The 72,089-nt window shown below is 49.7% G+C and overlaps 1 protein-coding gene across 1 annotated transcript; it reads right to left on the bottom strand.

The window, feature by feature from the left end:
• Positions 1-14,855: 14,855 nt before the first annotated feature.
• DUSP10 (dual specificity phosphatase 10) lies at positions 14,856-49,839 on the bottom strand. Its single transcript, XM_081114637.1, has 3 exons — positions 48,986-49,839; positions 19,545-19,913; positions 14,856-16,150 (listed from the first exon to the last, which is right to left on the bottom strand). Exons 1-3 carry the CDS (start codon positions 49,794-49,796, stop codon positions 15,885-15,887), a joined length of 1,446 nt encoding a protein of 481 aa, XP_080970763.1. The 5' UTR covers positions 49,797-49,839; the 3' UTR covers positions 14,856-15,884.
• Between the last annotated feature and the right edge of the window lie 22,250 nt (positions 49,840-72,089).

Below are 72,089 nucleotides of genomic sequence, written 5' to 3'. Positions count from 1 at the left end.
AGTGATTCTCTCTTTTTTAAAAATATATTGTATTGATTTTTTACAGAGAGGAAGGGAGAGGAATAGAGAGTTAGAAACATCGATGAGAAAGAAACATCGATCAGCTGCCTCCTGCACACTCCCTACTGGGGATGTGCCCGCAACCAAGGTACATGCCCTTGACCGGAACCGAACCTGGGACCCTTGAGTCCGCAGGCCGACGCTCTATCCACTGAGCCAAACTGGTTAGGGCTCAGTGATTCTCTTTTATCATTCATGTTTCTATCTCTCTCTCCCTCTCTCTTACTCTCTGAAATCAATAAAGATATTTTTTAAAGTAATTTCAGCTCCCTTTGAATTGCACTCCTTCTTCTCTCGGATGTGCCAGGGGGTTTTATTGTATCTGTCCCTGCATTTTGCATGGCCTCTTTGGTGGCTGGGGGATGGATTGGATTCTCTCATTTCACTTCGTTCTGTCCAGCCTGTTTCTGTGATGGGAGCGGGCGGGACACGGATTCCCAACCTGCAGCCTGAACAGGAGGGAGGAGGACTCTCAGCAGCCTCCACCCTGGCCCTCCCCAGAGGACCAGCGGCTGCACCTCCAGCTGGCCGGGTCCCCAGGAACCCACGACGCTCAAGTTCCGTTCTCGCTCCAGCCACGCCAACTGTTATTCGCTGCGGGACACGGGGTGCTGTCACACCCGGCAAGTGCTTTTCAGACTGAGTCCTGCGGAGAGGGGCGCCTGCTCCTTACACGATTGCAGTCGTCAGTTTTAAAGCCACACAAATCCATCAGCAAAGCCAATACCCACTTTTAGTTGAGCAACTACTATGCATCTGGCACATGGAGAAGCCACATAATGAGCCCAGTGGAAACTCTGGTTCAGAGGAACTGGCTCCCACGTCCCTGTTCACACAGAGACCAAGGTCACGCAACCATTTTGCGCCAGAGGTTGGGATCAAAACAAGCTAAGTCTCTGAGCCCACGGTATGTTTCTCACTCATCGCCTTCCAAGACCTTGCAATGCCAGTGCCCCCAATGACACGCTATGATGTGCACAGTTTTCTGTGAAATAGCACCTGTGGCCCCAAGCCCCTGCCAGCTGCTCCCCGGAATTGGAGACAGCCTGCACTGTGCCCAGGGTTGCCCGGACTCCAGTGCTGAGAACAGAGGAGAAAGGGATGCTTCGGAACACCTGCATGGCCCAGGTTCGCTTGATCTCACCGGTCACAGGGGGGTAACGTACCCGTTCCGGGCAGCCGCCCCACTCCGCTCACATCTCCTCCCTCGCCACGGCGTGGTGGAAATTGGGCTGCTCTGTTTCTTCCAGAGGACGTATCCTTTTACAATGAGAGCTCCCGAAATGTTCTGGCCACTCTACCAGCGGAGGTTGAGAAGCGGAGAGCTGCTGGGCGCTGAGCTGTGGGTCTTTGGAAAGAAATAGGCCACGCTGCCAAGTTCCAGGATGGAACTTGCCGGGCTTGGAACTCCGTGCCTACTTGGGATGCTAAGCATGGTCCAGGAAGGGCTGGACGAGTAGGACCGGGATGCTTTGCCTGTAACCTGGCACCATATTGTATTGTAGCTAATAGAGGAGGCATAGATTTTCTCAAACTGCCACTCTCCCAGACCAGCTCCTGGTTTATTTCTCAATAGGCAGGAATTCAAGTCAATAACTTGTGTCGTTGGACTAGTGTTCATGAGCACCCTTCTTCAAGCTCAGTGTGGTTTTGAAGGCTGCTCACCCTTTAGGCCCTTTAAGTCTTATTGTAGAGTTGATATTGATGACATTAAGGACAATAGTGGAAGATAGCAAATGACTAAGGGCCAACCTGAATGACTCCAGCAATGCACGCTTGAGAATTTTGGAAAAGAGAAGCTCAGCGTTGAATACTTGGGGTGGGTTGTTTTTGAGCAAGGCGTTATGGAGAGAAGCTCGAACCCAGCCCGGTTTGAGTAGACAGAAGAGGAAGGTGGAGGGGGCAAGGGAAGGGGGCACCGGCTGGACCGGAGCAGAGACTATGCAGGGTCCCCTCTCCTGGCTCAGGAATCCTCTCCCCACGCCCAGTGCTAAAGAGACCCAGACCTGCCTGAAGAACAGTTGGCACGAACTGGAGTTAGCTTCCTGCAGAAGACACTCAAGGCAATTGGACTTTCACCCTGTCAATCACAAGAGCTTCCTGGAGAATCTAAAGAGTCAATTTAGATCAATTGAAATAATTGCATTACATGTCAAAGGAAAGAGAGCACCATTTTCATATATGGATTTATTATAGCCACTGCCTCCCCGTGCATTCATCTTGTCATTTTATCAAAGAGCAATGATTATTAATTAGCTTGGCATTATTCTTAAATAAAATGCTTTTTATGGCTCAGGAGTTGGTTATGTCCTAGTTATATATGGATTTTTTTCTCTTTAAAGGTGAATTATTATATCACAAGGAGATAGATTAGCATAAGTAAGAACTTTAGAGGGAGACAACAAACATGAATCGCAACTCTGCAAATTACCAGCAAGAAACTGACCTCCTCTGAGCCTTGATTTCCCAGACGTGGAATCAGTACTTGCTTCCTAGAAAGGATGGGACATCAAGGAAGATGCAATTAAAAAACACACTTGACACATGGTTTCTCTCAGTAAAACAAATAAGTCGAGATATACGTCTACATCATGCTAAGCAACAAGTACATAATTGTACATACAGAACGAAGACAACTATATAAAAAAATGCCCAGAAAACATGTATTAGGAAAGAAACAAAAATATTCCTACTGGAAAGAAAAGGTCTTTTTTTTTTTCCTATTTTCAAAATCATGTTTAATGAGCATATACTGTATTGCTAATTAAAACTGTGGCTGAGTACAGACTTCTCAAGAGAATGGGTCACTACTCAGACATTCTTCTCTTAAGAGATGTCCCAGCACGTGCCTCTATAGGCCTCCTTTTCTCCACTGAGGGATTTAATACCCACCCATAGCCGCGTCACTAGGTTGCCGTCAGAACTGGGGGGAGCAGAGGGACACGATGGAGTCTGTTGCCTCTAAAGCAGCGGTTCTCAACCTGTGGGTCGCGACCCCTTTGGCGGTCGAACGACCCTTTCACAGGGGTCGCCTAAGACCATCCTGCATATCAGATATTTACATTATGATTCGTAACAGTAGCAACATGACAATTATGAAGTAGCAACAAAACTAATTGTATGGTTGGGTCACAACATGAGGAACTGTCTTTAAAGGGCCAGAAGGTTGAGAACCACTGCTCTAAAGACTGAGAGCTCGCTGAGAGCTTCATAATACATGTCCAATTCCACGCTGCCCCTGCTCACTGGTGATGCACAAGAGCTTTGAATATACACATTCTCACGGTGCAGAGTTACTCATTGGTAATAATGAATATAGCGTCCTCCATTCGCCTTCAACGTCGATGCTTGAAGATGATCGTTCCCCACGAATGATGATGACCAAGTCCATGGAGCCTCGAACAAAGACAATAACTGGCACAGCCCGGTAGGGAAGCGAGTGGACATTAGGACATCGGACAGGGAACCTACTTCTCAGACGTCAGATGTTCATGTTTCTTGGGATTACGAACATTTCTGAGCCGCTTTCCAAGTGAGAGCATTTGAAGGTGCAAATGACACGAACCACCTGGGCCCGGTTTAAGCGACACAAGAGAAAAACTGCCCTGTGAGGGTTCCATGATAGCTCAGAGAAGCCAAGAAAAGAAACGAGGAAGGAAACAAGAGTCAGAAAGTTGTAAGACATCCAGGCGGTCAGCTCTACCCCTCGCGGCTCTATTCCCCCAGAAGATCTGTTTTCGTTGTTTCCCTCCCACATGTCAGAGACGCCAACATCTCTCTCGTTGACAGAGTGCACGCCCGGCTGCCCAGAGGGAAACTGGCTTCTCATCTCTTGCCTCATTCTGAGATCTTGGAGCTGTGACCCCAAACAGCCCAGCTTGCTCAATTCCCCATCCCCTATCCACTGACCAGTGACCCAAAGTGCAGTTACAAGTTCCAGACAGCTCCTGGCTCACAGCGCTGTCACCATGAGATTTGTGGGGAGAGGCAGCCCCCAGAAAACGGTGCTTTTTCAAGGCAGAGAGCTGGCCAAAGCAAGCAGCCCAGTAATAGACCACTGTGCTTTCAACTACGAGTTCACTGCCCTGGCCAGGTAGCTCTGTTGGTTAGCGTGTCGTCCCCATATGCCAAGGTTGCGGGTTCCATCCCTACATAAAGTGGAACAATAAATCTATCGCTCTTTCTCGCTCTCTCTCTCTCAAATTTAAAAAATAAGATATGAGGCCCAGCTGGGATGGCTCAGTGGTTGAGCATCAGCCTAGAAACCAGGTGGTCACAGTTCGATTCCCCGGTCAAGGCACGTGCCTGGGTTGCAGGCTTGATCCCCAGGGTGGGGCGTGTAGGAGGCAGCCGATCAATGATTCTCTCTGTCAATAAACTTGGTAAACCATGGGTTCCAAGCTTTTTTTTTTTTCTTTTTTTTTTTTTTAAATATATTTTATTGATTTTTTACAGAGAGGAAAGGAGAGAGACAGAGAGCTAGAAACATCGATGAGAGAGAAACATCGATCAGCTGCCTCCTGCACATCTCCCACTGGGGATGTGCCCGCAACCCAGGCACATGCCCCTGACCGGAAACGAACCTGGGACCCTTCAGTCCGCAGGCCGACGCTCTATCCACTGAGCCAAACCGGTTTCGGCTTTTTTTTTTTTTTCTTTATTGATTAAGGTATTACATATGTGTCCTTATCCCCCCGTTGCTCCCCCACCCCCTGACTCATGCCCTCACCCCCTGGTGTCTGTGTCCATCGCTTAGGCCTATATGCATGCATACGAGTCCTTTGGTTGATCTCTCCCTCTTAACCCCCACCCTCCCCTGCCTTCCCTCTGAGGTTTGATGGTCTGGTTGATGCTTCTCTGGCTCTGTTTTTCTTTTTTCTTCAGATTTTTAATTGGTTTTTAGAGCGAGAAAAAGGGATGGGGGGAGAGAGAGAGAGAGAGAGAGAAAGAGAGAGAAAGAGAAAGAGAAAGAGAAAGAGAAAGAGAAAGAGAAAGAGAAAGAAACATCAATGTGAGAGTTAAACATCTATTGGCTGCCTCCAGCCAGTTTGAACCCTGACCGGGAATCGAACCAGCAGCCTTTGAGCGCACAGGATGATGCTCAACCAACTGAGCCACACCAACCAGGGCTGCCAACTCTTTCCTATCTGAGACTGCTTTTTCTCTTCCACTTGGATAACACTGTAGCTTTCTCTCTCTTCTCTCTTCTGTCTTCTGTCTTCTGTCTTCTGTCTTCTGTCTTCTGTCTTCTGTCTTCTCTCTTCTCTCTTCTCTCTCTCTTCACTGGGAACATGCTATTATTTCTAGCTGGTTGCCTTAACCATCTTTGGAAACTCTAGGGTCTAAGTAGATCCATTTTATTATGCTCCCTATAATGAGGAGAGAAATTCTCAGATTGGTAAAATCCTCACATTGTGCAGAAGCACGATGCCTAGAAATGCCTTCTAGCTGTTACACACGCCCTTCGGACTAGAGCAGCCTGCAAGGTTCCCCTGTAATTACTTCATGTGTGGCCTGGATTCGCATTGTCTACTGCACATTCTTTGTCCTCATTACGCTGGAAGAACCCATTGGTGAGCAAGTAATTGGCGACTGCCCATCAATTACAGTCCTTTGGATAGTTACTGGCCAGAAGGAAGGGTAGTGGATCATCTGTCCCTTCCCTTTCTTTTTTTTTAAATTTTATTTTATTGTTTAAAGTATTACAGATAGTAGTACATATGTCTCCTTTTTTTTCCCCATTGACCTTTCCCCATCCTCCCCTACCCCCCAGCACATGCTCTCACCCCACCTCCCCAGTGTCTTGTGTCCGTTGGTTATGCTTATATGCATGCATACAAGTCCTTCGGTTGATCTCTTACCTCCCCGCCCCCAACACTCCCCAACCCTCCCACTGTAATTTGACAGTCTGTTTGATGCCTCTGTATCTGTCTTTTTGTTCATCAGGTTATAATGTTCTTTATTATCCCATAAATGAGTGAGATCATGTGGTGTTTTTCTTTCACTTCCTGGCGTATTTCACTTAGCATAATGCTCTCCAGTTCCATCCATGCAGCTGCAAATGGTAAGAATTCCTTCTTTTTTACAGCAGCGTAGTATTCCATTGTGTAGATGTACCATAGTTTTTTAATCCACTCATCTGTTGATGGGCACTTAAGCTGTTTCCAGATCTTGGCTATTGTAAATGGTGCTTCTATGAACATAGGGGTACATATATCCTTTCTGATTGGTGTTTCTGGTTTCTTGGGATGTATTCCTAGAAGTGGGATCACTGGGTCAAATGGCAGTTCCATTTTTAAATTTTTGAGGAAACGCCATATTGTTTTCCACAATGGCTGCACCAGTCTGCATTCCCACCAATAGTGAAGGAGGGTTCCTTTTTCTCCGCATCCTCTCCAGCACTTGTCATTTGTTGATTTATTGATGATAGCCATTCTGACAGGTGTGAGGTGGTACCTCATTGTAGTTTTGATTTGCATCTCTTGGATGACCTTCCCTTTTTTGTTTAATATATTTTTTATTGATTTTAGAGAGAAAAGGAGAGGAAGAGAGAGATAGAAACATCAATGATGGGAGAGAACCATTGATCAGCTGCCTCCTGCATGCCCCCCACTGGGGATCAAGCCCACCACCTGGGTATGTGCCTTTGACTAGAATCAAACCTGGGACCCTTCCGTCTGCAGGCTGATGCTCTATCCACTGAGCCAAGCCAGCCAGGGCCGTTCCCTTTCTTAATCCCCCTTGTTTCCATCCAAAACATGGAGGATTATCAGTGTCCTTCCCTCCTCGAGGGACTCTGAACTTCAATGTTTCCCTTGGTCTCCTCCATCTGCCCAAAGCTTTGCTCAATTTTTCAGCCTCTCAGCGGCCTCTTCCAGAACTGGAAGATGGGTTTGGGTTGAGGCATCCCCGAAGTGAAGCTCACCTCTCTGGATTTCCTTCTTCTCCCGGAGTTTGTTTCCACGATTCAGCATGACCTCCCCCGTTCTCTGGTGTTTTCAGACACTTGTTTATGCTTTGTCCAGATCTGCTAATAATTTCCAGGCTCAGAATTGGCCAATCACTAGTCATAAAAGCCAGACTTCCTCTGGAAGCTTCTAAGGTTTTCTAATTTTCCTTGATATTCTCTAGTTTCACTATGGTGTATCTAAGTAGTAAAATTTAAAAAATTTTATCCTACTTGCCCAGCCGGCGTGACTCAGTGTTGAGCATCAACCTATGAACCAGGAGGTCACGGTTCGATTCCCAGTCAGGGCACATGCCTGGGTTGCGGGCTCGATCCCAGTGTGGAGAGTGCAGGAGGCAGCTGATCGATGGTTCTCTCTCATCATTGATGTTTCTCTCTCTCTCTCCCCCTCTCTTCCCTTCCTCTCTGAAATCAGTAAAGTATATTTTTTAAAATGTATCCTTCTTGATACTCATTGATTGTTTTCAATCTGCATCCAATGTCTCCTATCGATTCCTGGACTCTCTACTGCCATCTTTTTTAATATTACCTATCCCCATTGTCTTTAGTCTCTTTTTCTGGAATTTCTATTAGACATTTGTTGGAACCTCTCCTGTTCTTGATATCTTTTCAATTTCTCCTCCAAGTTTTCTACTTATTTATCTTCATGTAGTACATTTTAAGTGATTGACTCAAAATACATCTACTCTTCCAACCTATTAATATCTCTCCTGGTAAATCTAACCTACTGTTTAACCAGTGCATTGTATTATATTTAATGACTTTTTCTATCTTTGTGAATTTCTATTTTGTTCCTTCTCAAATGTGGTCTGTTCTCCTTCATAATATCCTATTATTCTCTGGATCATTTGCTTTCTCTTATATGTAAACATCTTTAACCTGGAGGACTTCATTCTAAAGTCCTCCTTGATAGTAAGTTGAGAAAATAGCCTGTCATCTTTCAGTAAAATTATTTCTGAACTTTTCCTCTGTAATGGAAGAAATTCTTCATGGCTGTTCTGTGAAAAATTAATAAAAGTTTACACCTACAGCTATATATCGTGTGTGTGTGTGTGTGTGTGTGTATATATACATATATATATGTATATATATGTGTGTATGTATATATATATATAATATTAATAGGTGATATACTATTAATATACTAGAGGCCCAGTGCATGAAATTCGTGCATGGGTAGGGTCCCTAGGCCTGGCCGGTGATCAGGGCTGATCTGTGGGGCGACCGGCAGGGCGATTGGGGGGCCCTCACTGGCACCTGCCTTGGCTGGCCTGGGGCCTGAGGGCTGGGGACAGCTCCTGCGTTGAGCGTCTGCCCCCTGGTGGTCAGTGCACGTCATAGTGAGCAGTTGAGCAGCCTTAGCATATCATTAGCATATTACGCTTGGACTGGTTGAATGGATGACTGGATGACTGGACACTTAGCATATTTGGCTTTTATTATATAGGATTTTAATATTATATATTTTATATAAACATTGAACAGTGCCTGGAGCCTAATAGTTGCTCAACAATTCTTACTTATAATCCTCCTCTCTCCTATTTAGCTCCTCCCCCTTTGGCTCTGCACTGTCAAGGTAGTTGGGTATAAAAGCTTTTTTTTTTTAATCCAATTGATTGGATTTAATGGTCTGGAACTTGAGGGCAGCCTGACTTCCAAATGACTAGCATATAGGAGAGGCTTCCTGAATGGCTGGGAGGGGAAGGAGGGAGGAGTGGGAGGAGGGAGAGAAGAAGGCAGGAAATCTGGTCCAGGTATTACTTTATGAACCCCGTGCTCAGAAGGACTGTCTCCTTCTCCCCAAGGGAAAGCACAAATCAGCTTAGCATTGTGAAATGAGGGTTGTTTTTTTCCTTCCTGCTTGCACTCTGCTGACCAGGGGTTTTTTTAAGTGCATGATCGGATTTAACCCTGGAGACATGCCTACGGTCACAGAGAGAGAAATCCCGATTTGTCCGATTCCAGAGTCTCCTCTCTCCATGGCATCGCCCACCATAATTAAGATGTGACACTTGTCTAACAAGGAAACAGTATTTCCCAGAACTATCAGAGGAAAGATCCGGGGTTTTTAGTTTGTTTTGTGTGTGTGTTTGGTCCCAGATCTGTCATTCGCTAACCGTGTGACCCTGGGGGGCCCACAAACTGTTACTTACGGAGCCTCAGTTTCCCCTGGAGAATAACGCCGGCCATTGCTAACCTCACAAGATTGCTGTGAGGGTCTAATAGGATGGATTGTAAAGGAAAATAACCGTTGTCTATTGGAAAGCTTTACGCACGTGAAAACCTGTAAGTGACACTTTTATACTAAGGTGTACATGACTGATATCAGATCCTACACTGCGTAGAGATAGAAAGGGCAGAGCAAGGAGAATTGGACACAGTAAAACATTCGCACAGAGAGGTAAAAGGGCGCAAGCACATCCTGGGGGACATATTTCAGCTACGTCATAGCTTTTCACAACCAATGTTGCCCAGACCCAATGGGTCTTCTCTCTGCCAGAGTCTCCTCTCTCCATGGCATCGTCTCCCCCCCACACACACCTTAATTAAGACGTGATGTTTCTCTAACACTTCTTTACTCTGCCACATCCTGTTTCCACCTTAACCTAAGAGTCCAGAATCCATAGACTGCCCCTGACCCCCAAAACACACACACACACACCCATCCCTGGGGAAGAGATGGCCAAATATGTACAAAACCAGCCGCCCCAAAGCTGGCTGTGGGCTGGCTGAGTTCAGGGCTATTCTGGGGCTGCCAGTGTGCACACCGATAGGGGAGGATTAATGAGACCGCCTGCTCACCCATGGCAATTAGCAGCAACACTGGCACTATTCTGGGGCTATTTCCATGCGGGGAGCTTGAACTGCTCAGCAGCCGTCCTCGCTCAGAGGCCTGCGGTGACAAGGGCCGTGGTACATACAGGAGAAGCAGCCAGGCCCCATCTGTGCCGGGCGGAGGATGCGCTGTGCCCTCCGCTGGCAGATTCAATGCAGGAAAAGGAGGATTTGGCTTCAACCGGCAGGAGTTGAGTGATGCTAAACTAACAGTAAATCAGTGCCCTGGCCATTTAGCTCCACATGGGCTGTCAGATCCACTTTAAAGAAGTTCAGATCGGAGGAGGATGAGCCCTTATCCAGTTACCAGTGTCCTTAAAGAAAGGACAAAAAATTGGACCACACACCAAGGAATGAAGGCCAGATGATGAGGGAGGCAGAGGTCGGGGTGGCGCACGACAAGCCAGGGACAGCAAAGGTTGCTGGGTACCGCCGAGAAAGCACAGCAGCCAGGAAAGCATCCTGCCATTCATGAGCCTGGACTGCATGCCTGTTGGAAAGCACAGCTCCGCTCAGCACTGAGGCAGTGCAGTGTCTAAACCTCACATTTGACAAGAACAACTTAAAAAACATCATTACGGTTTTTTCTCACGCTATTGCAGAGGGGACGAGGGAAAAAAAGGTATTTTCTTTGTCAAAGATACACCATAACATTGAGCAAAAAATGGGGGGGGGGACTCATGGACATGGACAACAATGTGGTGGTGGAGGGGGTAGGGGGAGGTGGAAGAGGGGATAGAGGGGATAAATGGTGAAGGGAAAAAAATATGCCACAAATATGTGCATGCGTAGGTCAATAATCCCATTTCCAATGAGTCTACTTTGTATGAATTGAATTGGATGGCAGAGTAAAAACTTAATGTAATTAAATTTTGCTCTGTCTTCTTTAGTGAATGCTTTTGAATTCCAAAGAGATATTCAGAAAACCGTTCGAAGACCTTGGGAAGGAAAGTGCCATTTAAATGCAGAGTGCTGTAATTATAATAATGATTATTTTTGCTGCCATTCTATCAGTGATCCTGGCATTGCCCCTTGTACCACTTCCAAGCAGCGGTATTTCCCCCTGCCCTCCAAAGCAAGGAGAGACAGATTTAAGCTAGCTAACGACAGAACAAAAGAATCTTTGGGGTGCTGTCTAGACGCCTTAGTTCCCAAGGACAAAAAAATGCTTCTGCTAGGAGACCTAGTGGCTCCGTGAAACTGGAAGCTGAAACTGCCTGCTGGCTACTTCGCGTTCCTCACGCTGAAGAACCAACAGGCAAAGAGTGGGGTGATGCGCTGGCTGGGATGAGGGTGACTGTGGAGGTGAAACTCGGTCACGACGCACTAGAGGAGAAAGAAGTATGTCTGAGCAAAGGACGTACTTACACTCTCCTGTCCCACACACGGGGTGGGTTAAAGCAGCAGAACTTTATTCTGTTACCACCTGGAAGCTAGAATTCCAAGACCCCCTGTTAGCCTTGCTGAGGGAGGCTCTGTGGGGAATCTGTCTCCTGCCTGGCGGTACCCAGCAACCTTTGCTGTCCTTGGCTTGTCCTTGTCTCTGCCTCCCTCATCAGACGGCCTTCATTCCTTTGTGTGTGGTCCAATTTTTCCCCCCTTGTTTTAAGGACACCAGTGACTGGATAAGGGCTCATCCTACTCCAATATGAACTTCTTTAAAACTCCACTCCATCTGCAAAAATCCCATTTCCAAGTAAGATCATATTGACAAGGTGTGGGGTGCTCAATTTCAAAAGCACCCCTTTTGGCAAGCACAGTCCAATCTATAATATCCTTGTGTTTCCTGTCCTTCAGCTGCAGGATATTAAAGGGGAGAGTGGATCTCAACCCCAAGGGAAATGAATACCATCCAAGAACGGATACGAGTTACACGTGGGGCTACATGTCTTCTCTGGGAGAGAGTGTTGGGAGTGTGTTCAACCACAGAAGTGATAGTCGCATCTTATTAGGTGAAAACCTCATTTTCTAATGTCTGCCTGGAAGTTACGGTGGCCCGCAGGAGTGCAGATGGATGCCAAGTTGGCAAGGATGGACGCCGGAGCTGTGGTCCAGCATAGACTTGGCTCAATCCGAAACCGCACTGTGTAGACGCGCCCTTCCTGTCTCTCGCTGGGATGAGATGAGCCCCCGAGAGATGTGCACGAGCTGTGGGAGGCCTGTGTGCAGCAGCGACCGCTGCACTCTGACCGGGGCGCCAGGCACTCTGGCAGCTGGCACCCCGTTCACTGACCGGGTGGCTCACCTTGACTTGGGAGGCCGCCGTGGCTGTGGGTGCGGCTCTGAGCGCTCCTCCCAGAACTCCTCCCTCAGTTTTGCAAGTTTTGTACCTGGTCCGTCCGTGTTCAGGGCAGGGGGTCCTTCTCCAAAGTCACTCACAAGGTGGAGGCCGGTGAAAGGCAAACTCCAATCCTAGCTTTTCCTCCCGATTCCATCAGCCTTGCTCTCCTCTGCTTCACACCCAGCTTTTCTCCACCTGCCCTGCTGACCCACCGAGACTTGTCATCAGCAGACACGGAGGCGACACGCTTCCGTTGACTCCTCCTCTGAACCCCAGTTGTCTGACCCCTGGAATAAACCCCTCACTCCACCTCTCTGTGCTCCTGCTTCTGCCCCATCAGGAACCCCAAAAGCCTGGAATTCAGAGTCTATCCCCTCCATAAGGACAGGAAGTCTTCTACCGACAGATCTGTTGTGGAAACTCTTTCTGATCACTGTATTATCATCCATCCTTAAGACTCACTTTTGACCCTCTCTCCCGCCCACATCCATACATAACCATCTCCAATTAGCGCTTGAAAGCAAGTACCCACTCCTCTTTCCTGAGGTCAGCTCTTCCATGTTTGGGGAATGAAACACAAAGGCAATGTGCTGTGGCTTATTTACAGGAGTCTGTTCACAAACAAGGTGACAGCCATGTTCTTCATATCTATTCACGCCGGCTTACCAGACAGCTCCCCTCCCAGAAGGGCTTTCGAGAGCAATTTACTAGCGTCGTATCTCCGTCAACTCCTGAAGGGTGAGTCAGGTCCTGGTTCTTTACTCTGATAGTTTTTGTTTTACTATCAGCTCTCATTTTCCAATTTCCCATGTTTGATTACCCTTTAGTGAGGTTGTCTCTCATTTTTCCGTCAACAGATGTGATTGCTGGGCTGGGTACCTCCGTTGCCTTGTGCGTGTCACCTTCCCCGCACTACCCTGTGCCCTTCCTGTCCTCATCTGGAAGTAGCTAGCCCAAGCTCTTCTGTGAAATGCGACCTCTGCATCCTGGCCAGCATGCATTCACTGCACAGGTATTAACTGTTGAAATCAATTTAGACAGAGAACCCAGAGCCGCTGGTGTGTGGAACTTTAGACAGCAATGCCTTCTGTATCTGTGTTTCTTTTTCCTCATGAGATACATTATGAATTCATTCGATTAAGTCATTCTATTCATTCAGCAGCAGACAGGTTCTGCTGGACTCTGAGCATGATGCATGCATTGGTCAGAGGCTGGCTTTCTCGGGAAGATAATACTCCACGATTTCCCAGCTCAGCCCTGAGGCTCCCAGGCACCGAGGGAGGCCTAAGGCCTGGGGAGTCTGGTTTCTAGAGTGACGTCTTGGCTAATCCATATTATTTTCACAAACTGGTTAACATGCCTCAGGAAGAAATGGAGGCTAAGTAACTCAGAGCCGATTAGCAAAAAAAAAAAGTCCGAATTCTGAGTCACTCTCAGAATTCTTGGTATGCTGGCTGGCAGGGTTCCTGTCTTTCTCTCAAAATCACAAAGTTCAAAAAGCATAAATCATGTTCATATAACTAAAGAAAACCTGTATTGATTTTTTTCTCTTTGTTTTGGTTTTTAAAAGAAAAAGGAGAGAGGGAATAAGTCTTACATTCTGTCAGAAATTTCACATTTGGACTTAGAATCAACAATTTAAAGAAATGTCTAGTAAATCATCCCACATTTTAAATCACGAATTATAGGTCAGCCCCACTCCTTACAAAGGCTCGGCCACCAATCCTCAGTCTGAAGAGTAGAAAACAGCATGAGAGAGATTTACTTTTCACTTAACACTTTGTACTCAATGCAAATAATTCAAAATTTCTGTTAATGTCCTCATAAGAGGTAAAGTTACTTCTAGTGGAAAAGCTGTTTTTTAAAAATGTCAAAAATATTGCATTATAGTAACATTTGTAAGCAAACATTCACAAAACTCTATCAAAAGTAGTCGTGTGGGATTGGACACGCCAGAATTCTTCAAGTAGGTAACTAGTTAGGCAAGTGTCAGTAGCTGTGAATGTCCCCTAAGGCCAAGTCCCTCTACACATCTGTCTTCATAAAACATAGAAAACATCTGATTTCATTCCTCCGCTGTGCCCACCCCCTCGTCTATGGGTCGGGAATCCACGGACTATAAGCCATGTCTCATATGGATTAGCCAAGACACCACCAGGGCGAGCAGGAAGCTGTGTCTGAGGAAGCCGCTCCAGTTTGCTGGTGAAAGAGCAGGAAATAGAAATTGGCTGTGGTGCACCCTCCACGGTCCATGTCACTAAAAACGTCTAGTGAGCAAGTGGCAATGGAGGGGTGGGGATGACCATCAGGAACCCTAAACGGCAGATTGTCACAAGTGTTTATCAAATAGCCTCTGGGGACATCCTGGGATTCTAACCAATCAATCTGTCAGGGACCTAATTGATCACCAAAGCTCACAGGCTGGTGTAGAAACCCCTCCTTCCTTAACGTGACTCTACTTGGAGCTCCTCCGGCCTGAGGGGAATTGCATGTGCAGGAGGAGATGGTGGAGCTGATAGGGGTGACCCCTGAGAAGGCCCATCCTTCTGCTTCTTTGCTCATTCCCTCTGCATCACATTGAGAACAGAACATTTCACGTCCTCACCCCTCTTCCCTATAAAAATGTGTATGTATGTCCACTTACGTGACCAGTTACCAGAGGTAAGAGATGCTTGATCTGGAGTTGAGGAAAAGAGGAGGAAACCACACACGTCCCAAGATGAGTTTCATTTATATAATGAAAATAAACCTTTACACAAATCAACAGAAACACACCCAGTTGTTTTTTTTTGCGAAAAATATTTTTAAATAAATTTTTGTCTTTTTTTTTAACATTCTGATATACATATGTAACAAGGTTTATGGCACTGTAACCAGAATCAAATCAAAAAAAAAAAATTAAAGGAAAAAGGTGGGAAGGAAAATAATCGGTTTCATGTAATTCTCTTGACTCTCCACGCTGGCAAATGTGCACTATTTGCCTAGCATCTGGCTGCCCACTCTAACTCGCTTGCACACTCAAAACACCCTAGTATTGCACAGTGAAGGCATATGGTAGAATGGTCAGTTCCTTGCTAGTTCAAAAAAAATCTCTTCAACCCAGAAAGGGGAAAAAATATAATAATCCAGAGTATGAAACACACAAAATCAACAGTATCTTTGTCTCTTTCAGGAACGTGAAGGGTCCGCAGACCACTTACGCTGCCCTGATTGCACGCGGCACCAGTGAGCAGGTCGGGGCTTGGTGGGGTGGGTCTGTTTTCTACGTGAATGGCCCAGCAGACCCAGGTCTTCATAATCCAATGTCTTTTCTACTGTCTTTTGGTTCTTTTTTAAATTGGTACAAAGTGTATATTCGGTCTATGAACCTGCACAGACTATATAATCATAAACTCTACAAATAGCTTCAAAGGAAAAGGGGGAAAAAATAAGTTTTATTACATGTTTATTGTTGGCTTGAAAAAAAAAACCAAAACAAAAAACCCACTTTCTTAGCCAGAGTTGAGAGATCCTTATAATAATCTTCCTTATCAGCTCCTGGGAAGTAAATCTCAATGGGCACCAAAAGTTAAATTCTTCTCACACTGGTTAAAAATAAAAAGATTTTAAACAAGTTTGTTTCCGTTCACAAACCTTACCCCCAGCTTAAAAAAAAAAAAAAAAAAAAGCAAAGAAATAATCCGCTCTCCTTTCTCTTTGTCTCCTAACAGGGACCAGTGACCCTGACCGTCCCGATTGCTGTCACACCACCGTCTCCACGCCCATCAGCTTTGGTGTAAGGATTCGCGGTGTCACCCCCTTGTTCAGGTCTTCCTCGAACTCCAGCAGCTGCCCCATGAAGTTGAGGTTTGGGGAAATAATTGGTCGTTTGCCTTTGACGAATTTATAAGCATCAGTCATGGTCATCCGCGTGTGCTTCATCAAGTAGGCGATGACGATGGTGGCCGAGCGGGACACCCCGGCTTGGCAGTGGATCAGGAGCCCCTTCCCGCACTGGTGTGCTTCCTCTGGAGAAGGGAGAACGGCAAGAGGTAAAGGCAAGGACACAGGCAGACGGTAAGTGAATTCACTTTCCTCTGGACTTGACCAGGCCATATTTGGTTGAGAAAGAATAAACTGCAATGGTTTTAAACCCAAGTATAATTTACTAGCTCACTGTATATGTATACTGAGTGGCCAGATGATTAGGACCACCCCATCAGTACAATGAAGTGAATTAGTTATGCAAATAATAATAAAACCTTGAGAGTATTTGCTTAGGAAGTTTTCAAAATTCAGTATTTTGGGAAGTGTCAATGAAGTACTGATGGGGTGGTCCTCATCATCTGGCCAATCCGTGTATATGTCACAACCTCCAGAGTGGGTGAAAAGCAATCGTTGCATAAATAAGAAGCTACCTTCCTGCATTTAAAGAGAAGAGCAGGTGAAGGAAGTATTCATAGTAACAGGGCACACCGCAGGTGATGGCATTGACTGACGCGAGAGCCACAACACTTAATTTCCATGTGAAGCAAGCTACCAAGTAGACCTTCCTGATCCAGGACCTTAAATTCCAATTGCCAGACTGTGTGACTTGTCAAAACTAAAGTCATTAAAGTCTCTCCTGCCTGAGAGAGAGGAAAAACCAGGTCTTTATGCTGTAGAATTGCTCTGGACAGGAACTGGTATTGATAAATGTCAGTCTTACTAAACTCAGACCAAGGTCAAAGGGACAGAAGTCAACTAGGAAGGTACCATGTTCGGCTTCTTATGGGAAAACCCTGTTGCAAAGTTAGGAAAAGACTCGTGGGTCCAGGCATGAGCGTCACCTGCATCTGCACTGGGGAGCCCTCTGCCTCCACATGGCGGCCACTCGACACGTGGAGGAATTTCAGTGGCTCGGAACCCAGAGCAACTGGGAAAGGCCATACTTCATATGTCTCAGAGACATTAAGAAGCTCAGAGCAGCTTGTGGGCACTGCCTAACGGGTTCCTCAGGACGTGTCTAGACTAAAGGGCATCCCCAAGAAAGTGTCCACAAAGGGACACCAGTTATCAGCGGTTCTCAACCTGTGGGTCGTGACCCCTTTGGCGGCTGAACGACCCTTTCACAGGGGTCGCCTAAGACCATCCTGCATATCAGGTATCTACATTATGATTCATAGTAGCAACATTACGGTTATGAAGTAGCAACAAAAATAATGTTATGGCTGGGTCACAACATGAGGAACTGTATTTAAAGGGCCAGAAGGTTGAGAACCGCTGAGCTGGATGACGAGCAGGAAAGGACAACAGGGTAAGGAGAGTCGTGATTTAACTGACAACCACCAAGAACAGAAACGTCCTGTAAATTTCCATCTTAAAAATCTACAGACCAGGCTTCCTTCTCATAGAAGAAGTATTTCAAGAAAGTATCTCCCTCTTTTAATGTCTTCTTTTTAGCACGTACTAGGTATCAGCCGCCACACCAAGACTGGGGTGCCTGGTGGTAAGATGAGCTACAAAGCGCTGCTCTGACCACGGGTTCCACTAAACATTAGGTGAGGGACCTTGAGACTCAGTCCCTCTGAACCATGGGAATGATGCCTACGAACCAGTCTCGGTGAACATGGGTATAATACCACCCAACTCAGAAATACACTGGCATAAACCCTAAACCTAGACTCTTTTTAGTTTCTATCGGACTCCCAGTGAGTGTTACTGTGTTTATAAAACTTGCTGTGTTTTTCCTAGATCAAGACTATGCCTTCAGTTTACCCAGCGATGTAACAATGAAAACACGATCGTGCTACGCAGGTTGGGGCATGGAACTGTTTTCCAGGTGAAATGCTGTTGGCTATGTGTTTGTTTTTCCTTCTACAAAAGCAGGTGAGTGAATGCCCTACAAGAACGTAGGTTGCTTTGATTGCAGTCCTCTTAGAGGAAGCACATTGCATGCTACTCGCTAAAGGAACACAATTTCCTAACTTCCCTCAACTGGAATTAAGTCAGAAAAATTGCAGCCGTAACATCATGTACCAACCAGAAAGTTCCTCCTCTGCTTGATGACAACAACTATTTCTTCCTCTGGGCTCAAGGTCTGGCTCAGATATTGGTAATAAGGAAGGTAAGGTCCCTTGGCACCACGTGTTACCAGGCAGGAATGAACGGAGCATGGTAAACACTGCCCCAGCTTATTGTAGAAAGGACCCTGATTTCTGGTCCCTTCACTGACACTAAAACTCCGATGACCCTGGAGAAGTCATTTTGCTTTTCTGAGTGCGGTGCCCACTCAGAATTTCCTTCCAGGCGGAATACTCCGTGGTCCTGCATTGAAGGCACTTTAGCAAGGAAAACAGCTGGGCAGCGAGCTGGGCAGTGGCCAGAGCTGTCAACTCTACGGCGAGTCCACCAGACCCAATAGGCTGTTGAGCCCAAGGCATTTTTCTAACGGAGGGGCACCTGACATGAGAGCATTCTTCCCGGGACACAGGCCAGTAACAAGCTGCTGCCATGTTTAGGAAAAGCAGGGGGTCACCCTTCTGTGGTGATCAAGGTTAGAGTCACTTGAAAGAAATTGTTGAGGATCTGCTAGATGCCAGGTGCTCCCCAAATGATCATTTGAACGTTACCACAGTCTGAGGCTATAGAGGCAGCAAAACTAAAGGTCGAATTAGGGCTAGGCTGGCCATCGCTTCCTTTTGGAGATCAAGACCTGCTGTTACTAGAATTTTCCTCCTTGGAAACGACTCGGGCTACACACCTTGATCTTCCTACTTCAGTGAGTCTGGGGTGAATTGTCTAGGGAAATCGAGTACCATCTCACCAACACTCACATTCACGCCCTTTGCTACCCGATGTTTCAGACGAAGCAGGGAGAGGGAAAAACACTCCCCCGCCTCCAGTCCTCTCTCCTCTGCACTGATGTGATGGGAAAGATGTTCGCCGTGGCACTGCCTCACCTCACGTACCAACTGCAAGTCCCTGAACTCAAGGTAAGGGGGCTGTGGGCGAGTCTAGTCACTATGTTTTATTTCCTGCAAGGTGCCTAGGTAGACCAGAAAGCCACAGCACCAGCTCTGGTCTCCACTGTCTTGCCTTCTACCCATTCTTTTATAGAAATTATACTCTGGAACACACCACGGCTGTCCCCTGCCACCTTCTCACTGAGAACTTGAGGGTTTCCAGCTGAACGCCTCTCAGGCAAGTGGAATTCCTGCCCTTTTCTATTCACCTGATGGACCCAGTACACTCGGTGGGTTATGACCTGGTTCAGATAAAGAACGTAAGGTCCCTGGGCACCACGCCAGGCAGCAGAGCCCCAAAACCACACCGAGCAGCTTTCCTTTAACACCCTGACATTCATCTTGAACTTGACATCAAAGCAAAAGCCGGAGGGGAAAGGAAGGCAGAAGAGGCGAGCTCCCCGGGGGAGGTAGTTACCAATGAACTCGAAAGCCTCTTCAAAGTACTGCCGCAGGTTCTGCTTGTTGCTGTCGGTGGCCGGCAGCCGCTTGTAGTTGAACAGGCCTTTCTCGTAGTGGTAGAGGGGCAGGTGCGTGGTGACGTTGATGATGTAGCCGATGTTCAGCCGCTGCATGGCGTCCAGGTCTTGAGCGTCCTGCTCGTTGCCAAGGAACAGGAAGGGCAGGATGGGCGTCAGCTCCGCGTTCTCGATGTCGGGGGTGGTGGGGATGCACTGAGGTAGCACTGAGGCCGCGGAGGCGCCGCCCCCCACCTCCCGGCACTCTTGGAGCTGGAGGGAGTTGTCACAGAGGTTTTCATGGTTCTGCTTAAAACTGCTGAGTCCACCTAGAACGCAAACACAGCGAGAATGACGCCCCCAGGCCTTCAAGTGGGCAGCAGCCACCTTCCCGGTAGGAAGGAGTGGGTGGTTTGTTGTTGTTTTTATAATATGTTTTTATTAATTTTACAGAGAGAGGAAGGGAGACATAGAAACATTGATGAGAACGATCAGCTGCCTCCTGCACACCCCTCACCCATGGGGAACAAGCCCACAACTTGGGCCTGTGCCCTGACAGGGAATCAAACCGTTGATCTCCTGGTTCGTGGGTCGATGCTCAACCCAGAGCCATGCCGCTCAGGTAGGAGCATGCGTTTTTTGCAGATGTATATATATTTTATAAAATAAAATTTAAGCCCTGGCCGGTTTGACTCAGTGGATAGAGCGTCGGCCTGTGGACTGAAGGGTCTCAGGTTCGATTCTGGTCAAGGGCACATGCTTGGGCTGCAGGCTTGATCCCCAGTGTGGGGCATGCAGGAGGCAGCCAATCAATGATTCTTTCTCATCATTGATGTTTCTCTCTCTCCCTTCCTCTCTGAAATCAATGAAAATAAAAAATATACTAGAAAAATAAATTTTTTTAAAAGTCCATTTGGGGACTCAGGACAAGCTTTGGAGGCTGTCACAATACACGGTACTTGAGAAATGTGCTTTTTATACAAACTGGGGCATGTTCCCCTGGAAAGAGCGCCACGCAGCCCCCGGCCATTCCCCCGGTAGCTAATTGCTCCTGCCGCCCTGCATGGCCTACATAGAACCTTGCACCTTGGGAGCTGACGGAGGCACAGCGCGATGACCTGGGGCGAGGAACCTCTGCCAGCATCTCGGCACCACGGGCGTGTGCCTGGCACCCTTGGTGAGCTCACCTTGCCCACAGCGACAGCTTCCCTCCCGACCCAGCACCGTGGCCATGAGCGGGGACCTGGGAAGAACCCGCTGACCTTGGCTCTCACCCCAGTCCCGCCCCTTCCTGGTCCTGTCGCTTGAAGTTCACTTCTCTGAGCCTCAGTTTCCCTACCTGTACAGTGAGGGTCAGGGCATCTACCCCCTGGTGTGCGTGGGAGCCTGGACTGAATGAATACATGTAAAGTACTCAGCACGCTGCCTGGCTCTTGGTATCATTCAGCAGGGGGTTGCTACTTCTATTACAATTATTTCTATGATTGCCCAGGCAGCAGAGAAATGCTTGGAAAAGACAAAAATACAGGGAGGGGAAAGGGGAGTTTTCCTCCTCTCTTTTTTGATATTTTCCACGTATTTCACTGACGGTTTTCAATCCTGATTTCCAGCAGGAGGCAGTGTGGGAGCAGCCCAGATCCGTGCACCCTTTTCCATCAGGAAACCTCTAACACAAGCATGTCAAACTCACGGCCCACAACGAATATCTCTGCGGCCCAGCCAATATAACGGTAAGAAAAATTTTAATAAAAATTTCTTAATTATTAACAAACTACAACATTCACTAATGACTGATTACTATAATTGTGTAGCATTCGTTTCCCTTACGCGCAGGCACACCATTTCTCTCCACTAACACTGGCAGCGAATATTTAGCAGCCGATGGCCGCGTCCTTAGTCTTGGACTGGCTTGTTTGGTGTGCACAATGGGAAATATTTTGCTTTTGGAGAACAGGAAAAATAGGTTTATCTGCCTTATGCTTATTAATTTGTGCAGTCATTCAGTGTCTGGTAAGTTAACGTTCAAGGAAAAATATTTTTATTAAAATGTTCTATTATTTTATGTTAACAATGACTCATTTATTTCAGCTCTTTGTATTTGGCATGTCTCTATCGAAATAAACCTACATTTCTATGAAAATTAAAGCTTTTTTTTTTTTGCGGCCCACAGACACTTAGACCTTATTTGGCCCGTGTCAGCCTTTGAGTTTGACATGCTTGATGTACACCTTTAGCTTAAGGCTCTGTTCTGCCTCTTAAGTGTTATGGGTCTCGTGTAAAAAGCTGAAAAGCGTACCAGTTTCTCCATTTTTAAAATGCAGGCCTGCCCCTCAACCACAGGAGCGTTACCCATGAGAGTGTAGCTGAAGGAAATCAGCCGCATGCGTAAGATGTTTACTACGGCATTGTCTATTTTATAGAAAAGGCCAAGATTAAAACAATTTTAAGGGAAGAGCTAATATAATCACCCAATGAAATGCTATGTAGCCACACAAGGTTATGAAAAAAGAGGAAAACGAAGAGAATGTTTGATATTAAATGAAAAAAAGGCAATTCAAAAACATCCACCATACATGGTGAGCAAAAGTTGAAGGACTATGCAAAAAAAAGAATACTTGTTTAAGCAAACTATGATCCAGAAATTTCCTAACTTAAAGTTTCCTTTCATATTTGTTCGTTGTATCACACACGTGGATAAGCCCAAAGGATTATTATGAGGGTCATATTATACCATATACAAGGAAGGGCTACAGCACCAAATCAGCTCTAATTCAAACCAAACAGAAACAGATGCACTCTGGCCTTTCCTTTGCAAAGAGGAAGGTGTTGGAAATCTCCAATAAGCTGAAAGCTACCCAAACACAGCCTCCCTGGTTTCAGGAGGTAAAACAGGAAACAAGAGTGTGAACAGGATGTGGCTGTGGCGAAACAAGGACAGGAAGTCTATCTGTCCACTGGCCTCCGAGCCTCCCGTGTGCCCTTCAAGGCTCATCTTTAGCGGCCACAGCAGGAAGCGCCAGACTGTAACGGGGATCCAGTGTCGGGGCTGTTCACAGCCAGCGCACGGGGGCTGGGCCATGTACACCAGGGAGGTCACATGTTCAGGTCTGGCAATGACCCCAAGCATATGCCGAGGGTAATATTAGGATCGCTTCACTCCTCTGTCAGGGTCAAACCTCGCTCTTCTTTTTGCAAAGAAAAGCAAGTCCTATCACTTCATTTAAATTGATTTTGAGAATTAAACGCTGCCCTTACATATTATTATTCTGCTGTGAAATCATGGGGGGGGGGGAGTTTATCTGGGCTCAAAGGGATCATTTTTAAAGCAGACGGAAGGAATGGAAAACCCGAAACACTTCGCTAGTGAAAGCATTTAAGGACACTGAAATTACCCACTGCCCCCATCACCAGCTCCACAAAAGAGACGAAAGGATATTTAAACCTGCCCAGCTTTGGCCCCTACCAAGTCCACGCAGACAGTTCCACACTGATTCCGGGATGGGAACCTCCTTCACTTTTTTTCCCCCCCGAAAAAAAAGACAGTTGTGACACTTTTCCATAAACAATGAGAGGAAAGAACTAAAACGAATTCAATAGAAGTTTCTAAGGGGGTAGGGGGAGAAAACCAGAACGCTCTCGTCTTACGTAGGGTACTCAAGCTGTAATTTGTCTCAAAAGCGGCTGGTTAAAAAAAATGGGCGCCAGCAAACCCCCCACGCAGAAGAAAGCAGCCCGGAGCTTTTTAAAATTCTGTCTCTACACCTCCTTTCCCAATGACATCAGCTGGGGGCTCCCCACCTGCCCAGTTGCCATAGCAGTTACACAAAGACATACAATGACATCAGTTGGCATGATATCAACTCTTTGAGTGCAAACAATACAAGAAGGAGGACTTTGTTTAAGGCCTTTGGTGCAACTGTGGTCTGGGGAGGCAGTGATGTAATACGCTAACAGGTGGCATAGGCCTTCCATGTGCCTAATGGGGGGAGGAGGGAGAGAATTCGAGACAGACAGACACAGAGAGATCCGAATCACAGGGGGGCTCATGTGCAAAATTCTGGGCATGCTGTATGTTTAAGCCATGTGGGAACCGGCTCAGGGAATATGTGGAGACGGAGTGGATAGAAAAGGAAAGAGTCGCCGAAACTGGTTTGGCTCAGTGGATAGAGCGTCGGCCTGCGGACTGAAAGGTCCCAGGTTCGATTCCGGTCAAGGGCATGTACCTGGGTTGCGGGCATATCCCCAGTGGGAGATGTGCAGGAGGCAGCTGATCGATGTTTCTCTCTCATTGATGTTTCTAACTCTCTATCTCTCTCCCTTCCTCTCTGTAAAAAATCAATAAAATATATTTAAAAAAAAAAAAAAAAAAGGAAAGAGTGGAGTTCAAAGGTATTCGCTGCAGAAGAAAATTCGCACTGAAGGGAGGGAAGAAATTGTCTCCCGTCCGAGTGCTAGTCTGATGACCAACTCGGGCAAGAGCTCCCAGGAAGGGCTGTCCCCGGGATGGTGCTTAAAGCAAAAGGAACCAGTGTGATGGCCGTGGTGGTTTCAGAGCGATGTCTGTAGGGACCAGAGCTGTCTTCCCTTGGGAGGTGGAATTAGAAGCTGGGGAGGAGGGAAGGAAAGGAGTGAGGCTAGCGAGGTTTTCTCTTCCAAACCCTGCCCCCTACCTGACCCCATCCTATCCCCTAGAGGCCGAGCTGACCGTCCCCGTTCTGCGGAGCTGTGATGAGTGCATACTCAGCGAGGAGCTGGGTCATTTCACGCTTGTTCTTGCTAAATGAGAACGTTACAACATGATCAGCAACACTAAAGTAGAGGAGGGGCGGCTGGTGGGCAGGTGCGGGGGTTAGAGGCAGACAGGCCAGGCTGCGACTGTGATCTGCCTCAGAGGAGCTGTGCGGCCTGGTGCAATCACTTTCCCCGAGTAGGCCTCACTTTACTGCTCTGTAGAGTGGGTGTATTATCATCTACCCACGGAATCTGGTACCGGAAGCCCAGGTAACTCTGTTGCTATGTCACCAGGCGCTGGATAAGTTAGGTCTTATTACCCCAATGTCACCAGTCGCCCCATCTCCCTCCCGTTCACCCATGCGCACCGCAGTCCCGGGAGCCCCACATGCGGGCTGCGATGCTGAGGCCAGGCTGCCTGGGCTGCATCCCGAACACTAGCCACGCCATCACCTGCACAGGCTTCTCGCCTCTCGGTGCCTCAGTTTCCCCACCTGGGGAACAGGGACAACAGGAGCACCTGCCTCCCACTACCGTTTGGTTAATAAGTAGCAAGCCCTTCGAAACCACCGCTAGCACATATTTAAAGCACATGTTTTTGCAATACTTGGGGAAACTACCCTTTTAAAGATCTAAAAAAGACTGCTTCAGATAAAGGCTGTGAATGAGAAGTAGGCCAATGTCTAGAGATTTTCCTCTGAAAACTGTCTTCAAAAGAAAGCAGGAACCAAAGCTTAAACGACGCGCTCCCACAGAAGGCAGCAGCTCTCTGTTCCTCAAGGCCTGCGCCGCACTTCGCCAGTCAGAGCACCCCGAGCGGGGCTGGGCACGTCTGGGTTCCAGGCCTTCCCAGGGGAGGGAGGACTGAGGGTTTTAATCTGTTTTAAATTCCCCAATTACCGTTCACAATCATTGTTCTCTAGTATTAGTGGCAGGTTACAGCGTAGTGGTTAGACAATCACATAGGACTTTTTAAAAACTATATTGACTTCAGAGAGGAAGGGAGAAGAAGAGGGAGAGAGATGGAAACATCAATGATGAGAGAGAATTGCTTATCAGCTGCCTCCCGCATGCCCTGCACTAGGGATCGAGCCTGAAACCCAGGCATGTGCCCTGACCGGGAACTGAACCTTGACCTCCTGGTTCACAGGTTGATGCTCAACCACTGAGCCACGCCGGCCGGGCTAACTGAATGTCTTAAACACCACTGCTCCCCTCCCCTCCCCGTCCTCCGAGTCCTCGCCAGGCTGACCACGTTAGGCACCGACTGTGTGTAGTGACCGGAGCAAATAGTTTCCAGGCCCGAGTGGCAGCACTGGGCGACGCGTTTCCAACCCTTATCTCAAAACTAGCTTCTCTGCCACAACGAGTTGGGGCAGCACGTGGATGCTGAGTGGCAAGGAAGAACACCCAGCCCCCCAAAGAGTAATACACACCCAGCCCTAAAGAGACATACACCCAGCCCCTAAGGAGACACACACACCCAGCCCTAAAGAGACATACACACCCAGCCTCTAAGGAGACACACACACCCAGCCCTAAAGAGACACACACCCAGCCCCTAAAGAGACACACACACCCAGCCCCTAAAGAGATACACACACCCAGCCCCTATAGAGACACACACACCCAGCCCCTAAAGAGACACACACACCCAGCCCCTAAAGAGACACACACACCCAGCCCCTAAAGAGACACACACACCCAGCCCCTAAAGAGACACACACACCCAGCCCCTAAAGAGACACACACACCCAGCCCCTATAGAGACACACACACCCAGCCCCTAAAGAGACACACACACCCAGCCCCTAAAGAGACACACACACCCAGCCCCTAAAGAGACACACACACCCAGCCCCTATAGAGACACACACACCCAGCCCCTAAAGAGATACACACACCCAGCCCCTATAGAGACACACACACCCAGCCCCTAAAGAGATACACACACCCAGCCCCTAAAGGGACACACACACCCAGCCCCTAAAGAGATACACACACCCAGCCCCTACAGAGACACACACACCCAGCCCCTAAAGAGATACACACACCCAGCCCCTATAGAGACACACACACCCAGCCCCTAAAGAGATACACACACCAGCCCCTAAAGAGACACACACACCCAGCCCCTAAGGAGAGACACACACACCCAGCACCTAAAGAGACATACACACCCAGCCACTAAAGAGATACACACACCCAGCCCCTAAAGAGACACACACACCCAGCACCTAAAGAGACATACACACCCAGCCACTAAAGAGATATACTAGTACAAGCAACGGGAAAGATTCTAAAGGAAGGAAAATGGGTGCCACATCAACTGAACCAAAGACAAATGGAAAACCGAAAAGTCATCAGTAAAATGTTGCTTCAACAACACGAAAGAAAATCTTTTTTGCATCAAATTGTGACTGGCGATGAGAATTGGTTTTATTTTGAGAATCCCAAATGCGCAAAATCATGGGTTGATCCAGGTCAACCATCAACATCGACTGCAAGGCCAAATCGCTTCGGAAAGAAGACAATGCTTTGCGTTCGGTGGGGTCAGGAAGGTGTGTGGTGTGTTATGAGCTTCTAAAACCAGGTGAAATAGTTAATACTGATCGCTACCGACAACAAATAATCAATTTGAACCACGCTTTGATCGTAAAATGACCAGAATGGGCCAGAAGACACGGCAAAGTAATTTTGCTTCATGATGACGCACCATCGCACACTTCAAAACCAGTTAAAGACACGGGAAAAGATCTTGCCTGGGAAGTATGAACCCACCCGCCGTATTCACCAGACCTCGCTCCTTCAGATGACCACTTGTTCCAATGAGCAGCACTTCAAAACGGGCAAAGAAGTGGAAAATTGCGTCTCTAAACGGTTTGCCTCGAAACAAGAAAAGTTCTATTGGGACGGTCTCCACAAATTCCCTGAAAGATGGGGAAATGTGCAGCTAGCGATGGACGTTACTTTGAATAAAGCACTTTTGATGTTTCTCTTGAAATTATCGTGTTTTCTTTGGATTACAAAATCCGCATTATTAACCGGTACACCTTGTACACACCCAGCCCCTAAAGAGATATACCCACCCAGCCCCTAAAGAGACACACACACCCAGCCCCTAAGGAGACACACACACCCAGCCCCTAAAGAGACACACACACCCAGCCCCTAAAGAGACACACACACCCAGCCCCTATAGAGACACACACACCCAGCCCCTATAGAGACACACACACCCAGCCCCTAAAGAGACACACACACCCAGCCCCTAAGGAGACACACACACCCAGCCCCTAAAGAGACACACACACCCAGCCCCTATAGAGACACACACCCAGCCCCTAAAGAGACACACACACCCAGCCCCTAAAGAGACACACACACCCAGCCCCTATAGAGACACACACACCCAGCCCCTATAGAGACACACACACCCAGCCCCTAAAGAGACACACACACCCAGCCCCTAAGGAGACACACACACCCAGCCCCTATAGAGACACACACACCCAGCCCCTAAAGAGACACACACACCCAGCCCCTAAAGAGACACACACACCCAGCCCCTAAGGAGATACACACACCCAGCCCCTAAAGAGACACACACACCCAGCCCCTAAAGAGACACACGGAGCCCACAATCGCCCGTGTCCCCGCCCGGAGGTCAGGGGGTGGCAGTCCCCGTGGAGCCCTGGGTCTGGAGGGAAGCCTCTCTGTGCCCATGCGTGTGGCTGTTCTGGCGACTGCGCCCCCGGAGGCAGAACAGCCCGTGCGATGTGATTCAGAAGCAGTGCCCTGGGTGGCAGAATGAAGAGACCACAGCCACATGGGGGACCGTGAGAGATTTCCCTCTCCCCACGGCGACGGGCAGCGCTGTTGCACGCCCGCGGTGTCCAGCAATGTAATGCAAACTCTCCCTGAAGGTCAGCGAGTGGAATTCACACCCAGAGATATGGCGGGGGACTGAAAGGAAACTTCTAGAAGCTTGCTACAAGCGTACTGACCACCCGTTTGCTGCCTTGTTTTTCTTACTGGGTGACTCGTCTTTTAAGGTAAAGTGGCCCTTGGATGACAGCGGTCAAGAACAAGGACTCTGGAGCCCGGCTGGTGTGGCTCAGTGGTTGAGCGTCAGCCTATGCACCAGGAGGTCATGGTTGGATTTCTCTCTCTCTGTCTCTCCCCGTCCCAGCAGCTTTTGCTCCTTACTAATCCTATAATAAAAGGCTAATATGAAAATTGTCCCCTCAACTGGAAGTTTGGGAGTTTGACCAGGGGGTGGGGCCCACCGGCCAACTGCCCACGGCCCCTCCCCCTGGCCAACCCCGCCCCCAACTGCCCCGATTGGGGGGCAGAGAGGGCGGGCTGGCCAGACCCCACCCTTGCATGAATCCGTGCACCGGGCCTCTAGTCTTTGTATAATTTACAATATGGTTTCAGCTAGACTTTTGGTTCTGTGTACTTCTACAACTGCTTTCGTTCATTAACTCGTTCAGGGGGCTCTTATTTCTTATGTTTTACAATATACTGCTCCCTTCTTTGATGGATAAAATCTTTGTCACACACCCAATAGAAATAATTTTTCAAAAAATTCCTGCCTAAATAGTTACCTCAAAAAAGTGAACGGAGCAATGATCTCAGAATGGTGACATACAAAAATGAAGCTTTAATGACATGCCTTCCAGGGAAAGCTGGCCCCAGCATGCTTCTGCCCAGCCCACCCCTCCCTGGCAGCTCAGAAGTTGCCTGGGGCGCACACAGGAGCCCACTTCGGAACTGGTGCAGAGAGGCCCGGGCGTTCAATCCCAGCCTGGAAGTGGCTCAGCGGCTCCCAAAGGCAGCGTCTGGGACCCCACGAAGGAGGCGACCCCTAACACCCCTTCCCATCCTCCCGGCCGTAGGGCTGTCACGGGTGATGTGTCCAGGGGACGGCCTGTGTCTTTAAATCTGTGACCTCATGTATTTACATTAGAACAGAAAGCACTGCTAGAAGCAACAGCTGATGACAGTCGTGTAATTTTCCACCAAGACAACAATCAAGCTGCTTTGTGTGGTTTTCGTGAACAGATGACATTATGTGAGCAGGATTCAAAGGGGAGGATCTCAGAGTGCCCCCCAGGAACTCCCCTAGGGTGTGCAGAAGTCACTGTGCCTTCAAGGAAGAGCCCTCCTGCCCCCCCCCTCAGCAGGCCAGCATGTCCCTCCTGTGTCCCTCCCTCCCTCTCTCGGATCCTAAACCCTTCCCAAGTGTAAGGGAGAAAACAAGACTCAGAGTTCCGCCTGGAGTCCATTTGATGCTTAAACTTCCATCAAATCCACAGAGTATCTTTCAAACCTAAAGGGTCGAGGGTGATTTGGGAAGAGTGGCCAAGCTCCCTTCCCTTCCCCCAACACACGATTCATTAGGCCTGTGAGTGCAGAAACCCCGTCTTTGCATCCACCCTCCCCGTTCAGGCTCCGACAGGTTTCAGTGAGAACCACCTACAGGGCAGAGGTGGGCATCAGGGACTTCCCCCCGTCACTCCCTGTGCCGGAGGGCCAGGGCGACGTTCTCCATCTCTGGCCTCGCCTGGACGGGCCACGGCCACGGCCACACACACACACACACACACACACACCGTCCCTGTTGAGGGGCCAGCCTGTGGGCATCATTGTCACTGGGGGTTCGTCTGCCTCTCCACTGCGCTTCCCTCTCGCTAACCAAAATGCCAATGAAAGGAAGTCAACGTGTTTCATATTCACGACAGGCTCTGGGCTCATCAGATGAATGGCTTTCCACCAAGAAGCTGCCTCTCAACATACAGGCTGGGCATGCGGAGGGAACAGGGCTGACAGACGGCCACGTTCAAGCCCAGGTTCCTGAAAGCATGCAGTTCAGATTCCCTTCTGCCTCCACGTGAAAACTTGACCTCCGTGAGCAGGGACCCAGCAGCTCCCGGGAGAACGGCTCACCACAAACACTCAGCTCGAGCCTCCGGGTTTTCTTAACAGACACACCAGCTACATTCACATTGTTTTCACCTTTACAAGCTCTTTGATCTAAAAGCAAGGCCTTTCAGACAGTTGGGGGCCCGAGTGACACCCTGATGATGTCCCTTCCCCCCTTCCCTTCCCCCTCCCTCCCTCCCCACTGGTCAGGGTCCAATGGGAGGAGATGGATAATAAACACATAAGCCTACAAATAAAAGGGTAATAATTAATTACAAGGGCCATGGGGTTCCCTCCAGTTCCTGGGTGCTGCGGGAGCAAACTAATTAGATCTGAGTCCAGGGCAGGCCTCTTAAGGGCTGAGAAGGGACTGACTGGTTTGGGGGGGGGAGAGGGAGGTGCAGGGGAGGGGGTCCAGGAGAACAGTTAAGGCCCAGAGAACCACACTATAGCAAAGGCGGGCCACACGAGGCCTGGGTGACACAAAGGACCTAATGTGGCGAGGCAGGATGAGAGGGCAGAGGACACAGTGGGGAGAGGTCATGGAAGTCTGCAGGAGGCCTCTTAGGCACATTATGCGGTTGGGACTTTAAATTCAGTGGCAGCTCCTGACTGTTCAGAAATGCATAAAAGATGATCAATACATGTTTGAAAGGAAGAGGGGGAGAAAAAAAGGTGTTGACTGACCAGATGGTGTAATATACCTATACTCCAAAACCTGGGCAAATTCGTCCACTTTCTTTCCCCGAATGCATTTTTTTACGTCTTCCATGGACTCAGTTATGCACTATTCCCATTCATACATTGAATCCCCTAACCACCAATGTGATTTTATTTGGAAATGGGGCCTTTGAGAGATGAGGTCATGAGGGTGGGGCCCTTATGATGAGATTAGTGCCCTTACTTAGTATAATAAGAGACCCCAGAAATCTTGGTGTCTCTCTCTCCCCCAACTACCTAAGGACCCAGAGACAAGGTGGCCATCTGCAAGCCAGGAAGAGAGAGACCTCATCAGAACCTAACCATGCCAACACCTTAACCCTGGAGTTCCAGAACAGTGAGAAGTACGTTTCTGTTGTTGTTCAAGCCACTCAGTCTGTGTCATGTTGTTATGGCAGCCCCAGCCGACTAATACCATACCTACTTTTAATTTAGATTCTCAGTATAGCTTACCTCTTTAAAAAAATAGAAATTATAGTTCTTACTTTCAAGGAATAACACCGAAACCTCCGGATTGCCTGAGAACCTGGCCCCTGGGAGCTAACCCAAGTTGGTACCACATCTTAAAGTCAAGCCAGGAACGGTTCAAGGTCAGGGAATAGGATGCAGTCTAAAGGACCCACAAGCCCATAAGAGACAAGACCATGGAACCTTCCAGATCCTTAGTTCTACTAGCCGGCTGCAAGCGGAGAAGCCCACTGCTTTCCCAAAACACTTACCTCCTCACTAGTCATACCCTCCTTATGAGTCAGCGCTGGCCCCTGCCCTCCCTGCAGCATCTCTGGGCCAAAGAACATTTCTGTGTATTTGGGAGGCTTCTCTATACCTTCTCTGTTCACTAAAAAGCTCAATACTGGTTAATCCATGAAGATGGATTCAGGGAAGGGGGAAAAAATCCATGAGCTCATACTCAAAGGCTGCAGAGGGAAGAATGTTAACAGAAGGAGAAGGCTATAAAACACAAAGCTATATTTTTCCCAAGAGCTCAACCGCTCTCCATCATCGTTTAATTCTCTGAAGAGAGGGAAAACATTCTTTGCTTTTCGGTGCAGAGGTTTAAATAATGAAGCATTGCTAAACAAACAAACAGAGGAAAGCCCGGAAAAGCTATTCATTAAACAGGCCCACTGGACAAAAGGAAAACTGTTGCTTCACCATCCCACCTCCCCTGAGGGCCGACATTTATCTTAGACCCCAAATTAAACACATCACAGCTTCACAGCAAAAGTATGTTTCCCAATGGGATTTCACTAGAGTCCAATTAAATAAATCTCTGGAAATATCAGGAGCCTGCCTCGAGGGAGAGCATATTTCTACTGTGAAACATTCCCAGTGGAAATCACATTCACAGAAGGTCATCTAGAAACATCCATGACAAGAAGAGGGGCGGGAAGGCAGGGAGCAAAGGGAGGTTACACAGGGAAGCCCAGGGGTTCCATCGCTCAGTTGTGTCCAGAAGCGTATTGTGAACAATGCCCTGTGCATCTCGGCTTGCTCTGAATGAAACCTCCGTGTGTCCAAAATAACAGCTTTCGGGGTGATGTGTTTTCATCTGACTAGGAGGTCAAAGGGCTGTGGCTGAGGGAACTGAGAAAGTGGGAGGGGAAGGGATCAAGTGTCAACCTCAAAATGTGGGCTGTGTTTTTACTGAACCAGTGTTTTCAGTTCACAAAACGCATAGGAACAACTTCCTCAAGTCACCGCATGGAATCCTCTATTTGGCAGCTAAGCAAGCCTAACGATTCCCGATCAACGGCCAGAACGAGCAGGCATGAGCTCTCCTGGGACAAGGGTTCACCCAGCCGGCCATGCCCAACACTCATGCCATTCCCACGAGAGCGGAGCGTGGAAAGGTCGGCCTGAAGCCAGGGGAGGCCTCCGTGCACCGAGATAACACAGCGTTGAATCACGTCAGCAGGTAGCGTGTCCCCCACCGAGCGGACCACCTTCTGAGATGAAGGGGGAAAGAGCCAAAAGGCCAGTACAGCCCTGCAGAGGTGGGCTGGGATTCTACACTGTCAACATGGACTTGAGCTAAGTAGAGGGTCAGCCAAGAAACGGTCAGTTCAGCTTGGGACATGCAGAGCGGAGAGATGACCTGGGATGCACCCCACACCTGACACCATTGGCCGCCTCAGCCACACCCCCCCTGAAGCCATGCCTAACACTGCTCAGGGTGACGGAAGTCCAGCCCTCTTTCCACACTAGAGTGATAGTGGGTTCTAGCTCTGTGACCTCTGTTGCCACTTCCCTAACATCCGGGCTGGCATAATCTGTAAGGGTCTCCCAATTCGTGCATTCTACAGCGTCAACACGGCTCGGATGAACCTGACATTGATAAACAATGGCGAGAAGGAGCCTGGCTGTTCTCGGGTGTGTGAGGCCTGGGTGACCTGCTCCTCACCTCAGGGCCTCTGCACTTGCTGTTCCCTCTTCACAGAACTCTCTTCCCCTTATTCCTCACATGGGTGACTCAGACCTCAGATCAAGTGTGATTTCCTCAGAAAGGTCTTCCCTCACATCCAATTTGGAGCTGCCCTCCCTGAGCTCTCTTTCATTATATCATGAGGTTTCCAAGTTTTATAACCTTCAAAGCGCTCATTACCCTCTGAAACTACTCATTTATTTCTTCACTTGTTTTTTATTGTTATTCTTAAAACGTGGACCCCCATGGATGCCCAGCTAGTGTTTGTCCCGGAACAGGATGGGGAACCTTCTTTCTGCCCAGGGCCACGTGGATATTTATAACATCATTCTCGGGCCATACCCAATTATCAACTTAAAAATGAGCCTCCTGTATTTGGTCAAACATTTAATTAACTCACCCCTAATGCCTTGGCAGGGCCAGACCAAAGGATTTCGCTGGTCTTCTACAGCCCGTGGGCCAGACGTTCCCCACCCCAGTCCTAGAGGAAATCGAGTATAATCCTGAGTGGGGTTCAGGCTGCCTCCACACCACAGCAGTATGATCTTGGCAAGTCGCTTAGCCTTTTTGTACCCTAGTTTCCTCATTTGCAAAATGGGGCTAATCATAGTACCAACAGGCAACAATAGAGTTATTGTGTGAACTTAATGAGCTAATGCTGGTAGTTATTAATAGAAATGGAAAGTATTCACTGGTGAGCACCTAGAGCCATACAGTGAGTCCCCATTTCACACTGTTGATAGGTTCAGTGACTTTAAGCAAAACAACATATCACAAAACCAATTTTACTGTAGGCTAACAGATATAAACAAGAATTCTGTTCCTATAGCATCTCATCAATGTCATAACAAAGTGATGTTGAAGAAAACGACATTATTCCAGGACCTATTGTACATGATTTGTATAGCAGCTGCTCATTAAATATTTCTAGATTTAAAGAGACGAGAAAGGCCAGTTAGTTGTAAAGCACCTATTATGTGCTATTTGTCATAATGCTAGGGATTCGAGAGATTAAAAAATAAAAAGGTATCTATTTCTTGAAGCTAAATCTAGTGAGAAAGAGAAGGAGGGGTGAAGAAACATTAGGGAAAACTTAGCAAAAGGAAACACGGAAGATCCACCAGAAATGATGCCATCAGCGGTGACTCATGCAAGGCAGGTGTAGGGCCAACCAGGTGAGTTCACCCTGAGGACATGGGACTCCTGTCACCCAACCGGGTGGGAAGGGGGGGTGACAAGCCTCATGAAGAAGAGGCGTTCTGCAGGACAGCCATGCCCGGGGATGGGCTGGGTCCATGGCAACTCACACCTGGTGATCTTCAACCCTTCCTCCCGTGCCCACGTCTCCCCTTGGACATTGTGTGTATGTGATGGATGGTGGACATGGATAGAAAGCAGCCACGAGAGAGTAAAAGAGGTTTAAGTGGGGGCATTCAGCCTGAGCCATGTCAGGGAACAGCAGGAGGGACCCCCAGTTCAGCCCAACACATTTATTAAGCATGAAATATGAGCTAGTGTCACCGTATCGAGTGAACAGGACACAACAAGATTACGTTGGGCCATGTCCGAGCTAGCGGCCCACCCACTTAGACACGGAGATGGTAACAGATGGATGATGCAGAGCGTCTTCCCCACCCTGGAGGCCATCTCTTCTGCCTCCTGGTGAAGGGACACGGCACTGGATCTAAAATCAGGAATCCAGGTTTCTCCTGTCCCTCTCATGAGCCATGCACTGTTGGGCAAACTAGCCTTAAGGCCATTTTAGAACATGATCATATCCTGAGAGCATTTTCTTCAACCACAGGAGTGTCCTCATCTAATGAAGGCTGTCACAGCCCTCGCTCTGTTACAGGGTGACATCATGGGGCAGATGAAAGACAGACAAGGGGCCTCAGAGCCTCTGGTCGGCCGGAAGGTGAGGTGCTCAGGGGCACAGCATGGAGAGAAGAGTGGATTTTCTGTGCCTTTTTTAGTTGGTTCACATGGACCTGTTCTGTCCCTCTTAGGAATGGGACTGACACTCCTACGGTTACTAGAATCATCGGGTGGCAGGCAGAGCTGCTGAAGGACAGCTGTCCTCCCCCGTAACACTGGGAAGCAGCCTGGCACCGTGTGCAGGTGCCCAGAGCTGGCTCCCGCCAGACAGAAATCAAGTCATCGTGGCCATCTCAGCAGACCTCTTTTACAACTCTAGAACCTTCTTTGTTTTGTTCCTGAAGTTCATTGGTAAACACATCTTTCCTTGCAAGTACCACAAAGTTCAAGTTTGTCTTTTCTTAGAAATAACTTCCAGGGAGGCCCCAAGGTGCTCTTGTGAAGTCCACTTCCTAGGAGCTGCTGACCTAAGAGACCTTCACCGGACAAGGACCAGGACTGAGCATGAGCAGAAGGGTTAGGGTTTGCGTGACCACAGGCAAGACAAGTGTCTGTTCTAAGCAGGGAGGGAGCAAACAAACCAAAAAGAAAATGAAAACACATGGGGTCATGGCGTAAAAATCCAAACAAAAGACCCTCAAGAGGAAACAACAATGGATGTGAACACAGTGTCGATGAGATGTCACAGGCACACATTTCAAAGCTAAGATGCTAGACCCCTATTTAAAACACACACCACCAGACACTCCTTAATCATATGCTCGCCCTCTGATGCATCAGTTTCCTCTAAGGAATTCAATCTCAACATCAGTATTTAAGAATCTGGTAGCAAAGAGGTGCCAGTCCATATGTACATCGCCACCACTCACATGGTGCTGTCTAGGGGAGGGGACCCCAAGAGTTGCAGGCTGGATTATTAGTGAAATATTGTACTAATATTTTTTTTAGCAAAGTCTCTGAGACCCGGTGTGCACTGTCCACTTGTAGCACATCCTGGTGTGGAATAGCTCTGTTTCCAGTGCTCAGCAGCCGTGTGGGACTCCAGGCGAGGACAGAGATAACTATTGGTATCCCCATTAAATGAGTTAATACTCAGTGCCAGTTTCATTCCCATGTTACAAGTGGGAACTAAGATGTGTGTGTATGTGTGTGTGTGCGCGCACACACATGCAGAAGCAGTGACCAATGCCCACAACCATCTAAGGGGCAGTAAGCTACCGGGTGGTGGTCAGCTCCCATCCAACATCAACAGCCCCTCTCCTCTCAGGAAAAGAAACGCTTCAACGGGGAGCAGAGGCTCTCTGACCGACTATCCAGAGCGGGCTCTCTTATTCCCATCCCTCCACATCTTCCTGATACACGCCTTCATACTAGCAAAATCAAGGGACCATGCACAATAGCTCTCAGCGTTTTCCCTTAAAGCACCATGCAGCCAGATGGGGAAGCCTGGGGGCTCTGAATGGCTGGGGTGTGGGGAGAAAGAAAAAGTGCAGGGAGGAGCTTGGCTCACCAAGTCCCCGAGCATCCCCTCCTGTCCCTCCGGGGCCACCATTCAGACTCACCACCCAGCCACTGGCTACGTGTCCCGAGCCAATGCCTCTACTCTTCACTCCCTGGGAAAAGCTTTGCATTGTAAATCCAGAAAAATGCCCAGTCACCAGTAGGAGATTGATTTCAAGGTAATTATTTAGGCAGCTCCGTAGCGTCAGCGTCTCAGTCCTCAAAGCATCCCCCAAGTTCCCTCAAGTGATGCAGATACTAATACGAAAGCTCTGTCTCTCTTATGGGCAAGGCCATGTTCAGCTTCGTGTAAGCGAGCACTGCCCGCCACTCTCATTCATTCCAGTCATTTGTTCTCAGTGGAGGGGGGTGGACACAGACAATGGGGTGGTGAGGGCAGGGGGGGAGGGGAGGAGCAGGCTTGAAGACGTTAATGGGGGGGCAAGGAGGACCTATGAAATACTGTCAACAATAAAGATTTTTCTAAAAAGAATAAGAGGTTCGCCTAATAAGGGCAGGCGAATGCGTTTTTACATAATATGTGAGATTAATTATAATGAATTCAACCCAATTCGTCCACTTTATCAAGGAAGACAAGCTAATTATCTGGTGGAGAATTAGCACCTATTTAAAGGGCGTTTTACCTCAATTTAGCAAAAAAGAACTAATGGGAATTGTCTTTCCATCCTGATACACTTTTGACTGCAGTTTGCTTAAACACTCAGATGCCAGCATCACCCTAACACCCAGGGTTTCAAAAAGGGGGGAAGGGGCAGAGGCACACACACATGACACAGCATCTCCCAGGCCACTTCCTTCTGCTGCGGGTGTCGTGATATCCCTTTCAGAGTGTCTTCTCGACAGTGTGAACGGGAGTGACTCATGTTTTCGATGCGAGGTGGTGGTGGCCCCGCGCACCATTCCCTCTCACAGCAGCTTCTGCTTTTAACGTGCCCAGTGGGGCCTCCACGCCTCCCCCTCTGCCCAGCAAAGGAGAAGCCCGGACTGACGTGACAACACTCTCCTCTGGGAGTCCATGTGCCAAGGCCTGTGATCAAGGACCAAGACTGCTCTTAAAACCAGTAACTTACACAGGAAGGTGGCTCTTGTGTTCTGAAGCGAAAGGCAGGAATAAAAAGTAAAGAAAATAGGGGGCTGGTGGGGGGCAGTGGATGAGGCTGGCCTGAGTTTCCACTCCTCAGTGTGGGGGTGCAGAGAAGATTCTAAGCAAGGGTACTCCCTCTCAGAGGCTTCTCCTATACTCTCAAACATTTAGAAGTCATCTTAACCTCACGCATAGGCCCTGTAGCTAAGTAAAATGGGACACTCCATAAAAGTAGCCATGGCCTAACACTCAAACATGACAATACAGGAAGCTTAATCACAGGCAATGAAGAGTGAGAATGGATTTCAGTTTCTAGATGAGGAAATCTGCAAACGATGCACATATATGGGTAAAGAATGAAGAGGACGTGTAAAAATGAAACTAAGCCAGGCAGGGGGATTTGTATAGTGTCTGGTTTTTTTCTTTCTCAACCTTTCTTAATATTCCGACAACGGGCAGACGATCGAGTCTTGGCTAAGACTTCATTTGATAAGATTTCCTTACGTAGAAATAGTACATAATTTCCCAGGATGGCACTGACTCAGAAAAAGTACTGATGTAGTGATCTATTCACCCCTCTAGAAACACTAGGTTTTTCCAAACCTTTGAACAAAACAACCTACCAAGCATCGAAGAGTTCCTACTCACATTGCACCAGTGGCCATGTCAATTCATCTTACTGAATCATATCACCCATATACCTCTTGGCTATAGTAGATACTGATACATTACTATGGTGGGTATTTGACATTATAACTATGGTAATAATTTTTAATAAAGGTTAGCTATTAAAGGTCTGGCACTGTTCACAGCACTTGTACACTTATCTAATTTAATCCTCAATCGATGCCAAGAGGAAAAGTGCCACTACCCTCCCATTTTATGGATAAAAAAAGCGGAGGCACGGCAAGTTTCATCTGCTCAAGTTCCTGCGTCCAGAGTGGCAAAGTCAGAATTCCAACAACTGCAGTCCAGCTCTGGGGCCTGTGCCCTTCACCTCCATCCTCTACTCCCTCTGCTAGAAAAGACAGACATTCTTAATAGGAAGGCTGCGTGCACACGCACAGCAGCAGCTGATTGGCTGAGAAGTCACTCGCTTCTTAAGCTCCTCGCAAAGGGAGGAGGAAAGAAAGCACGGGGTGACCCAGCCAGACACGGGGACCCACAGGAGTCGCTTATTCAATAGCCACTTGGATAGAAACCAAAGGATTATACTCCCTCTGGGGTTTTTAAAAAGTGACTGAACCGGGAGTTAGGGAACACGGCTCCTGTGCCAGATCTGCTACCAGCTTCTTCTACGCCCGTGGGTGAGTCATCAGCTTCCACGTCTATGAAGTGGGACAGATGAGACAAACACCGAATAATCCGCTTGGACGAATGCGGCTCCCACCCAGGCTCCCAGGGCCATCCTGCTATTGTTCAAGGGTGTTGACGATGCCTTTACCAGGGTCTGTCCCCACCACACTCCCAGATGACCTGAGCTGTACGTGTCTTAGTCTATAGAAGGGAAGAAAGGAAGATAGGGAAGGAGAGAAACGCAGAGAACAACAATAAAGAATGTGATAAGATCCCCGCTCACTTATCTCAGAGAATTACCTTCCCTAAAGGGTAAGATACCCTAACTAGAGATTGTTCCTTCACACACTTGAGGGAGGAAAGACACCATTAAGAATGAGATCCGTGCCTGGCTGGTGTGGCTCAGTGGTTGAGCATCGACCTTGAGCCAGGAGGTCACTGGTCAGGGCACATGTCCCGGTTATGGGCTCTATCTCCAGTAGGGGGTGTACAGGAGGCAGCCCTTCCATGATTCTCTCTCATCACTGCTGTTTCTCTCTCTCTATTCCTCTCTCTGAAATCATTGGAAAGAATCAGACCTGTAACTCACTTGTGAAGCATGGGGCCGGCCTGGAGAGAACTTGGGCTTTGAGATCAGAAGGACTGGGTTTCAATTCTCATCTCCATTCACTGGTGGATGACAGGGGGACGATACTGAATCTGCTCCTCAGATTCTCATCTGTGGGACTGGGGATCTGAAACCTGGCTCACGACGCTGAGCTGAGAACTGGATAAGACACATATGTGACAACCCTGTGCCTGGCCCATAACACTCAATAGCTATTCATGTTTTCCCCCCAAACTACCCAGGAAAATAATTTTCTAATATCAAGAATGATGGGCAGGTCAACCCCAGAGCAGTTATCTGTGATTAAGTAGTATTCCGCAGTCAGATTAAAATATCATTGCGTGAGAGTCGTAAGACCATCCCTACAAAGTCATATCATCAAAATGTGCTATTTTAATAAGACTAGAAATACAAGACCCACGAAATGTCCCTGATGGCTCCAGAGAAGGCCCTCTGACAAGGCTGTGTCTAGTCTCATTATCTTGAGAGAGAAGCAGGCACTGTGATAATGGATGACAATAACTCACCCTTGAACACCGGAAGCTGGGACCCAAGACCAGGAGCAGGAAGAGGCTGTCCCTGGGACCCTGAGCATACCCTCTGCCCTCCACTGCCCTGTTCTCTCCGCTCCCAATTTATTTTTTCTTCTCACTTGCCAGTATCACAGCGGTAGTAGACCCTGGGGCCATGATTCAAAGAACATGGGATTCTTTCTTCCATTGGATAAACAGAAAAGCAATAATGAACTGGACAGGGATGCTCTGGCCCGAAGTGGCGACCGCCTCCTCACCTGGGGACACTTAGCTGAGCTGACGTTATACAGTGAGAGGGGTACGTCCCTCAAGGGGAGGACAGGCCAACAGCACCCCCCACCCCAACCCCCTAATGAGACTGGTCCATCTGCTGCTCACTTTGGGGAGAAATGGGCAACAGGTACCTGCCAGGAGGCCCAGCCCCGTGGGAAGAAAAGAAAATGAAGCTCTTCTTTGAAGGTCTCCGGAAGAGTGTGGCTTTGTTTTGTTTTGCATGAAATGTGAGTCTTAGAGGGCGAACCAATGACGAGTAGGCCTTCCCCACAAATAAAACACTCAGGGCAGCACAGGCAATTCGATGAATCTGCAAACCCTTTGCTTCCTGGGGGTGATCATCCACCCAGCCAGACCCTCAGCACCGGGTAAGAGCCTTTATCTTATGTGCACGGGCCAGGCACATGCTGATTTCCTCATCCGAAAGCAGAGATAGGCTCACGTCCAGCTGTTGCCTTGAAGTTCCGTAAAATATGGGTCGTGCTGGGGGGAGAGAGTGAAATGAATATACGTGTGTGTGTGTGTGTGTGTGTGTGTGTTCCCCAACTTTTAAGTAATAATAGACGATACAGACATAAGCTGGAGGGGAAAGGGATGCTAAGACCTTCCTCTTGGCTTATGGATGAAACAGCTCAAGAGTCAGCTAGAAAGGCCACGACTTGAGCATAAGGTCTGTTTTTAATGTTCTACCACAAAATCCAGGCCGCGGCTTGGACTCATCCTTCCCTCTTCCCTCGAGTCGTTCTGAATGGATAAGGTTATACATGGCGGTAGCATATGTGTATATGGAAACGCAGCCCATTGAAAAGTTCCCAGGAGGGACAGGTTCGGGGGAACAACGCAGCTTGGGAATGAATGCCAGGCCAGTGTCCTCATCCCGGCCCTGGCCCCGACAGCGGTTCCTGATTGCACTTGCAAACTTTCTCTGCTAAGTAGGCCACCTTTGTTTGTGAAATACCGTTGACAGTGCTTGTTGGCTTAGCACGTCCCCTTTCCAGAGAGGGCACGCAGGAAGAAATACACACAGGCCCCGCTCCGATCGGCAGCATGGCCAACACGAGGGAGGCCCAAATGCCCAAGTTCCCCTCCCACGCGTGGAGGGGCCCTGTCAGCCCCGAGCTGCGGAGGGAGAGAGAACATATATTTCCTTTCCTCTTAAAAACCAACACATTTATTTAAAAAAAGCATGTCTTTTCGGATCAAGGCGATGAAAGATATTCTGCTGGCCCGTGAAGATGTGCTTAGAAGGCCAGACTCTCTCTTGCAAGGGGAAAAGGGAAGATAGAAGCCAAATGCCACACACACACATGCACTTCCCAGGAGAGTGGCATCTCCAGATGAACCGGCCCCTAAACAAGACCGCGTGGCTGAAGGTGATGAAGAATACAAACAGGTATTGATCATCCAGGAGGAAGGATATGACTTACTGGCCTGGTGTGTATATGGCTCTCAGTCTAGCATCTAGATGACAACGGTTACAATGGCAGCTTCCCCATCCTGAAAAGGCTTTAGTAATATTTGTTGAGCCAATGAATGGATCTCTTTTACCCTCAAGGCCCTACGTATGTGGAAGCCAACCTACCAAGAAGTCTCTAGAAACCTGAGACACTTGGGTACAGCCATTACATTCACTAGAAGATGGGATTAAATCAACATTGTGATTTGCCCCATTTTTCTAGAACCCAGGTCAAAAGGAGGATCCTGAGTTGCTGGCTTCAAGAGATCTTAGACTTAGGCCCATATAGTTCTGGACTGAAATCTGGAAATTCAACAAAAAAGATCAATACTCAAATGGTTGATGAATAGCCCGGCCAGTGTGGCTCAGTGGTTGAGCCTTGACCCATGAACCAAGAGGTCACCGGTTCAATTCCCAGTCAGGGCACATGCCTGGGTTGCGGGCTTGATCCCCAGTAAGGGGTGTGCAGGAGGCAGCTGGTCGATGTTTCTCTCTCATCATGGATGTTTCTATCTCTCTCTCCCTCTCCCTTTCCTTTCTTCTCTAAAACTCAATAAAAACACATTTTAAAAAATTGTTGACTAAATATATTGACTTCTTTTAATAAATATATTTTATTGATTTTTTACAGAGAGGAAGAGAGAGGGATAGAGAGTTAGAAACATCGATGAGAGAGAAACATCGATCAGCTGCTTCCTGCACACCTCCCACTGGGGATGTGCCCGCAACCAACGTACATGCCCTTGACAGGAATCGAACCTCGGACCCTTCAGTCCTCAGGCTGATGCTCTATCCACTGAGCCAAACCGGTTAGGGCCCCCACACCAATTGAATCAGACTCTCTGGAGGTGGCGACTGTGCATCAAAGGTTGAAGTCATCCCAGTTGATCCCAGTGAGCAGCGTGCTGAGAAAACGATTGGGGTAGGGCCGTGGTCGGCAAACTCATTAGTCAACAGAGCCAAATATCAACAGTACAACGATTGGAATTTCTCTTGAGAGTCAAATTTTTTAAACTTAAACTATATAGGTAGGTACATTGTTATTAACTTAATGAGGGTCCTCCTAAGGCTTAGGAAGAGCCACACTCAAGGGGCCAAAGAGCCGCGTGGCTCGCGCGCTGCAGTTTGCCGACCTCGGGGCTAGGGGACTCTAAGCTTCCTTCTTGTTCTCCAAACTGAGCTTCTTGAGTTTACAAAGATGACCTCCCTTGGGAGAACGTCCACCCTTCCTGGGTAAGTGTATCCTTATCTTCCCACTTGAAATAAGCCGCCTGTGCACTGCAGACCGAAGCATTTTTATGCCCAAACCGCTACCCAGGGGGCCTCTGGCTGCTCACGACAAGGAGCCTTCGGAAGCAGGGGCTCCTGGTGAAAAGCTCGCGCCCAGCTCCTTGGGGCGTGTGAGCCACAGACCGTGGCAGAAGGTTCTTCTGTTCCCCACCCTGCTTTTGCGAATCTACAATCATTAGCGGCCCCTGCCAGGAGAGGACTCTCCTGAACTTGCCCTTGACAAGCCAGATGGTTAAGTGATCGGAACTGGTAAGGCCGCATGGGTGGTTCATACTGAACAGGCTCCCAGAGTGCTGTCCTGGGAACAACAGCCACACCCTCCCCAAAGCCACACGCCTGATGTCATGTAAGAGGCTGTGAAAGGGAAGGGGGGGGGTGGGAGCAGGGCCCCGGGGCTGAGCTATGGAGAGCTGCGTGCCAGGCGCTTCATCTACGGGATGTCGGAATTACCCCGATTTTACAATGGAAAAAAAACACTGGGGATCTGAGGGGTAACCTGAGTTGCCTGAGGACACCTCTAGTTGGGGGTGGAAAAGCCTAGCAGTGGAGCCAGGTGTAAGTGAGCTAAACTCCACTCCGCTGTGCAGCAGCGTAATGAGGAGCAGACGGAGTGAGGGCAGAGAGGGGAGAGATGGCGGGGGGGGGGGGGGGGGGGACAGGGAGAGAGCGCACATCTCTTTTCACTGACATTTTCATTAAGAAGGAGGGTGGTATGTCCAAGAGCTCAGAGAGGGCACAGGCAGCTGCGGGTCAGTTCAGGGAAAAGGTCCAGGACGCGCCTGCAGAACGGAGCAGGCCTTTCAATGACTTCCCACGCGATCTCCTCCCATCTCAAAGCTTCCAGAACTTCTCCACGTGGCGTGCGCTGCCCCTCCTCCCACCTCCCCTTTTATAGTCAGACTACAATCCCGACTCCAAAAATAACCCGGGCCCGGAGGGGCCAGGAAAAGCAACGCGTCACAGCTTTTCTGCTTTCACTCCTGAGTTATGGGGCGGTACATGGCCAAATGTCTCATCACATTTTTACCAATCCCCCTGCAAGTAAATAATTCGAGGGGAGGCCCAAATTACTCTGGCCTCTTGACCCGGCATGTTTTTGTAATTACTTGGCACTCCAACTGTATGCTCCTTAAATTAGGGACCAGTCAGCCAGTTATTTTTAACCCACAGCAACACACACAACCACACACACACACACACACACACACACACACACCACACCACACACACCACACACACACACCACACATACACACACACACCACACCACACACACCACACACACACACACCACACACACACACACACACACCACACATACACACACACCACACACACACACACACCACACATACACACACACCACACACACACACACACACACACACACACCACACATACACACACACCACACACACACACACACACACACACCACACACCACACGCTGCTGTACCCAGCTTGTTAGCTGTACTCCTTTGGAAAAGGAGCCCAAACTGCCTGTTTTACTGGCACCATCATTCCTGTTCCACCAACAGTAATGATGTTAAGCCGCATGTGCGAGTCGTTAACCATGAGGAACTAAGACACTTTGCACACTTTAGTTCCCTGTATTCTTAACTAACACGATGAGATAGCTACTGTGCCCAGCAAGGGCGGGAGATGGGGGTGGGGGACGGGGTGCTGGGTGAGGAGGGTGGAGATCAAGACTGGAACTCAAACCAGATCCCAAGTCCGGCCTGAATTCCCCCCCTCTTTGCGCCACGGCTCCTGTTAGCCATGTTCGGGTGTTAAACAGAGGTTCTGAATGACAACAGTGTGTTTGTGATTCTGGAAACGTCCTCATAACGTCCCCGAGAGACAAAGGGAAATCGTGTACCCCCGCTCCACTAAACAAAGCTGAGAGAGAGAGAATATGCTCCCGGGTTTCTGATCTCTGAGCACAGCCACTCTGGATCTTGCAATCAACTATGGACGAACGTGTAGTCGATGCTGCTCACCTCTTAGGGGTTAGGGAGGGAAGTTTTACAGTGTGAGAGCCTACCCCCCTATGCTACCCAAATCTCTAGGTAACGTTCTCCTGAAGTAACTCTCCCTCCTCCCCCTGCTCCCCAATAAATGCCTCTGAGTCAGTCTTTGTTTTGTGAGAGCGCAGAGCAAGTACAGGCATGGACCCGACATAGCTGAGCAGAACGGGGAGCTGGGGACCCCCAGTTCCCGCCTGGAGCCCTCCACTCAGAGGGAGGGATGCTTCTCCATGGCCCTGGCCGCCTGGGCGTCACAGCACAAGTTACAAGTTTGGAAAACTTCCCCAAAATGGTCACGTGACACTGTAGTATTGAGTAACAATGTTGTCCATACTCTACTATCAAATATCCCAGCCTTATTGATTTTAAAACATTAGGTTTAAACATAAAACATGTTTAACTACAGTAAAATATTGTCTGTTCTATACATGTTTTCAACAAAAGAAAAAAAAAGGAAGAGAAGGAAAATAGTACTAATTGTTTAAAATCTGGTGACAGGTATATGGGTGCTCACCCCACTCTTTCCTACTTTTCTCTGTATTTGAAATATTTTGTGGTAAAAATTTTAAAGGCGTAGACTGTTTTTAAGGAGGAGGTGGTGATGCCTCTTTAGGTAAATGACAAATTATTTCCCTAAACCAAACACCAAGAGCCTGACAAACACCACAGCAATGATGGTAGCTCTCATCCTGGGAGGCCCAGGATGGTCTAGCCTTCTGATTCGGTGTGGTTTGAAATCACATTCAACTTCACGAGTGGGTAACAAATTATACTTCGTTCAAAGATTGTGCAAATCCCTAACTATCTCTTCCTTTCTCTGGGCTGGGTAGAAGCGCAGGTCTGAAGCCGTGTTTTCTTCGGAAGCTGAGACTAAACCATGGATTCGGACACAGGTCACGGCGGGGAGGGGACTGTAAATGAGAACAGTAACTTAATCTGCGGCTCTGATCACTCCCTTCCCGACCTGACACAGCATTACTAAAACGGGCCCCGAGCAGCCGCTGCACTTGTCAGGCACCTCCAAAAATGGAGACCGTGGCACTGGAACGGGGGACATGAAACTTGGACCGGGAGGGTAGCAACCAGTGTTTACAAACATAACACCAGGGCAGCAGGTGGGCTGGCCATAAATTACCCACGATTGTACTGAAATCTCTGAAAATACATGAAGGAGGCCTTAGAAATGTCTACCCTAGAAGATTCTCACTACCCATCACCAGGGCTTCCCTACAAAACTCACTCATTCCCAAATGGTCCCACGACCACTCTTGCTAAAATAACAATCTTGCATCACCCAGGGCTGGGGTTAGTACAATAAAACCTCAGCTGAGCAGCCAGGCCAGGATGGTCTGCTTGAGCCACACAAGAGCCTGGGAGAAGGTGCTGGCCATGCCTTCTGAGGGATGCCCACCCCATTCCTCACTCCACGGTGCTCTGGCATTAACCTTTGGTTGGCCCAGATCAAAGGGCAGCGAGGGCATCCTGGTATTGCTCTCCCCCCTTCTTTCCCATCTTGGTCCAAATTTTAGGCCGTTCCCCCCCCAAAGAGACCAAAATGATAATGATGATAATAATAAATATAGTAGATGATAGACCCTTTTTGCTCCTGAACTACAGGTTTTCAAGCAAATGCCCAAATATTCGAAGAAAACGCCCCCCAAAAGCTACAAATCATCCAACCTCTACCACCAGCGCGCCTTCCAGGTCCACCGCCGCTGAGGCTCACCAACCCGAAAATGACCAGCCCGCACCGCGGCCGCCCAGGGCGCCCAGTGGTGAGGTCAGCAGCATGTCCGGCCCCGCCCATTGAGGCAAGCTCACTCCCTGACACTGAGGAACCACCCAGGCTGCTGGAGCCTCAGCTGCGTCCACAGGACGGGGGTGGGGGGAGGAACCCCCCTTTCATCGGTAGCACCCAGGAGACTCATTTCTCAGTGACTGACAAGCCACCCCCATACACAATAATTCCCACGGCCAAAGGAGAAGGGAGGATCTACAAGTCCTCTAATCAACCTCAAGTTCAAGTCCGGGGTCAACTTGGTGTGTATGGTTTGATGCCTAGCCTCCGAGTCTGCAGACACACAAGGCCTGCTTTTTCTCAACAACATCCACTCTGCATGAGGAGAGAGACGGCCATTACGACCATGGACTACCCACTCCGTCTGCTCCCCAAGACCAACTATCGCCAATGGGACACGTGTAGGTTGTATTTTCTCATCCAAAAAAAGCCAAGCCAAGCCAAGATCATGGTCAACTTACCGGGATTCACCCAACGCCAACCAAACAAGAATATAAAGCCATACCACACAGAGCTACACAGAGGGGATCTGAACATCCCTGTAAACCCAAGAAAACCCAAGAATGACAACAACAAAAAATGAGCGGTTGCTGCCGGAACTCTCTAGATACAACCTCCACGATGTCATGCTTCCCATCAGCGCCCACCAGCCCGAAGAGTAGCAGTGACTTTGTGGTGGTGGAGTCCAGGGAGCGGGCACTGGAGGGTGGGCAGGCGGGTTCTATCAAAGGAATTCCAAACCATATTTCCAAGAACGGTACTGAACCAAAGGCAGAATGCATCACCGGGAAGACCAGACGGAGGATGGCCCGTTGCAATTTAAATATGTAAGATGCTCAAAGGAACCCTTTGGTCCACACAGTTCCGGAGACTGGCAGGTGATATGGCCCAGACTGTGTACCCTGGCTCAGACATAAGAGAAGACAGATGATGATCTCTCAGAATCACCACCGCCAGACAGAAGACGCTGAAGAGAGAGCATGCGGTGCAGTGCCCCAAAGGATGGGGCAAAGAGGCAAGATGGACACAGGGCGAGGGCTGCCCCACTAGGTCAGGCAACGCTGGGTGGAAGGAACTCAGAGAATAGTGGGTAGTTAATCCCTCCTGCCAGGGCTCAGCCACCATGACCTCCGAGTTATTCTGCATTCAATGTACTGAGGAGCCATGATGCCAACCACTGTCAGGTGCAGCCAGAGAGAGCAATGGGGTGGGGAGGCTCTCATAAGAATGACTCTGTCCCTTAGAGCTACGGCAGAGGAATAGATGTGGCTGATGAACTCACACTGTGGGGCCCTAGACGAAGGATCTCTGTCCCTCTATACGTCACTGTATAAACCACCTAAAATCCAAGCTGATGGGAGAGGTGAGAAAGAAGAAGCATTTCCCACAAAAAAGAACTGGTACCTGGGCGTTTACTTGCAGTTCACCATCTCAGTTCCACCAACCTGGGCTGAGTCTGAGCGATAGTAACTTTCCAACGAGTGATGGATTGGGCGAGAGCTACCAGACCAGGCCTGACCTGAGCCACCCTCTGGCTTTATAAAAGCCCCTCTGGGGAAAGAGGGGGAAAGTCTCAGAGAGGTGAAATGACTTGCACGATGCAAATTAGAAGGGGAAACGAGACGCAAGACCAGAGCCCAAATCTTCTGGCTTCCAGTTCAAGGCTACTGGATACCTCTCACCACACCGAACTAATTAAGAAAGGGCAAGAAGAAGGACTTCTATTCCGGTCTTTGCGGGGAGGCAGGGTCGGGAGGATGCTGCTACCTCTGTGGGGGAAAACCCCGGGTGACCCCAGGCTAGTCAGGAGTGTGCCGGGGGAGGGAGCATTCGTTACCTTTCAACACCAGAGGCTCCTTGCCTTCCCTCCTCAGGGACTCGAGGACTATGTGGAGTGGCTGGGAAGGCGTCACCCGGCTGGGCTCATTGGTATTCTCGTCATAAACGATAATTTCTTTGGAAAAGATCCTCTTGAAAGAGTCCTTGCCTTCCCGACAGGAGATCAAGTCTAAGACGGTGATTTTGCCCTGCTGGAGCCTCCGCCGGCTGATCTTGTCGGCGCAGTTAATGTGGACGGCTCCTTGGATGTGGCTCTTGTTGTACTCCATGAAGGGCCTGCAGTCGATGATGACGGGGCCCTGGCTGGCCAGGTGACTCTTGCCGCATCGGGTCATCTTCTTCGCCAGGTCGTTGGGGTAGATGATTTTGATGCTGGCCAGCGGCTTGGGGGTCCCGGCCGCGGGGCTGCCCACCCCACCGGACGGACTCAGAGAGCCTGCGTTGTCATTGCTGTTGACCATCTGGGTGGCGGGGCAGGTGCCGGAGGTGCCGATGGCAGCGGTGGCGGAGCCGGCGGCAACGGCTGGGGTCGGGGCCTGAGTGTCCTTGTCGTAGGTGGCCACAGTGCAGCAGCTGGCACTGCTGCATCCACAATTCAGGGAGCGGGCAGAGCCGCTGGATGAGGGCATATACGTCAGGTTCGCAGCCTTGAGGGACACGACGGTGGTGGCGATGACCGGAGGGTGGCTGTGACTGCCCGGGGCGGCGGGGCCCAGGTAGCTCGCGTCTAAACAGAGGTTGAGATCCTGGGGCCGGACGGGCCTGGACAGTGCCACTAGTACCCTGTCGTCTAAAGGAGACGGAGGCATGAGGAGGCCGAACACTGGCAATTCAAGAAGAACTCAAGACAGTCTGTAAAGAAGGGGGGGGGGGGGGGGAGAAGAAAGCATGAAGTCACGTGACACACAAGGCCGCCTCGTCCAATCCCTCAGAGAGGCCACTGCATCCCTCCGACCAACGTGGTCCTGAATCCCCTTCATCACGCTGCTCCCGAAGCCGGAGACGCGTGGTGACAGGGATGCCGACCTGAGGATGCCCAGCTATATGGTCCCTGAGTCTGAGGTTAAATGTATCGCCTGTGCACACGCTGGTACACAGCCTTTCTCGGACCTACGTCGATGTCCACCCTCAGGGAAGGTAAAGGCACAAAGATACGAAAACTCTGGAGTCAGAAAGGAAGGCGCTGCAGAGGTCTCTATTCGGGGCCTCGTCTCCTGGGCAGCGCTAGAGCGCCACTATCTGAGAAAGACCCACCTGCCCACCCCTGCTTACTTCCCATGTAATTCCCTACCCTCTGCGAAGGCGGGGGAATGGCCAGGGGCTCGGCCGGCTCACAGGAATACACCGCGGCTAAATATACATCGGGGAGGATATCAACTTCCCCGCACATCGGCATGAAAGTATCCCCCTAGGTGCATCTCTTGAGCTGGGAGCTATTCCTGCCTTCCGTCCGGCTGAGCCCTCTGAAAAGCACACACCATCAGATTAAGCCCCGGTGCTTCTCAGCCTGTTCATTAGCCTGCATTTCCCCTTTTCATTACAAACTAAGATGAAGCCTCGAGCCAAGGAGCCAGGTCTGGAAACCCAACCCCGGCAGATCCACCCCCCTTTGCGCCCTGACCACCCTCCACCCCCACCCCCACCTCCCTCTGGCTTTTAGGGGAAAGGACCGCTTTGACTTCATCTCCCAACAGGCACGGACGAGGCATCCTAGAGCCGCTCTCAGCGGGAGGCGGGCGCTGTGCACAGTATTTCAACCCCACACCGAAATCCCCCTCTTGGAGGCGATGAATCCCATGAAGATGCCTTCCCAGCTCGCCTGTCCCTGCCGAAGGGGGCGGGGAAGTACTGCCCACCGGGTCGGCCTGCTGTCTGGAGAGGGCGCCTGCCAGGGGACAGCTCCTTCCTCTCCTTGAAGGCACAGGGGTGCCTGACACCCGGCCCTGCCATTAGCCATGCTCACGGGAAAGAGACCAAACCCCGTGCAAGAGTCACTCATGCAAACCAACTTTCAGAGATGTCTGGGGAAATGTCATCTGTCACCCGTCCACACACGACCGTCACCATTTTCGGACACGGAGCCCAAGAGTCACAAGCAGGATACACACACACACACACACACACACACACACGCACGCACACGGGCACGCACACACAGGCACGCAGGCACCCCATCCCCAGGTCCCCCCCCCCAGCTCTGGATGGGAGCGAGGGAGCCAACCCCTGCCCTCACCGCTCTCCTCCCTCCCTGGCGTAGTATTTTTGGAAGAGCAAGTACTATTCCTGGCCGGACCAAGCGGCGCAAGTCTCTGCTATGTGTTACCTGGGAGGCAGCGTCCCGGGATCCCCAGCCCACTTCCCCGCAGAGGGACGCCTGAGCGTGTCCGCGGGGACCCAGGCCGGGGCCCCCAACCTCCAGGCGGGGTGCGCGGCTCACACCCGCACGGGGTGTCTAGCGAGATCTGCATCCCTGCAGCAGAGGGTCGGAGTCTACACGGCCCGCGAAGCCGGCCAGACCGGCCCGGGAAACCTCCCCGAGACACACACTGAGCTGCCTGCCTCCCTCTCCCTGGCTGCTCGACCCTCCACCACCCCTAGGCACAGGCTGCAATCGTAGTAGACAATCCAGGGGTTTGAGGACGCTCCCTCCCCGCTCCTGGGGCACCTAACACCCCCCTTCGCCACACAGCGCATTGACGAGCCCCGGGCATTTAAAACTGCCGCAAAGCGTCCCAACAAACCTCATTTTCCCCCCCTTCGGCCAAGATCCAAACAGACTGCAGAGAGTAAACGCACAGCGCGGCGCGAGCCAACAGCCGGAACCCGATTCAGATTCAGCTCACCTGCCGTGGCTCCCCGTGAGCATCGCCACACACACACACACACACACACACGCACGCACACACTCACACACACTCACACGCACACCCCTAGCGCTCCCGGGCTCTCGGAGCAGCCGCGGGGACTTGCACTTACTTCATAAAGGAGCGCAGCCCTCCACCATCTGGCGCCGCCTCAGTGTGCACCCGCGCACTCAGGCCCCCATTCACTCGGCTTCATTGATCTCCAGCCACAACATAGTTACTTTCTCTTTTGCCAGGACTGTAAATGTACGGCTCCGGGGGGGGCGGGCCGGCGGACGACCGACGGCGCGCCGGGCCAATAAGAGCCCGGAGAACGCGGACCGTTACCTCACCGCAGCCCGCGACCAATGGGCGGCCAGAGGGGGCGGGGCCAGGGGCGGGGCCTCGCCTGGCTCACCAGGGCCGCGGCTCCGCTGCTCCGGGTCCGCGGTGTCAGAACGCGGGCGGTGATGTCATTGGCAACCAATCAACAACTTGCGAAGGGCCGGCCGGGCTGCGCGCGGAGCAGCTGCTCTGTATTTACATGTCAACCGAGCCGGCGGGACGCGCGCTTAACCCTTTCCGGGGCTCAAGTGTCACCTGGCGGGGCTCGCCGCTGGGCTCCACCCGGCTCTGCCCACTGGACGGGATCCCCTGGGACCCCTGCGGGGGACAGACCGCGCGATCTCTCTCTGATTTCTTCTCACTCGGGACGGGGATGAAAGTGCCGGAGTAACTTTCTAAAGGCGAGACGAGAGCAATCGCCGTCCCCAATGGGGAAACGGGGCTCTTGGAAGGGCTCGAGGTGATGGACAGACCCTCACCCCAGCTTCCCGACGCTGCCGAGCCGCCCGCGCCCGGGACCCTAGTGAGCGCGCAGCCAGGGGCATCGCCGCGTCTCCTGGGTTCGGATGCCACTGGAAGCCAGTGAGGCCGGCCCAGCTCGCCGAGGCCCGCATCCTGGGAGCCGCCTCGCTCGGCCTCGCGCCGCCGGGAAGCGTCGGCCGGCCGCCCGCAGAGGTCGCTGCCCCTCCGGCTTCCCAACTGCTGCCCCGCGCGGCAGGGGGCGCGGCGCCCTCTGGCTCGCGGACGCCCGCGTCCCGGTCACGCCCCCGTCTCCTCCGCCTACTTGCCAGGGCTCCGGGCACAGCACCACCGGAGGCTGGAGGGCTGCTCCAGGGCTGCGGCCTGGGCTTAGGCAGGAAGCTACAGGGGGCGCACCCTAAGCCATGGCACCGGCGCCACGGGCCTAGTTCATGCTTCCCGGAGATCCTCGTGCGCCCTCCATGACCCTGGGCCCGGCCACCCCCAGGGCCCCTGGCAAGCCCAGGACAGCCGCCCCGAGGTTCTGGAGTAGCCTTGGCCCCGGAAAGGAACTTGAACTCGGTGTCAATCACCAGCCTTGCGCCGCCCAGGGGTCGCTGGCCCAGGCGCGCGTGGGGAGGACGAGGGGGCCACAGTAGCCCGCCAGCCCTGCCTCTGGGAAGTCTCAGGGACACGGAGGGAAAGTTGTCTGGGGTGGAGATGCGGAGAGGGACTGCAGAGACCTGCATCCAAGAGCCCTGAAGATGTAGGGCCCTCTCCTTTAGCCCTTTCCTGGCTCAGAGAGCCTGGCAGGGGCAAGGAGTAGGATGCGTTCCATGCCGTGAGCCGGGGAGCCCTGTGAGCAAGACAGAGTAGTTTGCTCTGTGTGTTTTTTTCTCTTACCAGATTGAAGGTGTTGGAGACAAACTTCAGGCTCCAGGCCTGATAAGTCAGCTAAGTGGTGGCGACGCATGCATGTAAATGCTTTTAAGCGCAGATCTGCTGGCTCTCAGAGCTCAATGCACTAGTCAGAGAAATCCTTCGGGGATCTCAGGGGCTATGCATATACATACACACAGTCTGGCTTTCCCGCCAGTGTTTCCAATGGAAGTAAACGCATACAGTCATCTCAAACAGGAAAGGGTTTCCGTAGTCCCCACTCCACTCACACACCAACACACACATGCAGTGGTGGGGGCACACCATGTGGCTCTCACACCTTTGGGGATCAACAGGTCCTGGCCAGGAAAGTTGTGTTCTGGGTACTTTCCATAGACATCAGAAAAGAACTTTCGGGAAGGTCTGTCTACCTTGGGTCTCTTTAGAGCTTAAATAGCTAAGGCATCCCTCACCCTGGATCATTATTGGGGGGAAATGTTCACTAACTCAGGGTTTGGAGAGTTCGGGGTGCAGGTCCTGATTCTGCCTCTCATTGGTTGTGTCTGTCCAACCAGAGTCACTGTGTTCATTCATTGATCTGTGACATGGGAATACCCCAACTAAAAAAAAAAAAATTAAAAAAGGGGGGAAAAATTCTGGTGCAAGTGCTGGGGGGTTAGGGAAAGGATTACTGATAAAAGGCAATCAGTAAAAAAGCATTGTCCTTGTTTAAGGAAATGGGGTGCATCTATTTAAGGGTACTTAGGATCTATCTATAATAATAAAAGCGTAATATGCTAATTAGACCAGACAGCCGGACGACCTTCCAGATGTCCTTCTGGACAACCTTCCAGAGGAAGCTGGGGCTGTGAGGGCCAAGGCAAGCTGCCATAGCTGCGAGGGCCAAGCCCCTTGCATGAATTTCGTATGTCAGACCTCTACTAAATTATAAATTCATTGCCAACACCCCAGTATCTAGGCCCAAACAAAGTAGGGACTTACACAAGAGCTCTTAACAGCTTTTCCTATGAGGCTCAGAAGGGGAAAGGAACTTCAAAAAGAAGTGTTAACTCATCTGATGAGTATTTTATTATAGTTTCAAACTAGTGATGATAATTAACTAGTTGACTAAGAATCTAAGCCTTCCGAGCTAAAAAATTGGAAATGATGGCAACATTTCTCATCGTTTATCAAACCTGAAACATGAAATAAGCATGTGATTAGCATATACAAAGATGTGCTTATTGTATTATCAGGCATCTCGAAGTATACAGTTTATATCCCAATTACAGAGTGGCAGAAAAAATCAGATTATACAGATGGATATTTTTCAGTCGCTACGCTTTTAAGCTTCTTTTATACAAAAAGAGGTGATTTTGTTCCTATTTTTTGAACCTTAAATGTGAAAATGCTATCTCAAGTTCTGCCCTTAGATTTAAATTTGTAATACCAAGCCAGCCAATGACTATGAACCTGAACTATATACAACTAACCAGCAAAGCCTTAATGTTCAATTTTAGTCCCAAAGAAACAGCAAAGCATCTTCGTTGTATTTTAGTATTCTAGCCATTATACTCGGCCATATCCTTGTTCCTACAAACAAACATCGTAAGGAAAATACTGTTTCTTTCAGTGCAAAGTACCATGTTAAACCCCAAAAGATGAAGGTAACTTAGGCCGACACATAAGACATAATAGGGCCCTGACCGGTTTGGCTCAGTGGATAGAGCGTCAGCCTGCGGACTGAAGGGTCTCAGGTTCGATTCTGGCCAAGGGCATGTACCTTGGTTGCGGGCACATCCCCAGTCGGGGGTATGCAAGAGGCAGCTGATCGATGTTTCTAGCTCTCTATCCCTCTCCCTTTCTCTCTGTAAAAAAATCAATAAAATATATTTTTTATAAAAAGACATAATAGGGATAATGTTGAACAAACGTATTCATTAATCAACTCCCTTTATGCGCACTCAAATGATTATGTGTGTGGGATAACAGCAGAAGGTGAGGACTGGGTGAGAATCAGGTTTTCAAAATAATCCTCAAGGTCAAGGGGGACTCCTGGAAGTACTAGAATTCAGGCAGAGAAAGGCTTAGAGAAAACTCAGGAAAAATACATCTCAGGATCAAGGCGATATTCAGTCAGCAAGAAGTGGCAAGTGGAAAAGTGAGGTGGCACCCAGTTGAGGTCACTGAGACCAACCTGGTGAAACATCTGTGACATGTTCCAGGCCTAGGGAGGGCTGATAAAAGGACTCCGGGTCCCCTAAAGGGGTGGCCACCACAGCATTGTGGGGTGATGGAAACAAAAGCGGGCCCGTCCGCTCTCTCACTGCCCATGAGTTCGGACATAGGAGACGTAGGTCTTTCCCTTTAAATTCATGGGCAGGGTGTGGTGGTAACTCAGGAAGGGGCTCTGAGCATTTAAGGTTTTATATCTGTGTTTCCCAGGGTGGCAGCCCCTGCCACAGGGAACCACTGAACACCTGACATGGGGCGAAGATGAGCTGAGATGCGCTCTAAGTTTAAAATACCTGCTGGATTTTGACGACAAATAAAAACGTAAAACATCTCCGTCACGTGTATGTAGGTCGCAGGTGGAATTGTTTGGATGCGCTGGCACAAGTGAAATATGTCCATAAAATGAAGTTTGCCCGTTACTTCCTACTCGTTAGAAGGTGGCTATTGGGCAACGTGAAATGGCTGGGGCAGTTTACATGTTGTCATTGGCAGGGCTGTTCTGGAACCTAGAATTGCTCCTTTGATTCGAGGTCATTCTGGTGCCAAAGGCAACAGAGCCACGGAGTGTTTGGCCTGGAGGGCACTTGGGAGCTTATCTAGGCCAGCGGTTTGCAAACTGTGTTAGGGATGAGCCGGAGGGAGCAGGACGCTGTGCACGTGACTGATGTGGGAGCAGCCAGAGACCATTGAGACCTCACTCCCACCCCCACCCTTGCACACTTGAGATACACACATCCACCCCCACACACACATCCACACACACACACACACACACACACACACACACACACACACACACACACATATATATATTTCTTGAGACTCCAAAGTAAGATTTCATTTGAAGAAAGGATTCTGTTTGGTTTCTTATTCTATTTTGTTGTGTGTGGGCTTTTTTTTAATAATATATTTTTATTGATTTCAGAGAGAAGAAGGGAGAGGGAGAGAGAGATGGAACATCAGTGATGAGAATCATTTGTCGGCTGCCTCCTGCACACCCCCCTACTTGGGATCGAGCCCACCACCCGGACATGTGCCCTGACTGGGAATCGAACCCTGACCTCCGGGTTCATAGGTCGACACTCAGCCACAGAGCCACACTAGCAGGGCTATTTTGTTTGTTTGTTTTTTTAATCCTAGCCCATCGTTTTACCCATAAGGCAATGTGAGGCCAAGATAATGAAGGCAGCATGGTTATAGTCATGCTTGACCTCAGACCTCATTTCCTGGCCACTACCAGACACAGCAGAGGAGGTGACTGACCAATTGGGGGATGCCTAAGGTCCCTGTCTCCACTGACGCTGGCACCTTCCCGATCCTAGCATTTCGCTTCTCCTCCCTCTCCACTCACCCCCTACTTAAGACCCCACAGAGGCCTGCTGCTCTTTGTCAAGAGAATCCTGGGTAGGCATCACTGACACAAACTCATTTCCTCCGTGAAAACAACAAACAAAGAGCGAGCTGCTGGCCATAGCTCTCCAGCATGCCTTGCTCTGAGACGGATGGCCTCTTATGATTACGCGTTGTGACATCAAAGACTTCACATTTTCCACCTCGCCAAGCCGAGCAATCATTTTCTCACTAAGACATGCTGTCAGACCCGCGGTCCCTGTGTCGGTGTGTCAGAGAGTGTCATGGGTGCTAGACAAACGGTAAACACCCATGCATAGCATTCTCCCCCCCACCCCCACCCCACCACCACCCCCCGCAACAGGTCCTACAGGGATTAGTCCAACCTTGTCAGCATGGCGGAGTAGGTGAGATCCTTTCAATTACCAAGTGTGTCGGAATGTGCCTTGTTTTATCTTTACAATCAAACACTGAACAGATTCTAAAGACCGAGCATTTGGGAAAATGTTAACAGGTAACACAACTACTGAGTGTTTTGCTCTGTACCCAGCGCTGTTATAAGTAATCTACACTCATCAACTCACAGAAATCTTCACGTCCACACTGAAGCTATAAGGACGCCCTCTTAGTAGCCTTGCCTTCAAGATGAGGAAACAGAAATACAGATCAGCCCAAGGTCACGCAGCTAGAAAGCAGCAGAGGGGACATCTGAACCCAGACCGTCAGGCGCCGGAGAGCCGGCTTTCGCCAGTTTGTGTTATTTAATTCATTCTCTGTGTGGGTTTTATAAACTTCTACCCACCCGCCTCGGCCTCGGGACTGCCAGGGCTACTTCAATGGCCTCTTTGGAAGACTTCACAGTTTTCGCCTCTGCTTTCTCCCCAGCGACTCTCAGTCCATCACATCCCCATGGGTCTCACTCTCACTACTGCGTCCTCCCTGTTTGGAATTTGATAAAACCTCCACTTCCTTTCCAGAATCCTCCCAATCAATGCTCTACACTTTGTCAGTGTCTCCATGGCTGCTGCAGGCTGGACTGGCCGATCCATCCCCCAATTGGTCAAGGAAAAGCCTGTGACACCTCTAGTGCCCAGATCTTGTCTTGTTTGCCATCCCATCCCTAGCTCCTGGCGTAGGACTCAGCATATAGCTCAGTAAGTTTATTGAATGAATGAATGAATGAATGATCAATGAATCCATCAATAAACAGACAGCATTTTTATATATACACCCCTGAATTGTTTCCTCCTAGGGGCATGGCCTGGCTCATCTCATAACCTTTGTAGCTATTGCTTTGGGCCATCTGCAACAGCTTAAGGCTTAGGGGTCTCTAAAGCTGCTACATTCAATCCTCTTCTGAATTCTAAATGCAGATATTCATCAAGGCCCGTCCCTGGGGAACCCCATTGTTCACACATAACTTAGGTTGTTTGTTTTTACTGCGTTCCCTTATTTATAGTTTCACTCCAATTCCCTTGCCCCTGGCATCCATGGAATCAGCATCTTTTTCACCATAACCCACCTCATCATGAGCCATAGCATGCTCGTATCTTTGCATCTGGCATCACCCTTTGAATGACGATCATCCTCCGTGCTGAGGAAATGTGCACCCTGCTTGCTCACTGAGATTCAGTTGTATAAAGGTACCCTCCCGTTTTCTCCCAACACCTTCCCTTTTATGACACTCGGGGCATCCATTTCCTCGTGCTCATCTCTCTGACAGATGGCTGGGCCAATGTTTATTACCCAGCACGTGATGGATGCCCATAAAGAGGTTTTGTTTTGTTTTTTCTGAAAGAGGCATTTCATTAAGGACCTCTGCCTGGAAGTCAAGTTCACGTTCCCAGGCTCTGGGTGGTGTGTGCTCTGAGAGGAAATGCTGGTCCAATTCTGGGCTGGATGGGGAGCATCGACCTGAGAAGTCCTATTTCTAGGGTCCCGTGAAGATGACCCACATCCCCCTCGACGTGCCACCCAGGGGGACTGTGCAGCGTTGGCCCTGATTTATGGGGTGAATGTAGCCACCACTTTAGAAGTACACTCTTAGACTGTAAGGGCCACAAATGTGCAACTGTGGTCCCTTTCCGAGGGAATTTAAACGTCCACTGTGTGCTGAGCACTGACTCCACAGGATCACCCCTGGCACACAGCAGGTGCTCCAATGAATTCAAGTCAGGTCAGGTCAAGTAAAGTCATTCAACGGGTACGAGAAAGACCCCTATGGCAACTGACTCCATTTTTAGTTCAAGTAGGGATCTTGGAGAAGGAGATGTTGCCGATGCCATAAGCTTCCAGCTCACAAAAAATTTTAGAATTTAATGAAGATAAACAGGTTGGATCAGAAGGTGTCCAAGCGAAAGTGCTGGAGCGTGATTCGTTCATCTGTCGATGCCCAGGGCCTGCGACATCGCAGGTGTGGGTGACTGAGAAAGTGTGTCACCTTTCTACATGAACACACGAAGAGGGATAATTCGCAGGAAACTCTTAGCCACTTTTGTGCTAGGAAACTGACGCTACTTGATACACCGCTATTCTGGACTTTAAATCGGATTAGTGGCCACCACCAGTTCAAGGAAGTGTTTTTTTCTAGTATATTCTTTGCGGAACAGAAAGGCCAGCTGATTCCGGTTCCCTTTTCAATCCTCATGTCATACCCGGGTTCTCCGGAATACGGACTAGAACAGTTAGACTTCAAGGTCATCTAGCTTCTAGATGACCTTGAAGCCTCTAACTAGGTTCTCTAGCCTATTCTCCCAATGGTGGCTTCCATTTAGCATCTGGGACTGCTTTTTCTAAAGGTCAATTTTCTTCCCCACTTCCCATCCTCCGATCATCAAAATGATCTGTGGATGGAAGAAGGATGAATCAAAAGAAAGAAGGAAGGTGGGCAAAGGGAGACAGAGATGGATGAAATTGTTTTTTTACTTTATCATTTTTTGCTTGTATTTTTTATGTTTTAATGGTATTAACTCTTTGTTGAATTTGTTGCAACTGTCTTCTTTTTAAATATTCTTTGTAATTTTTACTGACTTTACTGAGGTGACATTGGTTAACAAAATGATATAGGCTTCACGTGTATGATTTTATAACACATCACCTGTATGTTGTATCGTGTGCTCACCATCCGAAGTCGAGTCTGTTTCCATCACCATTGATCCCCCCTTGACCCTCTTGCTTGTATTTTTGACTACAGGGTTGGGAAGGGTATGGTTGGGCAGAGGGAGGACGAGTGGACAAGGAGAGGAAATGCTGACAATTCTAGACATTTTTTTGGTTTTACAAGCTAAGTGGCCTGGGACAGATCTGGCCACAGACAGGGGTTGTCAAATGCTTTGTAGCCAAAAAAATGTGGCGGCACTGAAGCTCGGTGTGGCTTTCCCCCGCGGCCCCTGGGCCCCACTCCTGAGATGTCTGAGTCACCACTGCCCCTCGCAGAGATGCACTAAGACAGGCAGTGACCGGCCGCTCCGGTGCTAGGCCAGGGGCCCTCAAAGATGAAAGAAGTCAGTCGCTGTTCCTCTGGGAAAGCAGAGAGAAGGGACATTTGGGGGTGTTCTCGTGCGGGTCCAGAGTCGCTGTATTCTCTGATCCCCTAGCAAGAGGAGCAGATTGCGCCTCTCTCCTGGGAAGATGCAGAGTTTTCCCCTTTGTGTGTTTAAACTACTGGGATCTCCATCGGTGGTGATTCATTGCATGTGTCCACTCAGCTGGCCATGGTGCCTAGATAGTTGGTCAAAGGCTCTTCTGGATGTTTCTGTGAGGGTTGTTTTTGAATGAGACTGATGTTTAAAGTCATGGACCTTGAGTAGAGCATATTGCCCTCCTTAATGTGGGTGGGCCTCGTCCAATCAGTTGAAGGCCTTCATAGAACAAAGACTGATCTCCCCCAAGCAAGAAAGAGTTTTCCTGGCACATGACCTTCGCTCTTCCTAGTCCTCTAGCCTGCAGATCATGGACTTATCAGCCTCCGTAATCCCATAGGCCAATTGCTAAAGTAACTTCCTCTCTATCTGAGCACACATCACATTGGTTCTGTTTCTCTGGGGAACGCGGACTAATACATCTTTGTTTCAATTTGTGGACAGAGCAGAGCAAAGCCTGAGAGATAAGCATGGTATCCAAAGACAACGCACCTCCATTCCTGTCCTGTGGTACTAAAGCAGCGGTTCTCAACCTGTGGGTCGCGACCCTTTGGGGGTTGAACGACCCTTCCACAGGGGGCGCCTAAGACCATCGGAAAGCACATCTATAATTACATATTGTCTTTGTGATGAATCACTATGCTTTCATGATGTTCAATTTGTAACAATGAAATCGGGGGTCACCACAACATGAAGAACTGTATTAAAGGGTCGCGGCATTAGGAAGGTTGAGAACCACTGCTCTAAAGACACCGAAATGAGTGTCTCCATCTCTGAGTGCCTTCATTTCCAAGAGTTGAAAATGCCTCTGAAAAGGTGATAGTCAATCTAAGCTAGAAAAAAATTTTAATTTAAAACATCTCAGATAGGATTATTGATACAGAAGGAAAAAAATCCTACACACACCCCCCCAATATATCAAGAAAAAAAAAATAGAAAATTGCAAATGAGGCTTCTGGCTTGGAGATTCTAAAGCCACCTAGAGATTGGAAAGACAGAAATAAACCTCCAACCTGTTTGCGAGCCTCCGATTTGTGTCCATTCAGCCTGCAGGAGGAGAGAGATGAAGATTTTCGCTTTCCCTGCATGCATATTTAATCTTTATCTCAACATCCTGAGCGTGGAGCCCGTCAGGAGTTGCCAGTACGTAGAGATTTGCTTTCCCAATTTCCTATCGTGCACTAGGAATGCCATTTAGGCTCCAGAATGAATGTGGACATCTCGACGCCGTTATTTATTTCCGGCTACTTTTGCTGCTCCAAGTTCATCGACAAATGGCTGAATTATTACACGATCGCAGCCAAAGGGCTTAAGGAGTGGAGTGCTCAGAATGAAGAGGTCACAGTCCACGAAACCACAGCGAGACAAAAATGTGCTCTATTTTTGCAGCTGCCTGATGTTTTCGGGTTTTCTGGCTCTTTATCAGGAATGTGTGGCGTGCCTGAGGGTGACTGGACCACTCGTGGCTTCCTCCTCCCAGGGGCCTGGTGGACCAGGAGTTCCCTGCCTGTTCTCTAGACCAGAGCTTCTCCCCCTCTGAGGACACAGGTCACCGGGGTCCCTTGTTCAAAGGGCTGGCCCTGATTTGGCAGGTCCGGGCTAGGACGTTCTGGTGACTGGGCACACTTTGCATAACGAGGCCCACCCCATCCGCGATGGTGGCCATGAGCCACCTGGGGCGATGGGAGCACCTGGACGGTGGCTGGTCTGAATTCACATCTGCTCTAAGCATAAAACACACGCCAGATTTTTGAAAACTCGGTAGGAAAAAAAAAAAGGATCAAATAACTCCTTAATAATTTCATATTACAGCAAGCCCTCCATGTCGTTGATAGGTTCTGTGACTTTGAGCAAAACGACGCACAATGACACCAATTCTACAAGATTGTTGTTGATGTAAACGAGCATTAACTTCCAAGGGCATCTCACCAACGTCGTAACAAAACGACGTTGTGTGAGGACCTGCTGTCCTTCAGCCCAGACTCTAAGCATCTAAGCCAGACGCAGGCTTCTCAGCGTGGCCCAGGGACCTGTGCCTCATCGCAGCCTGTTGCTGGTCTGAATTCAGAGAAAGGGTTTGCATCCGAAGGCCACCCCACACCACTACACACACCGTTTATGTCACTGGAGTTTCCCCCTCTTTGAAAGGAGAACAGGAATCTACCAGGCTCCCCTTCTCATCGTGCACAGAGTGGGCACTTTGGGGTAACACTGCCATATACACTCTCCTGACAGTTCAACCTCAGGGTCCCGTAGGCAGCTCTTCCCTCCTAAACCTCCTAAACCACCTTCTGCTCCTCCACTGTCTTCCTCTGTGAATTGTGCCTCCCTGGACCAGGTCTCTAAGCCAGAAACACAGAGAAGGATCGTTTATCCTCCAACTTCATCTTCCTTGATCCATTACATGTAGCTTTCAAAGCCCTCCCTTCTCTCCATCCTCCTCATCACCAGTTCAATCTATGCTACCAAAATCCTACTTCATTACTGCCCCAGGTCACAAGCAAGCCGTCGTCCTCTTCGCCGCTGCCTCCGCGAGCTGTCAAAAGCCCCATCTAAGCACTCACTCCCCTGCTTAACACTTCCGTGGTTCCCCATAGTCCACATACACACCCTGGAATGGCTTAGGGTCCCTTCCTCGCAGCCAGGCATGCTGACCTATGGGCATGTTCCTTACCCTGAGAATAGAGTCTCTATGTAAGACCAACACCACCAGTAAGAGGCACCCATTACATGTTTGTTGAATGAATAAATGAACTCCAGGCAGAAAGAGACAGCTCGGTCGACCTCATGCTGAGCAGAGGTGATGGAAATGAGTGATAAAATGCTGCCTACGGTCAAGTCGGTCTCAGTGCCTGGGCTGGGGTAAGCCTGGAGGTGGAGGTGTGGGGGCTGGAGGCAGGAGGGCCATCCCTGAAATGCTTCCACTGTGGCTTCTCCAGCTGAATCTAGTTCCCACTGGGAGCTCTCCTGGGTCACATCAAAGCACCCGTGGCTGAGACCATCTCCCAAGATAAAAAGCCTACCTACCCCCCTGGGCACCTGGTCAGCCACTCTTCACATCTAGGCCTCCCTGGGTCTTGCTCTTCCAACCCACAGGTCCTTCCAACCCCCGCCAACAACACTACCATTTGGGGCTCTGCCCTTGACTTAGACCCTATTTACTTACCATCTCATTTTTTTGCCTTTGCAATCTTTTAAGCTATGACTGGCAAAATCTGGCTCCAGATTCCAGCACAGCAAGAGATGGTGAGACGGACGCAGTTCTGCCATCTCCCCTGGTCTTTAGGACTTCAGTTGCTATGTTGTCACTTGTTGCCAGAAGAATGACAGGTAGGACAGAGAAGAGAGGGGAGGTGGGGGGAAAGTAGCACCATCGTTTGGAGCCGAATAAATAGATTATGGCTGGAAACTCCCGTCTTGATTTGGCTCAAGGGCCACGGCTATATTTAGCTGGCCCCCGATTGACATAATTATTACTGCCAGAAAGTAATTTTAGAAAGACCTTAAAAGGAGGACATGGGTGATTAAAGCTCTAATAATAACATTTCTGAAAAGTCTGGGTTAATGAATCTGTAACTCAGGTAAAAGGAAAGAGGCTTCAGGTGTTCAGGGATTGGTACCTGGAACTGAGCTTGGGGGAAAAAAAAATTTACAGGGGAGCCAAGTAGGGCAGGGATGGACCACATGCCCCTAAAAAATCGTGGGGAAACAGAAAGAGACACAGCCAATAGTTTCTTTGAAAATTGTGTGAGTAAAATGGTTTCCCAAAGCAGGTGATGCTTTCAGTTCATTCACCGAGCATCCCTTATGCACAAGACACTGTACGAGACCCTTTGGAAGGTCCCACAGTGTGAGCAGGGCTGACTGGAGCGGTGGCTGGGGCATTCTGGCCGGCAATAGCCAGCATCTGCTTTGATTCGAGCGCCCTGATTGGCTGATTCCCCACCCATTGTTAAGTATGTTGACTATCACCCTGGGATACAGGCAAACTTTCTGACCCCAAACAGCTTCCAGTTCAGAGGTTGAGATATGCCCACACGTAACTACAGAGCAACGCCGTGTCCTACTCCTGGGTGCAACTGGATTTCACGTTGTCCTTTACAAAATGCTTTCATAAACTGCATTGCCTTTGACCTTCATGAGAGCTCTGTGGTGCGTGTTCCTATTCTCATTCTGCTGATAGGAAAGCATGGAGTGCAAGGAGGGAAGCAGTCGTTCACATGTCACAGAGCAAGCACCTGTCCACCCACCGTGCCCATGGCCTCCCTGCTGGAAACAGAAGATCCATGCAAGTGAACCGCTGCTTACTTCAGGAATTGAGTCTTGGTTGCTCAATACAGATTTTCATACCCAGCAGCCGTACACAGATCATCCTTGCAGCCCTGCCATCCTGATAGAAAGTTTTAAAGGTCTTACTCTGGGGGACAAGCTGTTACAAAGCTCAGGTGATACTTTCTGGGGAAGCATGGAGTAGCATTGGGACCCTCAACCAGTGATGTGTAAACCGAACAAACAGATGCAAAACAGGACAAAAAAGCAAGGGCAAGGAGAGTGTGGGTTGCAGAGGGAAGAGAGAAAAAAGGACGGGAGGAAGGAAGGGAGGGAGGGAGGGAGGGAGGGAGGGCATAGGTGAAATGCTGGAGAAGGGAGTGTGGATGTCTACAGAAATAAGCAGAGTGCTCTGGGCATTCCCTCAGGCAAAGTCTGCCATTCTCCAAGGGGTGATGTGCACGTGTGGGCTGCTCTTAAACACACGAACCTTTCACATACCTGGTTGCGGACAACACGTGACCAGGGGGGAAAAATATCTCCCAGGTGAGCGATGTCTATAATCTATATAATCATTTGTTCAGCGCTCCCGATACAGACCCAGGCTCTCAGACCTGGGACCTTCTGGTTGGCCTGGCGCCTTTTCTCCTGCACCCGACATCCATTTAGCCACACTCCATAGGTACTAAACCCCTGGAATGACGGACTCCTTCGTGGAACCTTCCAGAAATACTGGGTCAGGATGGGAAGGGAACTTAGACATGGTGTAATGAGCCCCTCTTTTTGCCAGGGACAGAGCACAACATTTAGAAAAGTGAAGTGACTCGTTCAAGGTCATAAGAAAGGGGAATCACGAAATGAACAATCTCTGGAATAGCCTGACCAACCCAATGGCCTGTGCAAGTAGTAACTCCGCCAGGTATCGGATAGTGCCAGTCACAGGAAGTAGGCCACCTCATTAGCACCTGCTCCCTGGCACACCCTGCTGTCTACCTTAGGGGAATTTCTGATGATGTAGGTTCCATGTTGTGTTTACTCCGTGATCTCTCTCTAGGGCAGTGGTTCTCAACCTTCCTAAGGCCGCGACCCTTTCATACAGTGCCTCATGTTGTGGTGACCCCCAAGTTCATTGTTACAAATTGAACATCATGAAAGCATAGTGATTCATCACAAAAACAATGTCATTATAGATGTGTTTTCCCATGGTCTTAGGCGACCCCTGTGAAAGGGTCGTGCGACCCCCAAAGGGGTCGCGACCCACAGGTTGAGAACAGCTGCTCTAGTGCATCCTGGGAAAGACTCCAGAATAGAGGGGTTTTTTTCTATGAAGCAAAGGCGCTTGTTCCCATGAATACTCACTGGCAGATTAATTCCTAGGACAGCTCTAACCGTGCTTGTCTCCAAGACTCGAACACCCGCCCCACCATCATCATCCGGCGCCTTCGGGTCACTGATGAATTCACTTAGCTGCAAGAGGCCCCGAGTAAACCTCCCCGAGGCAGGAACTCCTGTATTTTGCTTGGTTCTGAACGCCCAGGACTAGACTCGGGCCTGGAACACGGGAGGTGCCCAGCAGCCATCTGATGACCAAGTACACTTGACCCTTGGCCAACATGGGTTTGACCTGCACGGGTCCACTTATACATGGATTTTTTTCAATAAATTCTGTAAATGTATTTTCTCTTCCTTGTGGTTTTTGTAATCACCTCTTCTTTGCTCTCGCTTGCTTTATGGTAAGAATACAGGCGATAATACATATAACAAACCACCCCTTTCCTGCTGCTCTGGCACCTAAGACAGCCTGGCTTTGCCACCTCCTCTTGGGTGCTGAGCCCTCAGCCCACCAGCCCAGTAAGGCGGGTCCCTGCTTCTTATATTCCATTTTCCGTTTTCTAGGCCTCCTGGGAGCATGTTCCTCTTCCTGCTGAAAGCCACCTGCGTAGGCCCGCCCTAGAGGATGAGGGCGTTTTCTCCATCCCTCAACTTGGGGAGAAGGTTCCCATTCAATGCCAAGTCCATGGTGGCCGGTCCTCTGACCCACCACTGCCCACTGGGAACAGAGCTGCCCTCTTTATGCACAGGCACAGCTGAGTTCCCAGGACCCCGGGGAAGTCGGAAAGGCCCCCTCCCTGTGTGAAGGTCATCGGGAGCTTCTGGGTTCAGCACTGTCACTGGAGGACAGCATGGCCCAATAGTCAAGAGCATGGCCTTGAGAATCAACCGACCCAAGGTCAAGTCTGGCAACTTCTACTTCCTCTGTAACCTCGGGCAAGTGACTTCATTTCCCTGCAACGGGCTTCTTATTTGCAAAATTGGGAAGATGCCAGAATTCATCTCGTCGGGGTAGAGTGCAAATTAAATGTGAAAAGTTTCCCAATGCCTGGTACACAGTATAAATGCTTGATGGTGTTCTTACACGTCTGAGAAGGAGAAGAAGAAATGATAAGCTATTTTCAGAGGCTGGCCATGGAAATGGGAGAACATGCAGAGGGTCAGATACCCCAGATGAGAAGCAAATAGGCTCTGAGAAAGGTCAGGATGGGGATTGGAGAGAGAAAAAAATGAAGAATTAACGAAAGAAGAGGAAATAACGAAAGAGTAAGAGGAGGAAGGTATATTCTAAGCGTCTTAGGAAACAGAACTCTGGGGAAGAGTCTGCATGTTTTGAGCAATTTTCCTGACCAGCTTTCCTCATCCCCTAGACCCGTGGTCGGCAAACTGCGGCTCGCGAGCCACATGCGGCTCTTTGGCCTCTTGAGTGTGGCTCTTCCTAAGCCTTAGGAGCACCCTAGTTAATAACAATGTGCCTACCTATATAGTTGAATTTAAAAATTTGGCTCTCAAAAGAAATTTCAATCGTTGTACTGTTGATATTTGGCTCTGTTGACTAATGAGTTTGCCGACCACGGCCCTAGACGATGAGAACATACAGCCTTCCTCTTATTTTGTAATTTTATAATCTTCTGTGACTGGGCTACAAACTCTGCGACAGGAGCAACTCTACCAGCTTTGCTTATAAAGGTGCCCCAAGTCTGGCATAACCGCCCCCAGACTGGAGGTCTGACTGCGCATAGAAAGCATCATGTTTCTCTCAAAACGTGAGTTTCAAATGATGATTGAAGAGGTTTAAGTCACCCGTTCCTTTCCTTGCTGCTCTGATATAAACACACCACCACCAACAACAAAGGAAACCTAGTTACCTGCTTATTCTCAACTTCAGTTCATGCGGGAAGTTAGTCCTGTTCATTCATTCACTCAACAATGTGCCTGGCTGGGTAAGAGGAAATGGTCATGGCCCAGACAGACCCTGCCCAGTTCTGTGTGTCACAGATGGTGTGTGTCCCCTCGGGGGACGCCCTGGGCAGACAAAGGACAGGCTGAGAGGCCCAGCTTCCGGCCTGACCCCAACTCAGCTTGTTTGAGGTTTTCAGTTAACAGACATCTTCGGGGGACAAGGGGAGAAACACCTCACCCACCATGACTTGCTATAGAAAAAGAAAAAAAATAATCATCAAAAGAACTGCTTAATTAATAGATTACTTTTCGGCATTTTTATGGCGGGTGGTGGAATAGGGAGGGGGCGGGACATGGAAGTACTTGAAATATTATGCTGCCGTCCAGGGAAACCGATGTTCAGCCTTCTTACCGATGATTAGAAACATAAGGAAGGTACCAGGTACCCAACATTGGCCATCAGAAGGCCAGTGGGAAAGACTGGTCCAGGAAAGACTATACCTCTAGGAAGAGGAAGGGGCAACCACAGAGAAAAAGAAGAGAAAAGATGGGGAGAGAGAGGAGAGAAATTACGACTTCTCCCACCAGAAGGAAGTGATGGGTCCCACATATAGCTCAGGGGTGTTTTGAGCTAAATATGAGCCCTGTGGGTTCCCCCTGTGCCCAATTCGGCCCCCCGGGGCAGAACCCAAGCCTCGAACTTCATAGAAGGGAGAACAGAATGAGGGGGGTGTGGGCAGGAGGGGATTTACCTGTTTCCTGCTCGAAACCCTTTTGCTACAGCGAAATCCTGTGCTTTCACTGGTTATGCTTGTCCATACCATTCCGCGCCTTGCAGGATGTGTGTGTGTGTGGTCACGGCACCATCTGGGTTAGTGAAATAGATATTCCCAGGTATCAAAGACTCAACCCTGCAGGGTGTTCATAAAACTCTTAATCCCGGTCCTGAGGGCCACCAGGAGGAGGCACCGGGGTTACATAAGCAAATTACCAAGTCAGACCGAAACCAGACACACACTATTTTCATAACTTAAAAAATTCACTCGCACCGCAAGAGGCCTGAGGAACACGAGACCACCCTGCGGTGCCTTAGACCAGTGGTCGGCAAACTCATGAGTCCACAGAGCCAAATATCAACAGTACAACGATTGAAATGTCTTTTGAGAGCCAAATTTTTTTAACTTAAACTATATAGGTAGGTGCATTGTTATTCACTTAATTAGGGTACTCCTAAGGCTTAGGAAGAGCCACACTCAAGGGGCCAAAGAGCCGCATGTGGCTTGCGAGCCGCAGTTTGCCGACCACGGCCTTAGACTAACACCAGACCTTTTTCCTGCGTGGCCACCACCTCCAGGAGTTGCCCTGCTGCCCGCCCTTCTCCTGCCCTGGGCATCAGGGCAACTTGGCTGGACAACGTTTTCTTTCCAGAACATTCGGTCGCCACACTGTTGTATGGATTTTTACAAAAGGTAGACTCTCCTTTCATCTGAAGGCTTCGGGTCCCTTTCCCAGGGGGACAACGAACGTGGTGGGAGAAAGTGTGAATAGAAGAGTCACAGAGGCTGCCATCCGACCCCCAGGCCCAGCAGCCGGTGAGCAGTGGGGTCCTGGGCAAATGACTTTGCCTCCGGGAACAAGTCTCCTCATCTGAACATGGTGCTGGGGGAGTCCACCCCATACAAGTGCTCCGAAAGGAGCACCTGCTTTCGCGTCTGGCACGCAGCAGACATGCCAAGAGGGCTAGCTCTTTCCCAACCTCCGTGAGATCACTGCCCTGGCGATCGGGCCAGGAGGAAGCCAGGAAGCCCGAGATCCCTACATGGTGGACAGACATCAGAGAGTTATCACGCTCCAGTCCTCGCAGCAGGGGTGCAGGGGCCAGGCCAACTCGACGGCGTTCACCTCCTCTGTCCACTCCTGAGCCTCACACCCCACAAAGAAGGCAGGTGCTATCTGCAGGGACCCCAGACAGGTGTGCACTCCCACCCACCTGCTGTCCACGCTGCTCTGGCTCTCCCCAGGGTGCCTGGCTGGGAAGCGGCCTGGTTCATTCCACAGCTCCTCAAAACAACGCTTTGAAGGATGCTCCAGGAACTTAGGGGAAGGATGGAGGAAGCCAGCGAGAACTTAAAGAGATAGTGAGCATGAATAAAGGATTCCCTCCAATCCACAGTCCCTTTGCAGAGTCAGTCTGTAGGTAGAAAGAGCAAAGCCTTTTCCAGATGTGCCCGTCTTACAGATGAGGGGACAGCGGAGGCTCATGGGGTGGGCCCGGCTGAGCCTGGTTTATGTGAGGGCTCTGCCCCGGGGCTCAATGGCTGCTCCAGGCCTCTGTTCTGCCCGTGGCTCCCATTTTCTGCTTCAAGGGCCACAGCCTGGTATTAAGCCACACGTGGCCTCTATGCTCCAATACCCCTGACCCAGTTCGCTTGGGGGAAACAGTGAAGTGAAACTGCACGAGGTCATCTGGCCCCAGCCCAGCTGCAGACCGCGCATCCATCACGGTCACCGTCTCAGGGGACCGGGACGGTCACCTGATGCTGGCGGAAGACCCCCGGGGCCGGAGGGGGAGCCAGGGGGAAAGGCGAGGCAGAGGCCTCCAAACCGCAGCCAAGTGCCGAGCGTGGGCCCTGACACAGGCCCCCACATCGGAGGCCAAACTGGAATCAATAAACACGAGAAATCGTCGCCTCGGCCGTCTTGCGAAAGGGCCTCAGAAATGCAGCATCATCCCCGGTTCCCTCACTGGTGTCCTCACGGCCACGGTGTAAAATGTCAACCTCCAGAGGAAGCTCCAGAGCCCCGAACGTTCCAGAAAAATGGATCTCGTGCCAAGATACTTGGTCACTTCGGCTCCTTCTCACCCCCTCCGCCCCCCGCCAAAATGCTCCCTTGAGCTGATCTCTAGTCTCCAGTTCACTGACAGCCAGGTGAGAGGCAAACGGAAGCAGAGCTGTGGGGACACGATGAGACCACGTGTGGGGAACGCATGACACTGGCTTCCTGACGGGCCTTGGCAAGTAGCAGCGACTACTAGGTCATCAATGAGGAGGATTCTTGTTCAGTGAGAAGTGTGCACTCCCCCCACCTGTTTCCATTTCGGAAAGCTCCTGGCTGTGCACCACAATGGACTCGCCAATGGCCCATTCTGCGCCGAGGCCCCCAGGGTCACCGCTGAGGGATTTGAGGGGCCATGTCTCCGTTGGTAACAACGGAGTGTAACCATTTTGCAGCCGACAGAATGGGCGATGCTAGTTTTAGCAGCCCTGGGCTGGAGTGCCTGTTTGAACAATCCACCAGCACCCAGCCCCAGACGGAGCAATGGACCCCTGGGAGTCAGTAGCCTGGGGGCCCCAGGGGAGGAGAGGCAGCTGGTTACCTCCCTGTCCCCAGTTCCTCCGACCTCTCATCTCACAACACAGCTGGGGAAGGGCATTTTGACATCAGACTCCAAAGAGGCATCTCTGCTTTTCAGAGCCCACATCCTACTTCCCCCTCATTGGGTCTCTCGAAATGCTTTGGGCAGACAGAAGACTCTCCAAAACAGGCTGAATGAAAGACTGACTGAATGAATGAATGACCCAATCTAGGATGCAAAATGGATTCAGGATAGACAGATAGTTGCGAGCCTTTCTCAGTTCCCGATGGTTTAACTGGTCATGGGGTTCCTGGGCTGGACCAGAGCCACCATCTGGACTCCACCTGCATGTTCTGCACAAAGCTGTTCCCAGGGGAGAGAAGTGAGCAGCACGGGGCAGGGAGTTCAGTAATTTGCCTTCCAGGGCACCTGTTTCCTCCTGAGTCCAACCGGGACCACAGAACCCACTCCAAATATTTACTAGTAAAA

Source organism: Myotis nattereri (genome assembly GCF_964212035.1).
Source record: "Myotis nattereri genome assembly, chromosome: 20".
NCBI classification, from domain to species: domain Eukaryota; kingdom Metazoa; phylum Chordata; class Mammalia; order Chiroptera; family Vespertilionidae; genus Myotis; species Myotis nattereri.
The sequence above is the reverse complement of the archived record's forward strand: the minus strand, read 5'-3'. Positions and strand labels throughout refer to the sequence as shown.

What these genes read in the sequence shown, in the direction of transcription:
- DUSP10 (XM_081114637.1), bottom strand. Translation starts at nt 49,796, where the DNA reads ATGCCTCCGTCTCCTTTAGACGACAGGGTACTAGTGGCACTGTCCAGG. An exon ending in GGAGCCTCTGGTGTTGAAAG is followed by an intron (nt 19,914 to 48,985) that starts GTAACGAATGCT and finishes TTTGCGTTCTAG; the next exon opens with GTGGACTCAGCAGTTTTAAG. An exon ending in AGAGGCTTTCGAGTTCATTG is followed by an intron (nt 16,151 to 19,544) that starts GTAACTACCTCC and finishes TCCCTTCTCCAG; the next exon opens with AGGAAGCACACCAGTGCGGG.